Raw genomic sequence first — 68,615 nt, forward strand, 5'->3', positions numbered from 1 at the left:
CCAGCACTTACCATGGGTTAGTTATTGTGATTGTCTCTTTATTTATCTGGATATTTTTCTGCAGTAATTCAGCACCTTACTCTATCTAACTCAAGTCCATTACCTTGCACACGATAATCACTGTGGCCTTATTTATTCTAAAAACTTGCTTTAAAAATTAAGGTCAGTCATGGTCTATCTCTCCATCTCCCATAACGTTTGTGTAATACATGGAAATATCTTGAAATGGATAAATCAACGTCTAGCACATGACAAATGCTGTCTATAGCAATGTTTTGCATGTTTGATAGATGGAGATGTACTCGGGCAGCCAATGACATCATTATCTCGTGTGTTTACTGCTAGAAGTGAAAGGTTCTCATTGGCTACGGGAAAGTGCTGCCCTGTTTTTCAGCCGTGTGTCTCTGCTGCGTGTCCCACTGGGTCCTGCTCTGCTGTTTCTCCAGCCATGATCTCACCGCATCCGTCACCACGCCCGTCATTTACACGGGCGCAGACCGTGCGGAAGCATTCCCATTTCAGACCAGCAGGTTTCCTATGGCGTGTCTCTCCCAAGGGTCACTCTGGAACAGCTCATAGGAACGCCAGGAAAAAGAGCTTTCTTCGGAGATGACATCATGCTCTTCGTAAGTCCATTTCAATTGGCCGTTCCTCTTCTATTTCAACAGTCTTGCCAACCTTCTCAAGGTCGGTCAGCCTGCCATTCGTTATTCCAGCGGCATTTTTGGGAACAGACTCCTGAGGGCAGGTGACAGGGACAAGTCTGTCCTTTTCCGGCACACTAGAGGTGTCATTAGTGTTAGCATTAGCCTTGTCGTTAGTGGTAGGCCGGTTCCCGTGAAATATGACGTTATCTGCACCTGCAAAGACCGAATGAAACCCCCATGACTGACCGATGAGGGTGGTGGGCTCTTTAGCCCCCTCAAATTGGTAATTCTGCTATTAAACTGCTGAACTCTGTCCTGCTAACCTTTACATTTCATAGCTGCCCTGAAACGGCTTTTCGTTTGGTGAGTTGGAGGATCTGGTAAGACCTCAGGCCGCGATATTCAGCTAAGATGGGCACCAAACGTATTGAGGCTTCATTTAAGCAGAGAGGCTCTCTGTGCACCAGCAGACTTGATGGAAACGTACCATTTCTTTGAAGACATGGAGAATCTTTACTCCAGTCTTGGAGAGCTTAGATGCAGTCATCTTTCCAGGTTTCCAGTCTATGGTGCATTAAGGGACCTGAGCCCCTTCACCAGTCTGAGTGAATCAGTCGATGTCTTGCAGGTAGAGAAATTTAATTAGCATGCAGGCGTCTCCAGGAGGCAGGAGCCAATGATGTTCAATCAGCATGCAGGGCTCTCCAGGAGGCAGGAGCCAATGATGTTGAATCAGCATGCAGGCCTCTCCAGGAGGGAGGAGCCAAGGGCGTTCAATCAGCATGCAGGCCTCTCCAGGAGGGAGGAGCCAAGGGCGTTCAATCAGCATGCAGGCCTCTCCAGGAGGGAGGAGCCAAGGGCGTTCAATCAGCATGCAGGCCTCTCCAGGAGGGAGGAGCCAAGGGCGTTCAATCAGTATGCAGGCCTCTCCAGGAGGGAGGAGCCAAGGGCGTTCAATCAGCATGCAGGCCTCTCCAGGAGGGAGGAGCCAAGGGCGTTCAATCAGTATGCAGGCCTCTCCAGGAGGGAGGAGCCAAGGGCATTCAATCAGTATGCAGGCCTCTCCAGGAGGGAGGAGCCAAGGGCGTTCAATCAGTATGCAGGCCTCTCCAGGAGGGAGGAGCCAAGGGCGTTCAATCAGTATGCAGGCCTCTCCAGGAGGGAGGAGCCAAGGGCGTTCAATCAGCATGCAGGCCTCTCCAGGAGGGAGGAGCCAAGGGCGTTCAATCAGTATGCAGGCCTCTCCAGGAGGGAGGAGCCAAGGGCGTTCAATCAGTATGCAGGCCTCTCCAGGAGGGAGGAGCCAAGCAACTGACAATGTTAATTTAAGACTAAAGGAAGAGTCCCACAGGTCTTAAAGACTGACAGTGCTGGATTACGATCATCAAACCCCAATTCTACATGGCCTGGTCACAGTAAAATGTCTGAATGATTTATTCCATAACGTGATTTCAGTGTCATCAGTGTTAGGCATAAAAAAAAAGTTACAAAAAAAAGGTTTGTTAGAGAAATAATCTATGACTTATTTTGGAAAGAAAGTTCTGTGTATGAATGAAGCTAAACATCTGTTTAGCATTAAGCGATTCGGTTTTGTAACAAGTGCTATCCTCAGTTACGTCAGTCTGAACCACGTCGACTCTGGGGGGGTTTAGGTTGTTATCCATTTCCCGAAGGCCCCAGAGTTACATCATTACCTTGAGGGAGTGCATCCCCCGCCAGAGGAGGTGTGCAGACCTGCTTCTAATACAAAGGAAGGACAAAGGTTATAGTCCCTGTGAGCACTCCAGAGTGTTGGAATAAAAAGCAGGCAGCACGGCATTCTGGGTAGGACAGGCAAAAATGCCACCCTGGGATGGACCTCTGGGCCCGGGGTCCGGTCTGCCCGGGTGTGGCCAGCCACCGACAGAGCCTGTGTGCTCGCCGCCACGGCCCCCTGGGGCTCCTGCGATGTGGCTGCCGGATGGCCCCCCTCCGGAGCGCTCCTCTGCCCTTTTCTGGGTGGGGGCTGCATTGTCCCTGCGGTGGTCCTCCTGGGGTTCCCGTGTCCTGGGGGGCCTCTGGATGTCTGGGGCCCGGGTCTCCTCCGTGTCGGCTTCATGTCCTGGGTGGGCGGGGCTGTGGCTCCCCACACACACTACTAGACATTTACATGGAGGAACCTTAGGAACACCAGCGCGCTGACACACACAAGTGTGCACACAGGTGCTCACGGACACGTGCTCACGGACACACACTGTCTTGATCGGCTGTTGCTTCTGGGCATGTGTCGTAATGCGGGTTGTGTGTGCTGTTCAACAACATTTAACGTTTGATGGTCGTTGTGATTAGTACAGATGTTGTATGTTGTCTTTCTCTTTTGAGCAGACATGGAAGCAGATTATCTGTTTTGTTTTTTTCTTTTTTTCCCCTCTCTCTCTTCCCCCCTTCTTCTCCCTTGTTCCCCCCCCCCCCTCCCTCTCCTTCTTTTGAGGAAGTAAATAAAAATCTAAAATAAATAAATACAAATAAAGTAGTCCTCCGCAGAGGGGGGGTGGAGGAGGGAATATTAAAAAGAAGGGAGGGGAAAATTCCATTGATGGGATAACCTGGCCGTTCAGTAGATTCAGGTACTCAGCTGACTTCACTATATTACTGCGTAATGTTACTGAGCCGTAATAATGATCCAGTCATTGGTTCTTAAGTACTTCCTGATTTAAATTCAAATGGTGACTTTTTTGGCCAGGCAGTCTATGCGCCTACCCTTGCCCTGTTTCCTTAGTTGGTCACTGCATGGTTGTTCCCGTGGTTGTTCAGTGTGTTTGATCTGGTGATTTCCCTGCATTTTCAGATCCTGCTTGCAGTCTTTCCTTGTGTTTCATTTACCTGGTTAGTTCTTATTTTTACCTTGTCTTGGTTTCATCCCTTGTGGTCCTTTTGTTTCTGGTTTCTTTTTGAGTTCTGCCTGTTAATAAAACCCCTTTGTTCAGAGCCGCTACTTGGATCGCCCCTCCCTCGCCACGCCCCACTGTAACAACTGCAAGTTTCCAAGGATGCATGCAATTCTTTATACTTGACTTGTACAAATGACAAAATGTCATCACATTGTGGGGACTAAAAGATCTGTGAATGTAATCAAAAAATGAAAAGTCTCGTATGTTGTTTGGTTACTTACGGTTAAGGTTAGGGCTGGGTAGGAGTTAAGGTCATCATGCTGGGATTTCTCCACAGAAATTAATGTCCCCACAAAGATATAATTACAAACCTGTGTGTGTGCGTGTGTTTTCTCATCGTCAAAGCCATATGTTTTCTCTAGGTGTGCAGCTTTAGAATCCTGGCTCTTCACAGCTGGACGTGATGTTTATTAGGCTCTTGGCCCTCAGCTCCAGAAACGTCACGGCCCTCCCCCAGATGACAGCTCCCACCAGCTGGAGGGGACAGCAGCGGCGTGGAGGCCCGGTGAAAGCGGAGAAGCTGCTGCTCTGGGTCAGTGTGTCATCCCGGCCCGTGACCCGGCCCCCCTCGCTGCTGCTGGCCACCGGAACCAGGCCCACACCGCCCTACACCTGGACATCAGAACCTACTGTGTGGGTTTGTTCAGGCTCTGAACTCATTGTAGTTCAGCACCCAGATGAAACATAACAATTACATGAAGTCAAGCAAGGTAAGACCAGACGTGACACTCGGGAGACGCCTGATTGCACGGAAGAATCTAGAAATGTGGCAGGAACTGAGATCCAGAAGGTGCTGGAGCCAGAGCAGTCGCTGGACATCCCACAAACTGACATGTGCCAGGACTCACGCTGAGCGGAGCGCCCTCTGCTGTCCCCACAAGGCAACTGCAATGTCTGGCTGGAGATGGAACCTGATGGAGCTATTGTGCCAGAAGGTCACCCTGAATCCTTCAGCTTCCAAGTTCCACAGATCAGCCACCACCCCACCAGCTTGCCCTCCGCACTCGAGATGCTGCACCTGCCCTCCTTGGGGGTGTGGCTGGGCTTGGGGGGGACAGCGGGGGCAGTGTGGAGTTTGCTCACTGGCCCGTAAGAGTATGTCTCCATACCGTGGGGGGAGGCCTGTGTTTTCATAACAGCTTAAGCCGTCGTAGCGAATCTGCACCCGGACAGCGTGGCCCCCCTCCCCGCTGACTCCTTCTTAATCGCATTGACTCCCTTTCTCGGCATCTGGCCCCCATTGATTTGATTTGAATGCCAGCCACATTTAGTCGATTTGCGGTGCTGCCAGTCACTGCCGAGGCCTCCCCTGGTGCAAGGAAGAGGCTGACGTTGACATCCTCGCTGCTGGATATGGCGCTGGGGGCCCTGGCCTCCTGCAGACCGGCTGGCTGATGCTGCGCTGGTGAGGAGCAGCGTTTCCATCCTAAAATGCCAAGCTTTGGATCCGTCCTGTAGATTCAGTTATGGGCTCAGCCTGTAAGTAACATGATGAGTGTAGAATTTGTTTCTTACCCATTTGACGAGTTCTCTTCAAAGTCTGTGGCACAGGGATGTGGGATCTCCAGATAAGAGCCTATAGACAGATAAGAGCTCAGGTTCAGGGATGGCTATGAAAGCCTTCAGTTACGTAAACATCTGAAAGCATTCAGCTAAAGCATAAGAATAAATGTCCCTCTGAGTGGATGGAGGATGTGGGGACTGTATTATGAAGCTGGATTTCTTGCTTAGCCAGATAACTCATTGGATTTAAGGTAAATGTAAGTAAATACAGTCTGTTTAAGGGGTACCTTACATCTGACAAGTTATCCTGCTAAGTTAGAAATCTATTTTAAACAGGTGCCTGGCCTGTTTCAGAGCTGGATCCTCATGCGACCATAGTCACCGGTGGTGTTTCCCACCAGTCAAACCATGCTATAGCATGGGGCCACCAAGGCCTCCTGTTGACCACAATCAGACACTACACTAAATATTAAATAAGCACGTTCCTTACTTAGGAGATGCTGAAGCAACATGTTCTGCTAACCAGCTGCCTACCATCACCTGACTCTGCTCACTAGCTGTTTACTGGCTCCTCGGTAGCGTCTGCACGTCACACGCCACGCTGGTTGGCGTCCCAAACTTCTTTTCCTTTCATGACTTAAATTGCACTTATAGTTATTTTTTACTCGAACTCCTAATTCAGAGAGGCCGACGATCGATTAGACTCTTAAATTTTCCGTGAAAGATCTTCAAGCTTATTACGCTCCTTCAACCTTCAAGCCCCCCCCCTGGCCGTAATGTCAAGAAGAGTCCTAGTCCGGCCCCCCCCCCACCTGACACGCGGCCAAGCCGCCATCCAGCTGGACACTATCGAGCTGATGTTCAGCAGAGCGGTTACCATTACGGAAAACAAGAGGCCATTTGTCCCCCCTCGTCCATCTGATCCGTGAATGTTTACACCACGTCGAACATGGTCAGATGTGACAGCCCGTCTCTGCTTAACCTGGGCTAGCCGTGTGAGTAAAGTCCCCCAGGGAGGGATGAGGAAGTGACTGTCTTAAGGATAATTGCTAATGTTGCCTGTTTGCATATTTCATAACTAACTGCTTGCAGACGATCCTGCCTGGAAACATGATACATGGTTCCAAGCCACACCCAGGCTTTTCTGGGCCTCTGCAAGTCATTTCGAGTGACGTATGTGAAAAGCTCGATCTGGGATGCCCATTCTGAGCCGCCTCGGGGCATTGGTGTGCTCGGATCAAATTGAAGGTAAGGCTCAAAGTGATTGGGTGGTTGAAATGTCAGTTGACGTCTACTGTCAATATTTCGCATTTGTTGTGATAATATCTGAAATTTTTATTTTGTAAAACACAGATTGGTTCTTCTTCAGGTTTCCATTGGATGGCAGTAGCGAGTGGAACAGATTTTCATTCCAGTGAAGGACCTTACTTAATGTTTATTTGGGAAAGAGATATATTGTCCCTTGTCAGAACTTAGCTCAGTTTCACATAATATTTTTAAGTCGCTGTACATAAATCCATACCTGATGTAAAAACAGAAATGCCAAGTGTAGCACTGGTTTGACTTTCAGGCTGTAGCCATGTCAGTGTATGTGCTTTATGGTCGTGTTTATGTTGCTAAATTGTGGGAAGGGCGAGCTGTGGTGCATGGCAGGCAAAACAGAGCAGTATGTGGCTCATAGTGTTAGGATTCCGTCTGTGGTCAGAAGGTCGCCAGGTCAAATCCCCTAATTGGCTGTGTGATTTCACCATTCAGACTCTGAGTGACACCCTTAATGCCCAATAGCTCCAGGGACTGTCTGGCCATGCTTTCTCACTTGTGGATCACTTTGGATAAAAGCATCTGTTAAATAATAGAACGCAGGTCTGGCTCAGGCTGTTGCTGAGGTGTGTCTTGTTTCACATGTTTTGTCACAATCTCTGTGTTGTGGGTTGTCAGCCTACGGGAGTGACAGTGTTGGGACAGTGGTTTGACCTTCTACTCTCTACTTGGTCCTGGTTGTGTTGCTAAATATCCTCCGTGTTTGTCTCTTGCTGGAATGACAGTCACGGGCTTTCGGCACCACAGCTTGGGGTGATGACTCACGCGTACGAGTCCACAGTGTAATGCGGCTTAAATAACAAACACTAAATCAATCCCTGCTTCGTATGGTGAGTATTAGTGAAAAGATCGTCCTTAAATGGCGTAGAAATGCTCTGGCATAAACATCCTGCACAACTGAGACTGCATAGGCATGCTTGGTTAATGGTCCCTGCTGGTTTAAAAAAAGGTTTTTACATAACAGTTAGCAGAACGTTCCAGAAACACTTTTACTGACTGTTGTTTGAGTAGATTAAAAGACTTCGTCTCAACACAAAGTCATGGGTAGGTAACACCTGACCACAAGGGGGCGGCCTCCGGTTCCTATTCTGAATGGTGTTCTTTTTGCCACACGCTGTTTGAGTAAACCTGTCACACTGATGTCTCATTTGGCTTTTGTCTGAGTCTTCTTTACACCTCCATGGCATGTTGTTGGAATGGTCTGCATGCATGTGGCACGGGACACAAACATGCTTGTGGGTGCTCAGGTACATTAAACATAAAAGAGGTCATTAATGCCGCTTCCACATGAATCCCTGCTTTCAAGTGGTGATGTGTCTTCGTGGATTATGAAAACACCAATCATCATTCTCCCTAGCAGTCATGTGTCTTTGTGGATAATGAAAACACCAATCATCATTCTTCTTAGCAGTCACGTGTCTTTGTGGATAATGAAAACACCAATCATCATTCTCCTTAGCAGTCACGTGTCTTTCTGGATAATGAAAACACCAATCATCATTCTCCCTAGCAGTCATGTGTCTTTGTGGATAATGAAAACACCAATCATCATTCTTCTTAGCAGTCACGTGTCTTTGTGGATAATGAAAACACCAATCATCATTCTTCTTAGCAGTCACGTGTCTTTGTGGATAATGAAAACACCAATCATCATTCTTCTTAGCAGTCACGTGTCTTTGTGGATAATGAAAACACCAATCATCATTCTCCCTAGCAGTCATGTGTCTTTGTGGATAATGAAAACACCAATCATCATTCTCCCTAGCAGTCATGTGTCTTTGTGGATAATGAAAACACCAGTCATTATACTCCATAGTTGTCATGTGTCTTTACAATGACAAAATCAATAGGAAGAAACAGGATGATCAATCCCAGGTTGCTTTTATGTCTACTGATTAATGATCAATTTTAATTGAGCGCTTGTCCATTGAAACTTTAATTACTACAAGTGCTCAAAAGTGACCTTCAGCTGCTTAGTTTTTCTTTGTGTTATTCATCTTTGTGTCTTTAATCCTACCTTTCACAAACTCTCACCTTCCCGTTTATACTGGATTAGTTAATCTGTCCCTAGTGCCATACAGCTCTTCAATGTCACATGGAAGGGGAGGAGTGTGATGGACTTAAGTGTTTAGGCCTGTATAGTACACTGCCCTCCTGTTATTTTCATTTGTACTGTTGCAGTATGTATGTGTGCGTGAATCTCATAGGTTTGTGCGCCTATGTGTATGTATACTGTGTGTAAGCTACTGGATAAATAAAGTATCTCTATCTATCTATAAGTGAATGTGCAAACTGACATGACAACAGCCAGAAGCCATGTGTTACCTTTGTATTCCTTAATGGGGAGGAATCGACAGCAAAGCGTAACCATAAATGCAACCAATCAGAAAAGATTTTTCCTTTAAGGGGAGGGATCATTACAATAATACAACCATAAATGAAATCCAGCAGAAACAAATGCCTTTTCATAACTGTTGCAGCCAGCTGAGCTATTTGAGTGCATCACGCTGTGCTTGATATAATCGTTAGTCATCCTGATGCTTATCCAAATTATTCAGGAATTGTTCAGCGGACAGTGGGGTGTGCAGTCCCGACAGCCAGCGGCCTAGAATCTGAAGGTCCTTCCCAGTGTTCTGCTTAGACCGGCTCTGACTGGCTCCCACCGGCTCCTACCAGGCGAGAGCCGCAGCCATGAGGAGACGTTACTTTATAAACCTCGCAAAACCGTATGATGCTGATATGCTGGTGATGCTAACAGTCGAGTGGATTCCAGCCCGAAAGCCAAGTCCTGAGGATGAATCCGGAGCCTGAAATGAGGCCCGGAAGAATGCTGGGGAGGGTGGCGAACCGGCAGCGGAGGAGTCCCTGTTCCTCGAGCGTCCAGATGGAAGTGTGCTGCCCGGGTAGAGAGGAAGTCGACAGTGACCCTGCTTTGATCCTGTTGTCACGGAGGGGGAGGAGGGCGGGTCCAGGGGGGTCCCTGGCAGACTAGCGGTCCTGGGAGGGGATCTTGCAGACGAAGGGGAAGGCCCTGTCACAGCTGTTGTCGTTCCAGGACCTCAGAGCTGCCAAACCCAGAACCAACATTAGCATCCATCATCGTCGACTCTGTTAACGGTCCTAATATTCAGTCTCAGTTCCGATGTTCTGATGTGGAACATTAATTAGTGATGTTTACTGGAGTGGCTTCAGTGAAGCTTCCAGAAGAAATGGATTGTCATGCGTGCATGTTTTCAGGCCACACAACCACTGGGCTTGTTTACTTTTTACGGTAATTGAAGTAAATTAGACATCACGTCTTTAGTACTTTAACAAAGGATGTACATGAAACCCCCAGTAAGTGAGATGGCCCAGCGGGACCTGGACTGGGAAACCCCACCTTGGTGAGACATGGGGACGGGGGGGGGGGCAGGGCAGTACTCACCACTGTTCTGTCGGTACCAAATCTCCACACAGTCCTCCTCGGTGGGAATGCGATGGATCCCATCATCTGGCTGGTTCCCATCCCAGTAGCTGTATTCATACTGCGAGCCGTCAGTCCACTCCAGGGTTCCCTCCTGGAGAACCGACACAGACTCTCTGACCGGCTGCCTGACCAGGTGCCTGAGTATTCCTGTTGTAGTACAAGCTGATGATATCGGTAACTAAGAACACAGACAATCGGATCTACTCTAGGAATCTGACCGGAATCACCTGACAATCAGAGATTTGCAGATATCATGATAAATCCTCTGTAAAAACAGTAATGTACTATGCTGTTGCGGTCACAAGGGCTGTGTTTGTTTTTCTAGCCAATTTGGATCTGATAGAATGAAGTATGTTTAACCTCAGATTCCAGGTCTTTGTTTCATTTAAGTTGGTAAGATGCATAAGCATTTTGAGCATTTACAGCTCAGCTGACCCCTGGGTAATTTGAGAGCCCAGGGATACATTACGCATGATGTCACCTGTCTGCGGTCATGCAGGCCGATCCATATGTCCGTGGGAATCCCAGGAACACGGCTGTTAACCAGGTCATAGACAAACACGTTCTCCTCCCAGCTACAGGGCATGGACGCAAACAACGAGAGGCAAGTCAGGTTCCCGCAGGTTCAGCTAAGTTCACAGGAGAAACAGCCACAATTCAGGCATGACTAAGTGCGGTTCAGGTAGGTTCAATCGGTTCAGACAGGTTCAGAGGTAAGTCAGGTTCAGGTAGGTTCAGGTAGGTTCAGGTAAGTTCATGGAGATTTAGGCAGAGTCAGGCGTGAGTATGTGAAGTTCAGGCAGGTTCAGGTACGTTTTTGAAGAGCCAGGTTAAATTCAGCCATATTCAAGCGTGAGTCAGTCAGGCTCAGGTACAGACATCAGGCAATAGTTTCATTTCCATCGAGCAGGGGTCTCATACTGGTCACTACAGATGGGTAAACTGTAGACCTCTCTATGGCCAGTCTGCTCCTACCTGTGGATGGAGGTGAGCTTGGCAGACCTGGCCCCGTTGGAGAACTCGGCACAGTAAAGGTCGGCCTCGGCCCAGGTGCGGTTCAGGGGGAAGAAGCGGTAACAGTGGCCCTCGAACTCGGTCCAGAATAGTGGACAGGAGATTGGCTGGCTGGGATCAGGCAGCTGCAGGGGCAGAGCTGAGGGGGCGGGGCCAGGAACGATTGCACAAGAGCCATCAGTAACAATTACTAAAGCAAGTATGCTGCTTTCATGCTCCCCTTCAGTAAAACAGGTTCGACTGCACCGTTAAGTTGAATGCAAATCGTTTACTGTGGCTGTTGTGTCTCTTTGATCTGAAGTGTTCAGAGGGTTCTGCAAGGGTTACTGCGTCTACCTTTATAAAGTCACAGTTCACAGACCAAAACGCACCACGCTGTGATGTCATGTGTCATTCCTAAAGAAATCATTTGCTGTAATTTACACATTGAAGCATTCCGCTTTACTGTGAGAAGCTGCACCAGCATAGTGACGTTATAGTTTGATAACATTACAACGCAGCATGATTGCCTATGAAAGTCACATGACAAAACTCGGAAGTTGCCAGAAAGCACAGGGCAGGTCTTCAGGGGTGGAGCGTCCAGGTAAGGTGGAGAGCTGTTGGGCGTCACTCACCTTGCATGATGTTGATGTCGGTGGCAGGGGACAGGGCGGCCCCCAGGGCGGCGGCAGCGAGCAGCAGGGGCAGCCATAAGTCCCGGCAGAGCATCGTCCAAGTGGCTGGAGTCCGTGTGCGAGCGGTCGTGTGAGCGTGTGCGTGAGCGGAGGCGACTGCGATGCAGTGAGAGGGAGAGAGAGGGGGGCTGAGCACATAACGGCCACCCCCCCCCCCCCACCCCCCTGGCCAGGGGCATTGGCCCAATGGGGAGACAGGAGGAGGGAGGAGAGGGAGAGCTAAGGAGAGAGTCTCCACATATCGCTGATAACCCCCAACTGCACCACCCTAAACCAGCTTCTGCAACAGAGATTACCTAGCTAGCCTTACCTTCAAAATGCACACCCTGTACCATCATATCTGAACACATTTCTATATAAATATAAGAAACAACTGTAAGAAATCTCATTGTTTTGAGTGTCAGCATTTCACAGCCGGTAAACTGGCTAAGAAATGAATGCAATTAATAACAAATTAATTAACGCCGAATTGTGACAAAGGCAGGGAATGCTATTTAGAGAAGAGCAGATGTGTGAGTTAAAGTGGGACCCACAGCTGGGGGCCAGTCTGACCCCCCACACCAGCTCGAATGACAGTTTCTATTTCCGTGATGGCTGTGAGTACAGAGGGTGATAACATCAAGCGCCCCCCCCCCACGCCCGCGCACCCGGCCAGCGCTGCACTGCTCCACCCCCCGAGCGTGACCCCACTGGCTGGGGGGCGTCAGGCCAGACCAGGCCAGGAGCCGGCCCTGTCAGCTCTCCGAATCCCCCGGGGCCGCGTCTGGCTTTCGGCAGGGCTTCCTGGATCCATCCCTGGACACCTCGGTGGACGGAAAGCAGCCTGAAACCCGATAGAGTTGTTATGGGATTATGGCACAGATGTTACAGTCACAGTCACAGATTATTAAAGCAGAGACCGTTTGATGCCTGGTAGGATGATGCAAGTCATGTGCTATTTAAGAATAATTAATTATCAATCATTTGCAGTATGTAAATTTATAGAAAAGCTGAAAATTACATTTTTATAGCCTCACTAGATCTGAATGACCCCCACCATCTAAACCCCATTGATCATTCAGTGCCCCCCTCCAAAGCTGCAGTCCCACCTTTGACCTGAAATGTTCTGCCTCTCTGCAGTCCTCCATCTCCCTTGCCTCGGCAATCCCCCCCCCCGCTGACTTTCCGGCCCCTAATCTTCCATGGCGATAATCGTCTACAGACGATCGGACCCCAAAAAGACAGGGCCGTATTTGGTCTTGTTAGTGTCCTGTTAAACCCGCAGGCTTTTTATAGGTCACTTTATGGTCACATGGTATTGCTCGCCAGTCAATCATCAGGCTTGGGCAAGAAGAGGGGGACAAATCAGCTGTGAGAGCATAGGATAGGGCATTTCTGAATGTGGCTTGAGCATTAAAGGACCTTGCATGGTTTAGCTCAGTCTACTTTGACTTCAAGATCCTCTGAGATGTTCCTCAAGGTAAATGCATCCCAATGCGTCTCTTCCCTTCAGAGGAAAGTTGAAACCAGGACACTCTATCAGTTGCTCTCCAATAATCTTTGGATGGTGGACCTAGTGTGCATTATATTCTGCTCCCAGTGGCGCCGTGAACTTACTATTACTCAGTTAATCTGAAGGACGGACTCTGAGGTGATACAGAACAGATCAGCTTTTCAGAATCCAGTTCAAACCTGCTGCCAGTCCAGTGGGATTTTTACTAAGGACAGGAATGGCCTAGTCTGGGCAGAGCCCAGTATGGTGTAACGAAAATGCTATGGATTCCCTGGAAACTCTGTGGGATTCAGGAATGGAGCAGGACATGGGAAAACTTTGAGAACTTTAAACGAGGGCCCAACCAAGAGGAAGTCCATAAAATCATGACGGCTAACTGGAGGAAATGAGGGCATCAACCTGGAAGGCCCGGTGGAGAGGGAGTCCATCGCCACACGGCCCGGCCCTTCTGATAGACGCCTTTACTTGGGGTGTCTTGTGTGACCAGCTGCCATGGGGTGTCATGTGGGCGGAGCTTCACACGCGGGTAGCAGACAGCAGCCTCGGTGCCCCAGTGCTTGCTGGTCCAATGTGCACAGTAACAGTCAGTCATGCTATGCAATTACAATCTTACTCTGCAGGTCCCAACTCACAGGAAACGTTCCCAGAACTGCAGCCAATCTCAAAGCTGACAGAGAAGATTCTTACTGTAACGTTAATGGAACAGTATTTCCATGTTTTACATATTAACAAAAGTTCTGTCATTGTCAACGCAATAACATTATTACCTGAATATCCTTAACACAATTAATGTTGAAAAGTATTGTTTTATAATAAAAAATTGTTTTGTAGAAGTGCTATATGTGTATACTGAGAATGCACTGTCCAGCCTTGAACCCCTAACCTTTAACATGTCAGGTGACAGTGTTACTCTCTGCTCTACCATGACCTTCATTTGCTTTCATATTATTAGTCTTAGTTGTAGTAGCGGGATAATGTTTTGGGAACAGAAGAAAAACTGGATGGTAACGTTTGATAAACATTCCGAGAATGTAAAAGTGTTAGCGAGGGTCTTAATGGCCCCTGGGAAACACAAATTAAACACAAAAATAGAAATACAAATGAAGACGCTAACAGTAGGACAATAAGTAGCATTACAATTGTGAATAATTGTGTCAACACAATGCTGTGTAAGCGTGTGAACATATCGAGCAATGAGAGGGAGATAACTGGCCGACGCTGTGGGCCGGGTCGTAGCGCCACTGACAGGAGCGTCTGCAAGTGGCCAGGCTGAGTGCGTCGCATGTTTCCGAGACCGATGGGCATCCATCGCCCGCCCTGCACGCTTTTGCCTTCACAGTCATCGGCCCCGGAGCCACGGCGGTGCCCAAACCCCCAGAACTTATTTGCCGGAGTTAGCTTCAGCTTGTTCATTTGGGAAATGCGCAGCGGGTGTAGGCGATGTACGGATGTGCGGGACGTGAGGAGACACACCCTCCCAGGCAACAAAGGAGCCCTTTGACTCACTCGTGCTTTTAGGCATGAATGAGCTAATTAAATGAGCGAAAGTGCCATCGGCGGCCATAGTGGTGAACGTGGTCCATGTGACGTTTTTACTCTTAGTGCGCAGATGATGTAATGCTCCTGCTCGGTTCATGCAATATTGCGTGATGCAGATGTGTGGAGCGATGCCCTCTGTAGCTTAATGAGCTTCTTCTGCTCTTCTCTATGGGAGGCTTTGACCTACTGCATGTGAAGCCAAGGATGATGGATTCTTGAATCCATCAGTGCTGCCACGTTCTGGGAATGTTTTCAAGATTTATACACCTGAATGATGTATATGTTTACAGGTCTGTACGGGAGCAGACCAGCAGCAAAAATGCAGCCCAGGGATTTGCTGCTGACCGGGGGAGGGAGGGGTGGGGGGGGGGCAGGTACATTTTGCCTGAATATAGGCTATATGCCAGAATTGGGGAAGAAATACTGACCCTCACAAGGTCAACCCACCAGGAAAATTCCTAAACTTCCCAGTCCATGCCTAGGTCTGTAGAAAAAGAAAATATTTCTTTATGTGTTGTCACTGACAGGTCTTTTTACACAACTGCTGCAGAACGAGGATTAAATATTAAAGAGGATTGCGGAGATGATGGATATGGCGAGCATGGCGGGACGTGTCCTCTTTGCTGTCTGTCATCTCCTCAGCCCTGACAGAGAGCCTCATCACCACATGGCTGTTAGCAGCCCTGGCAGAATGTAACACCTGTACTAAAATTCAGGCTGCCACCTGGTGGATATAATTCAGCATTGCATGAAGTGCACAGGCATACTCAAGATCTTCATGGCAATGCAGAACAATTAAAGTACAAAGCTTAATCCTCAATATTCACACGTATAGAAAGCAATTTATGTGTGTTTTTTATTCATGCAAATGAGTATATCTGTGAGATACATAATATTTTTTCACCTACACAGATACCAAGCCAGGAGACACAGATCCTAGCCATTTTAGCAAATTTAATCCAAGCGCCTGCCATTCAGAATGAGCTGATCCTTTGGGATTCATGGACAAACAGCGGAAGTCATCCTGAGGCTGAAACTCTCTATGTCAGTGTTTCCCAATCCGGTCCTCAGGGACGCACAGACAGGGACTGTCTGGCAGGGAGCTCAGAAGGAGCAAAAACATGCACCGGATTGGGAAACACCACTCTAAATGGAAACCTGAATCCTGTGTGTATAATTCACATGTATGTGCAGCTAGATTATACATTTTCAGTAAAACAAATAAACAAAAGTGCAATAGAGTGGAATAGAATTTTATTTTATTATTTTATTTGTATCTATATTTCGGTAGCGCTTTACTTTGGGGGGGCGCACAAATAATGTGGCAGCACACTCTTACTTAATGTATTAATTAACCAGAAACCAGCTACATACTGGTCCCGTGTTTGTTCCAAAGTTCAAACGTACAGATAGCATTGGTGGCGTTTCTCCTTGTTTGTCCTCAAACAGTTCAGCGTATCGTAGGTCAAATGTGTCCGTGCTCCAGCAATTATCTCATAAACTGAGCAGCTTCAAAGATGGCCGCGCGTGTCGGACTAAAATGGGCCCCTGGGCACCTTAAGGGGAATCTCCACAATCACAGAGCGTGGTCAGAATACCGCTGTACTGGCAGCCTCCCTTTCCGCTTAGCTTTGCTAACGTCTCCGCCTACATCTGCTGCTCACTCTCTACCCACCTACTCATACATCTCTGTAACTAGGCAACAACACACTGCGGGGGAGGAAGAGGGAATATGCAAAAGTCTGGGATGGGAAGCCGCCTTCAAGACCATGAAAGGTGGCCAGGAGCAGTTACTCTTCACTGGAGTTGATTATTATCGGCACTGGATTGAGCAGTTTTGTGTACTGCTCCTTCCAAACTTTATTACCTTTTGAAAACTGCAGGCGACTTCCCAGTGTCTGGCTCAGCAAGCTACGCTTCCATGCCTGTGATCGGAAAGTTGCCCGCTTGGGGCCCGGCCTTGGCAGAATAGTCAGGTCTCTGGGGCCTTGAACACGGCCTTTAACACTGCCTTGGGCGTGGCTGCCATTCACCACTGAGCTTGCTCTCACCTATATATGTCTATGTGCATCATGGAGAGCAAGATAAGGAATGTAAGCTGTGTGTTGGACCTTCTGAAATTTAAAAAAAATCTAATAAAAATTTAATAAAATTGCACACTCTTAATTTAATTAATAATTCATAATGATTGGATGACTGCAAAGCAGTAACTAATGTTCTTGAATGGATGACTGTTGCTGTTGATTTGTTTATACATGAGTTGAGGCTATACTGCCATCCCCTCAAATTTTTATTTCAACAATCATTCATAAGCCAATCTATTTTATATAAAGGGAAATGTACAATAACGCTTTCAAAAAGGCAACATCCATATAGCCTATTTCTGGTCGCCGTTGCACAAATGATGCCGAGGCCTCGTCGTACCACCTACTCTTGGGAGTTGTAGTTCAAAAAACCTCACGGGGTTGTAGTTCAAATAGTAGATTTACTGGTTGCCGCCAGGCGGCGTCATCTCGGTGAACTGGACCCGCGGTGGCGCTTAAACAAGCAGTGAAGAAGGAGGCGGAGAAAGAAGGCCGAAACCCAACTGGAGCCACATTTTACCATTTCAACGCGGTCTCGTTTGACACGTTTGTGGTTCGGGTGTGCAGGTCTTAAGCGCGGACCCGGTTCCCGTGCCCAGCGGGTCATGCTTCCCCAACGAAGGTAATGAGCCGCAAAGCCATCGGGTCTCGGCTGAGCGGCGCCCACAAACTGCAGCGGAACTGGAATGACTGGCAGCCTAGGTGGGTGTCGCGCATTCCCTCCCGCTCTCGGCAAGCTAGATCGGGGATGACGCCGGGGCCTACCGTACATTCGCCGCGTTAGCCCGTCACACGTGTGGGGAGCCAGACGGGCTGAGTTCTGAGGAAGCGGGGCGGTGAGACGCTCGCCGGGGAAGCGCTTGCGTTTACCAGCCACGAATACCGCGGTATTTTGTGCTTTAAAAAAAAGCGGTGTCGGGGACGCGGGGGAGCCGTAGCTCGCTCCGCCTGCGCTGTTAGCCTAGCCGACTAGCAGGCGCTCAGCGTCTCAGAGCCCCTATTCAGCTCGCTTGAGCCGGCATTGTTCGCGGCAGCGCTCTCTTGCTGCTGTTAATTCGACCGGCCCCTGACCCCGCTCACCCCGGCGATGTCTGGGTCTGGATGGCCGCTGTTTCGCTGGTCCCCAGCCGGCCCGTCGGCTCGGGTCATTCTGGGTTTTGTCTTCACGCCTGAATCGCCGAACAGGCTGTTTACCCTAAACGTGCAGCGCTTTCCTCGTCTTTATTTACAGAAACGCGGATCGTTTAACATCTCTCTCCATTTCACTGTTATCCAAGCGGGTACCAAGCCGTGGGGTCGCCCGGTTCATTTTGCTGCGAACGACAGCCTTCGGTGGTGTATGTAAAGGTAGCGGGCGAGCTAACGGAAATCTCCTTACAGTCTCTGTCCTGTACTGATGCTATTCTAATAAAGTAAAATGTGTATGGGAACCCAGCCCCGTATGCATTAGATGTGGTCTGGGTTCGAGCTAAGTTGGGGTGGGGGTGAAACAGACAGCCTTGGTGTCCGCTGGGAACTTTGTCCCGGGGTGAGTTCAAAGAGATATTTCGCATGTTGTCTCAAGGAAAAGCTCCAGATACAATAATATGAAGTGAAATGTTACAGGTTCTCCTCTGGAGAAGCCGTCTGCAGTGCATGAATCAGAGCTGCTAGGTCGTTTTTGTGTGCACACGTTTGCAAAGTTTGATGGCCACCATGATGTATAGCTTTGCAGTCTGTCTTTGAAAATGTTCCCGTGGGTGCTTAATGCTTTCTGCTAATTGGTGAGCAGCTGACTGCAGCCGTGACGGCTTGATGTGAAAACTTGCATGAAACATGTAGAGGTGCCCTGGAGCCTGGCATGTAACCCCCCCCCCCCCCCCCTGGCTCTGTGATGGCTCCGCGGCGCACATCCCCAGGACCAGTTGATTGGGGGGGGGGGGGGGGGGGCAGCCTGTCCGTTCACAGGGGTGCTGTGTGGCTTGGCAGGTTTGGAAGCTGTACCTGTGAGGGGAGGCTCGCCTGTTTAAATCCCATAGCTGGCATGGTCATGTGACCGTTGGGTCCCTGAACAAGGTCTTTGACCCCCAATTGCCCCATGTCCGACCCTGTGTTCTCAAAAAAAATGTAAAAAAGCCTCGCTTTAGGTAAAAGCTCCTGCTAAATAAATAAAATGTGAATGTTTCAGAGGCGACAGTGTGTCAGTTGGCCAGGACTGCCTGAAGTGCAGCGTTCCTGGTGACCACGGTTCTGGAGCTCCCTTCGACGCGACCTCCCTCGACCCGCCCGGCACCCCACCGCTGCACAATGAAGCCTTCACAGCCATCGCCACTCTGGACGAAGCGGGTAGGCAAAGCGGGTAGCTAATACCCCCCCCCCCCCCCCCACACACATGCGAGCCCCCTGTGCCCTCCCCCCCCACCACCACCACCATCTGCCAGTTGTTCTTAGCTGGTGACATGACAGCTGCGAGGTTTCTGGATACCTGTCACACACGGCACGGCCGCTCTGAAAACAAACAAGGCGCGTCGCCCGAGCCTGCTGGGGACTCCCGGCTGCTGGGAGTGTCCCGGCGATTTCTGCCGTTTTACGTCGTCTTCGTGAACAGAAAGTGAAAATGACCTCCGAGGTATTTCAGCCTTGTAATTAACAGGTGCTTTCCTGTAAACCAGAAAGTCCTGTCTGCTACGCGCTGATTAAGAGTGGGACCCGTGTGTCAGGATGTTCCCTGAGCCTCGGAGCATAGCTGATTGCTTTGGGTTTCAATTGCCGGGCACGACAAGCTAATTGCTTTATGAATTACTTTACAAAATCAATTTACCTTCCTTTCTGGGCCTTTAATGGTGCGATAAGTCTGAAACCATCCTAGACTTTTCACTCTGTGGCCTCCTGGACTGTAATGAAGTAACCGCAGTGTGGTCCAAATGTAACCGCCGAAGTCCTCCTGAGATAAGCATGAACATAACGATTCACGACAAGTTATTTACGGGCCTTGATTGCTTGGCTGTTGGTTAAAGTACCATAAATTGCTGTGGGAATTGTAGTTTGGGGTCATTGGCTGTCTTTTATGTCAAAATGCTCTTCATTCCTGTAATTTCAAGCTTTCCCTTTGGGTAGATAAAGGTTCCTGTCAGAGTTACCTGTGGAGCATTTCGTCTGATCTATGTGTTTTGATCTCAGGGTTGTTTTGTGAAGGGATTAATCATTTTTAATGATATTGGTGCTTTTTATGGTTTAAGATTGATGCAGGAAGATGCATTGGTGTGATAATGATTAAGGTGTAGTGCCTAAGTAAGGTCAGGCAGAACGATGCCTTGGATGGATCTAAACAGTGCTTTTTTTGGGTATGTGAAACTGAGTTTGATCTCTTAAAAGGTCTGCTTTTGTCAATTCTGGCTGTGAACTTTAAGCTAGTTATTGGTCCTCTTTCGAAAGTGGTGCTGTGTATTTTTTTTTCTGTGTGTGTGAGGTGCTTGTCTTGGTTCCTCCCAGGTGGATATGAAATTGATGGGGGTCTCTGTGATAATACTTATGGTTGGAAGTCGCTGGGGCAAGAGTTGAGGATCAACAATGTGACGTCCGATTTGACCAGTTTTCAGCATGGAAGCCGTGCTTTAACTTCAAAAGACATGAGAAAATCACAGGGTAGGTGCCGGCTTTCCTCAAACCGCCTGGCTGTCAAAGTGCAGGCATCAATTTGATATGGTGGTAGGTGCTGATGCCACGAGTGACCCCCTTCCCCCCCCGCCTTATTTCCAATCACCTGCAGATCGCCCACTGGCTCATTCAGAGGAGTCACGGCTGGCCAACCTCCTTCGGAGGGTGTCCCGGGAAGACGACCGGGACCGAAGACTGGCCACTATGAAACAAATGAAAGAGTTCATTCTGCACTCTGAAAACAAAGTGGTGAGTTTTGATAGCGCCCCCTGCTGGTGTGTCTTTCTGCTGGTTTCACTTTGTTTGATGGGACATTAGAGTTAGAAAGGTAACCATTCTACGGTCTTCCTTATCCCTGTTCTTAGGTTCTTGTGAAACAGTTGGATACTATCCTGGCTGCTCTAAATGATGTTTTGAATGAAAGGTAAGGCAGGGATTCCAGTCCCTTCGATTAGCGCACATTGGCATAAACCTTTGGTCTTCCTGATAGCTGTGGCATGGTTGTGTGCATGTTTGGTGACTGTGTGCCGGCTCTGCTCCCACAGCAGCAAGCTCCTCCAGGAGCTCCGGCAGGAGGGGGCCAGTTGCCTGGGCCTCCTGTGCGCCTCCCTCAGCTACGAGGCCGAGAGGATCTTCAACTGGATGTTCGTCAAATTCAGCTCGTCCACCAAGGACGAGGTGAAGCTGCTGTACCTGGTGGCTGTGCACAAGGCCCTGGAGACGGCGGGCGAGAAGAAAGCCTTTTCACCCGTCATGCAGGTTGGGGCCACCGTGCACACCAGTGGACACTGATGCATAAACACATGGATTAGTGTGTGTTATTGGTGTGCAGATGAATGTGTTGCCTGGCCAAGGAATGAACAAGTGAATGAATGAGGGCACGGGGCCTGTACCCGGAAGGTTATGGGGTCCGTACCGCAAGCTTGAGATTCAACCTTATTTTGTCCAGCTGTATAACTGGGCGAAGATGATTGATCTGTCAGCTGTGCTGCTCAGGCTGGAGTATAATGGGCATATTTGGCAGTGGGTTATAGGGCTGGCCGATATCATATCGATATTATATCGCGCATGCGCAATAATCACCAGGGATTCAGATGACAGGCAAAGCATATGGCTGGACGGCAGCTTTTCGGTACGATTCGGATGTTTGTTTACAGCCATAATTTGGTAAGCTGATTTGTAGTATGGCTAAAAGGATGGTGTATCTTTGTTTATTTAGCGGAGCACACCCCATAATACTGTTTAGGTAAACTATGGTTTGGTATACTTTAGTGCGATATGCACTGTAGCGGGGCACACCACATAATATTGTTTTGGTATACTATGGTTTGGTATACTTTAGTGCGATATGCACTGTAGCGGGGCACACCACATAATACTGTTTTGGTATACTATGGTTTGGTATACTTTAGTGCGATATGCACTGTAGCGGGGCACACCACATAATATTGTTTTGGTATACTATGGTTTGATATACTTTAGTGCGATATGCACTGTAGCGGGGCACACCACATAATACTGTTTTGGTATACTATGGTTTGGTATACTTTAGTGCGATATGCACTGTAGCGGGGCACACCACATAATACTGTTTTGGTATACTATGGTTTGGTATACTTTAGTGCGATATGCACTGTAGCGGGGCACACCACATAATATTGTTTTGGTATACTATGGTTTGGTATACTTTAGTGTGATATGCACTGTAGCGGGGCACACCACATAATACTGTTTTGGTATACTATGGTTTGGTATACTTTAGTGCGATATGCACTGTAGCGGGGCACACCACATAATACTGTTTTGGTATACTATGGTTTGGTATACTTTAGTGCGATATGCACTGTAGCAAGGCACACCACATAATATTGTTTAGGTATACTGTGGTTTGGTATACTTTAGTGCGATATGCACTGTAGTGGTGGTGAAGTAAGGAACAGATCAGCAGCCACAACATCTTTTAAAAGAGGGGATCTTGTAGATAAACAAGGTAAAAACACGTCTTGCGTGGTGGTAATTTTTGCAGCTTAAAGTCAAACACACAGTCAACAATGCTGAATATATACTGATTACTAACTCTTAGGTGTCATAAAATGCTTCACTAATATTTTAGCCGTACGACTAATCTGCTTACCAAATTGTGGGCGTAAATAAACATCTGTATTGTACCGAAAAGCCCTCATCTGAAGCCCTGGTGGTTATTGCGCAGGCGCGATATGTCGCCTGCCACCGTTAAATTTGCCCGTTACGCTCCAAGCTCAGCTGCTCAGCTGACAGATCAGTCATCTTCGCTCAGTTATACAGCTGGACAAAAGGTTAAAGCTCAAGCTTGCTGCACAGTGTCCCAGGGTTGAGGTCACGGCTGTGGGGAGGGTTTGGATTGGCCAGTGGTGGAGGTGAAGGATGTGTGTGTGTCTTCCCGTGAGCAGCTGGTCATGAGCAGCCTGCAGTCCATCTTGGAGAACCTGGACACTCCAGAGCTGCTGTGCCAGAGCGTCAAGTGCATCCTGCTGGTGGCTCGGTGCTACCCCCACATCTTCAGCGCCAACTTCCGGGTAGGTCTGCTCCGGCAAGCCCCTGTGCCCCCCCACATCTTCAGCGCCAACTTCCGGGTAAGCGGGTAAGCCCCTGCCCCCCCAGCTGGCTCTCACACTGCTGTCCCCCTCCAGGACACCGTGGACATCCTTGTCGGCTGGCACATCGATCACACGCAGAAGCAGTCGCTCACGATCCAGGTGTCAGGTGAGCAGCACCCCTTGCAGTTGCTGTCCTCTGGGGGGCACTGGCGGCGCGCTGATCGGGCCCTCCCTCTCTGGCAGGCTGGCTTCAGAGCCTGGAGCAGTTCTGGGTGGCCGACCTGACATTTTCCACCACACTGCTGGGACAGTTTCTGGAGGACATGGAGGCTTATGCAGAGGTGAGCTGGCATGAAGGATAAGTGCGGATGGCTGCTCTGATCTCCGAGTTAGTTTTGTGTGGAGATCCACAGGACAGTAGGGGGCGTCATGGTTGAGGAGACCTGTAATCTGAATACTGCTAAATGTTTTTTTTTAAAGCTGAAGTTATCAAGTGGTTTAGCCCCTGGACCAACAATTTTCATTAGTCATAAAGAAACGGCTGAAATTTCCACTTGACGGCGGGGTTCAATATTCGACGTTCACTTTTAAAGTGAACGGGCCACTTTTGGGTCGAGACCCACCAACTGAAAATCAGTCCTTGTGAGCAATGATTTTGTCTGGGTGAGTTTTTGCAGTGGTGAAGCATGTAGGACCAGGGTGTCAAACTTCTGCACGATTTTGGGTTTCCCCTCATTTAACACACCTGATTTAAATCCTTGTGCTAATTACCACACAGCTCTTGAGCTGAATCATTTGTGGTGGAACTGGGAAAGAACTAAGCTACACAGGGCTCCGGCCCTCCAGGAATGGAGTGTGATGCCCCTGGTATAGGAGAATTGGGCCGGTTCTGGGGCTGGTAGCTCGTGGCCCCCACTGCCGTTTTGCTTGACGTCCCCCTGTGACCCCCCCTGCAGGACCTGAGCCATGTGGCGTCGGGGGAGACCCCGGATGAAGACGTCCCACCTCCCTCTGTGTCGCTGCCCAAGCTGGCGGCCCTGTTGCGGGTCTTCAGCACGGTGGTGCGCAGCATTGGCGAGCGCTTCCACCCCATCCGCGGCCCCCCCATCACCGAGGCCTACGTCACGGATGTGAGGACCCCCCCCCCCTGCCCCGGATGAACCCCGCCGATGCGGCCGCTCGGTCGGACCCTATATGCTGACCCTGCCTCGTCCCCCAGGTCCTGAACCGGGTGCTGTCCTGCGTCACCACGGCCCGCCAGGCCCTGTTCTCGGAGCCCGTGCTGACGGCGGCCAACGAGTGCGTGTGTGTGCTGTTGCACAGCACAGAGTCGGGTGGCCGCCTCACCGACGCCGTCATCGCCTACGGCCTGGACCAGCTGGACAGCTGCCGGGCCTGTGGGCCAGAGCACTGCGTGGCTGTGCTGCACCTGCTCACGCTGGTGAGGCGGGGCTCGCACCCTGGGGGCACAGCCTGCTTGCGTTTATTTCCTGGGTCTTAAAAAAAAAAAAAAAAAAAAAAAATCTCCTGTACCTGTAGTGACTGCTTGTGGCCAGCAGGGGGCCACAAACCATGGGCTCTGAGTGGTGGCAAAGACTGCTGCTCTCGGGGTAAAGCCATCAGGAGCCACCAGGGGTGGTGTGTCACTGGGGCTCCCAGTCAATCCCTCCCCAGTAAAAACTGAGCCTGGGGTCATTTGTTCCAGATCGTGGACCAGATTAACAACAAGCTGCCGGCACACTTTGTGGAGAAGCTTCTGGCCCCAGAGTCTCAACTGCTGGAGCTGCGCTTCCACAGAGAGAAGGAGGTATGGTGGGGCCAGGGTGGGGGTGGTGGGGCCTCCCTAGGCCGCAGTTACGGTGTGGGGAGGCCGTCTGTGATGGTGTCTGTGCATCCACAGGTGGTGGTGGCGGCCCAGGGAGTTTACCAGGCGGTCCTCTGCCTGAAGAACATCCCCCTGCTGGAGGCGGCCTACAAGCTGGTACTGGGCGAGGTGGCCTGTGCCCTGGACAGCCTGCTGCTCCCGCTGGCGCTGCCCGCCGCCAACGCCAACATCCAGCACACCGCCTTCGCTGAGGCGCGCCTGGCCCCTGAGCGCGCCGAGTTCGTGCTCATCTTCAGCCTGAGCGCGCTCACCACCATCGGCAACACCAAGAACTCCCTCATCGGGGTGGGTGCGCTGTCGCCGCTCTGGCTCGTCACATGTAGCTATCATGCTGTAGTACTTCCCATCCCCACTTGGTGGCAGTAGTGAGAGGGCAGCCTTATTGGATGGGTGTGTCATGTCATCAGAGAGGTTTTTCTGCTTGGAAAATGTGTGGCTTATCACGTGCCACATCCTCATGTGTCCGTCTGCTCATCTTCAGATGTGGGCACTTTCGCCCACTGTGTTCACACTGCTCAGCCAGAACCTGCTGGTGGTCCATTCGGATCTGGCCGTATACCACCCTGCGGTGCAGTATGCTGTCTTGTATACTCTCTACTCGCACTGCACCAGGTACGAGATGCCCGTGTTTATCTCGCATGCAGACCGGGGCCCCGGTAACCCCCCCAGCGTGCACCAGTAACCCCCTCCCCGTCCCACAGACACGACCACTTCATCTCCAGCAGCCTGAGCTCCTCCTCGCCCTCCCTGTTTGATGGCGCTGTCATCAGCACCGTCACCACGGCTACCAAGAAGCATTTCAGCACTCTTCTCAACCTTTTGGGGATGCTCTTGAGCAAAGAGCTCCTCAACACCGATTCAAGGTGCTTCCCCTTCCCTGCCCCCCAGTGCCTCATTTCAGCCTCCCCCCGTTTTCCCTGGTGACTGACCTGCTGGACTTCCTGTCCCTACAGGAAGTTGCTCCTCACATGGGCACTGGAGGTGTCCCTGCTCATGAAGAAGTGCGACACCTACTCCCCCCTCTTCGCCCTGCCGTCCTTCCACCGCTTCTGCAAAGGCCTGCTGTCTAACTGTGAGGCTGCTGCACTGCCTGTGCCCGCAGGCCATAGGCCCTGCCCCCGCTGTGTCAGCCCCTCACCCCTCTCTGCCTTCTCTCCCCCCCCCAGCCCTGAATGAGGACGCCGCAATCTGCTTGCAGACCTGCAGCAGCCTCCATGTGCTGTCGTCATCCCTGACCCCCGAGCTGCAGCAGAGGTGCTGAGCATAGCCGCCATCCAGTCCATTTCCGGTTGGTACCGGGCCGTTCTAGATGGGGCGTGACAAGCCCCTCTCCCTCCCTACAGGTGTATTGATTTGTGCCGGGTGCAGCTGGTCCACAACTCTGTTCGAGTCCGGCAGGCCTTCGGGAAGCTTCTGAAGACCATTCCCCTTGACGTGACCCTGAGGTGACTGCTCTCCTTCCCCATGAAGAACTCTAGAAGGACTTCGGCCCTAAACACCAGTTTGGATGTTCAGTGTGTATTGCTGGTTTTAATTGGGAAACGTGCCTGCCCCCCCCTCCCTCCCCCCCTCCCTCCCCCCAGTAACCATGGGCACCCTGAGGTGCAGGAGATCTCCCTGGCCATCCGGCATCACATGAGCAAGGCCCCCAGCAACACCTTCCACCCGCAGGACTTCTCCGACCTCATCAGCTTCATCCTGTATGGGACCGTGCACCGTGTTGGGTGGGTAAAGAGGCGCGGTTTTGGGTGAGAGGGGGTGGGGCTTAGGGTATGGGGTGGGGCATGTTGGGTCCACCCTCCAGCAGCTTGACATGGTGCAACCCCCCCCTCCCACAGGAAGGAACCCTGGCTGGAGCGGCTCTTCCACAGCTGCCAGCGCCTGGACAGGCGGGAGGCGCCGGCCGTGCCGCGGGTGCTGCTCCGTGCCGACGCCGTGCTCTGGCAGTGGGTCACCTGGGAGGCGGCGCAGTTCACTGTGCTGTCCAAACTGCGCACGCCGCTGGGCCGTGCCCAGGACACCTTCCAGACGATCGAGGGTGAGCTCCACGGCGGCTCGCGCACCGTCGCCCTTCACAAGGGGATTCTGGGTTAAAAAATATCTACTACTTGTAGCAGCCAATAGGATGCTGCACCGTCTGCTGAGGGTAGTGCCACGTCTGACCTTTTAAGCCCGATCTTGGCCCCTAGGGATGATCCGGAGCCTGGCAGCCCACAGTCTGAACCCGGAGCAGGAGCTGAGCCAGTGGAGTGGGGCCGAGAGCGACGAGGGCCACCACACCAACCAGCTGCGGCTCACCTTGCTGCTCCAGTTCCTGGAAAACCTGGAGAAGCTCATGTACAACGCCTATGAGGGCTGTGCCAATGCGCTGACAGCACCACCTAAGGTGGGTCCTCCACGGCGCTCTGGGCTTTGCTTTCAGATGCGTCGTCCTTCTAGTCTGCGCAGGCTAATGTCACAGAGCGTAAAAAACCTGGAAAAGATGGAAATGCGAACAGTCCACAAATCCATTTTTACCCAGGAGATTGCTGGTCTCTTCTGAATCGGGAACTGGCACAGAAGATTATCTTTGGTGTTTCTGTATAATGATTTGTCTTCAGGCTGTGTATTTGGCAGTTAGCCGTTATTAATCCGCACGTTGTGTTAATGGTAACGGTGTGTTAATGGTAACGGTGTGTTAATGGTAACGGTCTTTTACTTGACGGGCTTCTTGTTTTGTGTCTCAGGGCATCAGAACCTTCTTCTACACCAACCGGCAGACGTGCCAGGACTGGCTGACCCGGATCCGCATGGCGCTGATGCGCGTGGGGCTGCTCTCGGGCCAGCCGGCCGTCACGGTGCGGCACGGGTTCGACCTGCTCGCTGAAATGAAGAGCGGCAGTGCCCCGGTGAGGCTTTCGGAACGCCCCAGATCTGTCTGTGCATGTCTGTCTGTGGATGTCCTAACATCCTGGAGGCCGTGTCTGTCCCCTCCCCCCTAGGCTGCGGAGATGGAGGTGCCCGTAGTGATGCTGGTTGAAGCCCTTTGCGAGCTGCGCTGCCCCGAGGCCATCCAGGGCCTAGCTGCCTGGAGCACGGTGCACGCGGGCAGGGGCCTCGGCTGGGTGGGCTCTGTGGCCTTACAGGCCGAGGGACGGTGAGCCGGCTGCTGCCCATCGCCGTGCCCCCTTCCCCCATGCCGAGGGCGTCACCGCCGCTGGCTCACCCTCTTCCCCTGTGCTCACAGCTTCGAGAGGGCAGCGCAGGAGTACCAGGAGCAGCTGTCCTCCATCTCCGGGATCGACTGCTCTATCAAGGGCTTCGACGGGGCGTTCCTGAAGGCCTCCGCCACCTCCAGCCCCAAGCACGCCAACGGTAAGGGACCGGGGCCGGCAGGGGCCCGTGCAGAGAGCTAGGATGCAGGCCCTGATGCCAGCGCGCTTTTCCAGGTGACGCCAGGAAGACGGTGCTGCTGAAGCCCAGCGACTGCTCCAACGACGTGCTCAACTTCCTGGCCAACAAGGCGTGCGAGTGCTACATGGCGCTGGGCGACTGGCCTGCCGCGCTGCAGTGGCAGGCCTGCTGCGCTGCACTCAAGAAGACCACTGCTGGAGCCGCCGTCAGCCTCAAGACCGACTTTAACTACGTCAGGTGGGCGGAGCACCAGGGGCTTCCTTGTGTGTGTGTGTGTGTGTGTGTGTGTGAGCGAGCCCCCCACACCCTTAAGGGTGTGTTTCCCCCTGGTTTACTCCCCACTCGCTCTCTCCAGGGCCTTAAGCAGCTTTGAGGAGGCCGACTTTGCAGAGTGCCGCTCCCAGCTTGAGCTGCTTCCGGGTGACGACTTCGGCCTCCTGAACTCTGCCTCCCGGGATAAACCAGGTACACCGGCGCTTTCCGTCGCTTACAGATCCAGTGCCGGGGGTGGGGACGCTGGTGCCTGACCCCTGCCGCCCTCCCCCTGTCCTCAGACCTGAAGCGGCTGCTTCCGGCAGCACTGAGCCCAGATCCCACAGAGCTTCAGAAGGCCATCGAGGTGCAGCTTCTCCGGGGAGCCCTGGGGATCTACGAGCTGGAGCAGAAGGCGGGACCCACATCCGAGTGAGTGCCAGGGGTGGGGGGAGCTGGGTACTGAGGGCGGAGTTACCCATAGGCCTGTCCGTGAGCGACCTGGGTTCTGAAGACGGCACTCAATCAGATAGGGACCTGGGCTGTTCTGGCCTCTGTTATTTGTGACAGCACCAGCAAAGGGAGTTTATGGTGTTTAGGGTAGCAGGCACCATAGCATGCTGATGTTATGGGTCATGCTGTTAGACCTTAAAGGAAGTTGGTAAATAGAAGCTGCAGATAACTCTCAACATCCTGAAAGCGTGATACTGTGTGGCTCATTGTTTTTATATGGCATGACGGCCCTTCTACATGTAAGGCAGTCCATAATTTTAACATCTGTTATGAACAGTTCTACAGGTGTGCCGTCTGTCTCTCTCTGTCTGACAGACAGATGGACACGCTGTGCCCCTTGCCCTGTGCCCCTTGCCCTGTGCCCCTTGCCCTGTGCCCTGTGCCCCTTGCCCTGTGCCCCTTGCCCTGTGCCTGACTGCTGGTCTCTCACTGCAGGAACCTGCTGAGGTACCTGAAGCAGACGGGCCGGATCTGTCTGGGCCCACTGCGTGTGTCAACACTGGCTCTCTGTGGCTCTCTGCCTGTGGTCGGGGTACTGCAGCTACACTGTGCGAACACCCTGGAGCAGTGCCTGTCCGGCCAGCTGGCCCCCGAGGTGTGCCCTAGGACCTCGCTGGCACTAAGCGCCTGTGTCGCCGATGGTGACACTGACACTGCCCTTCCCTGTTGCCCCCCAGGACTGCTTGATCCCGCTGTACAGCCAGGCCCTGAGCAGCTGTAAGCAACAAAACGTCCAGCCCTGGCTCCATGCCCTCCGCTACACCGCTTTCCAGCAGCGCCTCTTTCTCCAGCTCAAAGGTACGTCCCTGTAGCCCCTCCCATGATGAGATTCCCCCCCTCTGGCTCCCCCCCGCCCTTAGACTTGGCTCCCTTCCCCCCAAACCAGGCCCCTGCTCTCCTGTGGACTCTCACCTGATGGAACTGCGGCTGATGGCCGTCAAGTTCGCTCGCAAGCGGGCCAACGTGGGCCTGGCCGCGCGACTCCTCAGCCAGTGTGGCACTGCCGCGGAACCCGACTGCCAGGACCTGGTGCGCCTGTTCGAGAGCCTGTCCTTGGAAGGCAGTGTGGGCGAGAAGTGGGGGTCCGAGCTGGAGCTGGAGAAGGCCAAGGTGCTCTTCACGGCAGGTCAGTGGGGGATGGGCTGGTGACTTTGTTCTTTCTGGGGACTCAAAATGTCACTCCAGGGGGCCCCCATCAGAGGTTTCTGACCTGATTTTCCCCCCCCCCCCTTCACCTTGCCCCCCCCAGGCCAGTCTGCCGTGGCAATGGAGATGCTGAGCGCTAGTGCGCTGTCCTACTGTCGCGCCGGCAAGAGCGAGCGGGCTGCCTGCCGCGCTGTGCTCACGCTCTGCAAGTGGCTCCTTGCCGATTGGAAGGACATGACGGTTCACCTGAAGCAGGTAGTGAAGAGGGCTTCCTCGGGGCTCTCTGTGCTGCCGCCACTGGGCCGCAACATCGCCGCCCTGCTGGAACTCCCACTGGAGGACCAAGGCCTGCCGCATATCACGGCCGAGACCACTGGTAAATATGGCTTCCTCCCTGGGGGGGGTTTTCCCCAGTGTGCTGCTGTCCACCTAAACGTGTTGGCCTTTTCGTTTGGGCAGTGAGCGTCGGTGTTGGGGAACCTGACCTTGTCCTTGGGCAGCTTTACCAGCTCTCAGCTTCCCAGGCCCCGGAGGTAGCCAAGTCCTGGGCCGCCCTGGCCAGCTGGGCCTACCGGTGGGGGCGGAAGGTGGCTGACAACGGCAGGTGGGTGTCTTCATGGGAACACGTTTTAAGGCGGCAGGGGGACCTCCATGGATCAGGTTCCTTTTAGGGAACGCCGTTTAAACTTTAGGTTTCTGCACCCTTCCTCTACCCAGCCAAGGAGAAGGTGTTCCACTGCTTCCGGAGGAGAAACAGGAAATTGAAGCTCTGCTTCCAGCATGCACCACCAGTGAAGACAAGGAGACCATATTCAGCATCCTGGGCCAGGCTTTGTGTCGTCCAGCGGGAATTCAGGTAACCCCCCCGGGGGCCGCATGTCTGGTGACTCACTATTGATATGGTCTGACCCTCGATGAGCCCTGAGCCAGCTGGTCTGACCCCCATGCTTGGGCCCCCTTCTCAGGATGAGGACATGGCCCTGCAGAATGAGGAGAGCAATGAGGACGACACCGTGGACGTGGTGTGGCGGCAGCTGCTGGGCTCGTGCCCGTGGCTGGCAGAGGCTGGGGACGGGGTAACCGAGGGCCTGATCCGAGTATGGCGCCGCGTGGTGGACCGCATCTTCAGCCTGTACCGTGTCTCCTGCCGCGCCTACTTCACCTTTCTGAAGCTCAATGCCGGCCAGGTGAGCTGGGAGGGAGGGTGCAGAATGAGGCATCCGCATGCTGAGCCTCTAGGAGATTCAAGTCGCATGGCAGCGATCCGGTCAGGTTAATTAGCTCGTTACCTTGTTACCCCCTCCCCCAGGCACCAATTGACGAGGATAACCCCAAACTTCTGCTAGCTAGCCAGAGTGGCAAGCAGAGCAGCGACGATGTCATCGTCATGGCGACCCTTCGGCTGCTGCGGCTGTTGGTGAAGCATGCGGGGGAGCTGCGGGAAGAGCTGGAGCTGGGCCTGGCCTCCACACCCACCGCGCCCTGGAGAGGTAATGGGCAGAACCGGCAACAACCAGCCATCCCAGGTCAACCTGGGAGATATACGATAATGTTCTAGGTGTTTCTCCCCCTGACAGTGGATGTGCTCCATATTGCCCCCTACAGGCATCATTCCTCAGCTGTTCTCGCGCCTGAACCATCCGGAGGCCTACATCCGGCAGAGCATCTGTAGCCTGCTGTGCCGTGTGGCCCACGACTCGCCCCACCTCATCCTGTACCCGGCCATCGTGGGCTCCATCTCCCTGGGCAGCGAGGCCCAGTCTGCGGGTATGCCGGGCTACTGCTCCGTGTCACGTTCGCCGTGAGGCAGAACTGTTTGCTTTGTTTACATTTTGAGCTGAGTTACACTGCACCATATTAAATTAACCATGCTAGACATCACTTTGACCCACGCGGGACGTTCCTGCACCCTTAGGCAACAAGCTGCCATCAGCGCTGCCCACGTTTCTGGGCAACATCCAGGGGGAAGTGCTGTGCGGAAGTAGCTGTGAGGCGGGCAGTGCCCCCGCCTCCCAGGAGAGCGGGAAAGGCCACGAGCTGGGCCTCTGCTCCAGCGAAGACCAGGCCATGATGCAGGACTGTTACAGCAAGATCGTGGATAAGCTGTCTTCTGCCAGCCCCACCATGGTCCTGCAGGTATGCGCCCCCAACCCGTCACCCCAGGACTCGTCCTCCCAACCACTGGTCAGGCCAGCTGACCCTCCTCTGCTCCCCCAGGTCCAGATGCTGGTGGGCGAGCTGCGCAGGGTCACCCTGCTGTGGGACGAACTTTGGCTGGGCGTCCTCCAGCAGCAGCACATGTACGTCCTGCGCAGGATCCAGCAGCTGGAGGACGAAGTCAAGCGGGTTCAGAACAACAACACACTCCGCAAGTACGCGTGCTGGGATCGGCCTCTTTGCCGTAGCGTCTTATGGGCGGGTCTTGGGGTGAAACCACAGAAGTGTGTCTTAACCAGGTGTGAATGAGTCAAATTGGGGTGCGAGCAGGGGTCTCCAGGAGGGGTGCTGAGCATTGTGATCGATGTTCAGGGAGGAGAAAATGGCCATCATGCGTGAGAAGCACTCGGCCCTGATGCGACCCATCGTGTTTGCCCTGGACCACGTCCGCGACATCACGGCAACGCCTGCCGAGACGCCGCATGAGGCCTGGTTCCAGGAGACACACGGCGAGGCCATTGACAATGCGCTGGAGAGGCTCCGGAACCCACTAAACCCAGCCAACCCTGCCAGCAGCTGGGTGCCCTTCAAGCAGGTACCTCTCAGGCCCATGACGTTTGACCCCCAAGCCACTCCCCTCGCTTGAACCCTGACTGACCCACATGGTGCCTGTCGGTCTAGATCATGGCAAGCCTGCAGCAGAGGGCCCAGAAGCGGGCCAGCTACCTTCTGCGTCTGGACGAGATCAGCCCTCGTCTGGCCACCATGGCCAGCACGGAGATCGCGCTGCCGGGGGAAGTGTCTGCCACTGATGCAGTCACCATCCAGAGTGTGGGCAACACCATCACCATCCTGCCCACCAAGACCAAGCCCAAGAAACTCTACTTCTTGGGATCTGATGGGCGGAACTACCCATACCTGTTTAAAGGTGCGAGACTTTGAGTGTGCAAGTGGTGTTTGAAGGTGGTGGTTGTGGGTCCGGGTACCATTCTCTTGCATCTGGATGATTCCCTCCCCCAGGATTGGAGGACCTGCACCTGGATGAAAGGATCATGCAGTTCCTGTCAATCGTCAACACCATGTTTACCAAGGTCAACCAGCAGGAGAGCCCTCGTTTCCACGCCCGGCACTACTCTGTCACGCCTCTGGGCACCCGCTCGGGCCTCATCCAGTGGGTGGATGGGGCCACGCCCCTGTTCGGGCTCTATAAGCGCTGGCAGCAGAGAGAGGCCAGCCTCCAGGCCCAGAAGGTATGAGGGTTCCTTGCAGAAACTGCTACGGTCCTCTGACCAAAGCAGGCATATTTCATCTATTGTGTCAGATTGTGTAGGCTAACGGTGTGGTCTGGCCTTGGTCAGGTCCAGGATTCATTCCAGCAGCCACAGAACCTGCCCATGGTGCCCAGGCCCAGCGAACTCTACTACAGCAAGATCGGCCCGGCGCTGAAGGCCGTGGGGCTGAGTCTGGACGTGTCGCGTAGGGATTGGCCACTCAGCGTGATGAGGGACGTCTTGCGTGAGCTGATGGAGGCCACGCCCCCCAACCTACTGGCTAAGGAGCTGTGGTGCTCCTGTGCCACACCCAGCGAGTGGTGGCGGGTCACCCAGGTAAAAACCAGCCTGCGGTTGGGGTCAGGATGGGGATGTTGAGTCTGTGGTGTTGGCTTGACATCCTCTTCTTGCACTCAGTCATACGCAAGGTCTACCGCTGTGATGTCGATGGTTGGCTACATCATCGGGCTAGGAGACCGTCATCTGGACAATGTTCTCATTGACATGACGACGGGCGAAGTGGTGCACATCGATTACAACGTCTGCTTCGAGAAAGGTGAGCGCGGAGGACTGATAATAGCTAGACCCTATCCTATCATGGGCAGGCTTTCATTGTAAGGTTTCACATCTTAGGGTTAGCAGGCGGTGCTAGGCTAACCCTAACGCTGCTGGCTATGGACAGTGTCCTTAGATGGGCCGATTCTCATCTTGTGGTTCATATTATAGGCAAAAGTCTAAGAGTTCCTGAGAAAGTTCCCTTCCGCATGACGCACAACATCGAGACAGCTCTGGGTGTGACGGGAGTGGAGGGTATCTTCAGGCTGTCCTGCGAGCAGGTGGGCGACTTCACCTCCCAGCTGAAGGGCTTCCGAAGGCCTCCGCGGCTGAGGCTGGCTGACCCGACACATATCTGCCGAACTTTCTCTTTCAGGTGATCCAGATGATGCGGAGAGGTCGGGAGACCCTGTTGACCCTGTTGGAGGCCTTTGTGTACGACCCCCTGGTGGACTGGACCGCGGGGGGCGAGGTGGGCTTTGCAGGGGCAGTGTATGGAGGAGGTGGCCAGCAGGCTGAGAGCAAGCAGAGCAAGCGGGAGATGGAGCGTGACATCACAAGGAGCCTCTTCTCCTCCCGTGTGGCAGAAATCAAAGTGAGTCCAGCCTCGTGTCCCTCTGGGGTCTCCTGTCCTCCATCCTTTCCCTGCCTGACAGCGCCTCACTTTGCGCCCCCTGCAGGTGAACTGGTTTAAAAACCGCGACGAGATGCTGGGGGTGCTGCCGCAGCTGGAGGCCGCCATGGGCGAGTACATGAGCCTACAGGAGCAGCTGGCGCAGGTGGAGAAGCAGAAGGCCCGGCTGCTGCAGGAGATGGAGTTCCTGGAGGATGCCGAGGGCCCCGAGCACCTCATCCACACGCTGGAGCACAGGTACAGCGTGCCGCAGCGGGTTCAGCATTCGCTGTTACAGACAATGGATGTATGGATGAAATCCCTGCACAGTTTTGTTTTATTTTAGCTCAGGTGTAATGGTGAATAATAGAACTCACTGTGCAAACACTTACGGACTGCACTAAGTTCTGAGTGTAGCAGAAGTCTTTCAAAGCAGTGTTTCGTGATGCCCCAAAGATTGTATAGCTAAACTGTGACGTCCACCTGTTAACTGGCTCCCGCCGTGTCCAGGTACTCGGAGCACACCCAGCTGCAGTCCCGGCAGAGGACCGTCCAGGACGCCATCCGTAGCAAACTAACCGACCTGGACCAGTGGATCTCGCAGTATCAGGCAGCGTTTGCCAGCCTGGAGGCCAGTCAGCTGGCCAGCCTCCTGCAGGAGATCAATGGCCCCATCGAGCTTGGTGAGGCCCAGCCTGGGGTCTCTCTCCCTGCTTTGCGCTTCCTCTGCATGTAGGAGGCGCTGTACTGAATAACCAGTGACCTGTTTGAACGAAGCCTTGTAGCTCTGGTGGGCGGGGTTAGCAAGCTGCCAGTCACTTTTTGGTAACCTCGTTCCTGCTTCAAGTGGGCGGCGATGTCACACTCTGTCCTGCTGTCCACCCCCCCCCCCCGCCAGGCCCCCCCAGCTACGTCCCGGCGACAGCCTTCCTGCAGAACGCTGGCCAGGCCCACCTGATCAGCCAGTGCGAGCAGCTGGAGGCCGAGGCGGGCTCACTGCTGCAGCAGAGGCGCTCTCTGCTGCGCGGCTGCCTGGAGCAGCTGCACAGCTACGGCACGGTGGGCCTGCTGTACCCTCGCGCCGCGCTGCGCCGCCACCGCGCCTACGCCTGGAAACAGTGGATGGAGGAGCTGCTGCGCGATATGACAACCGACTGCTGTCAGGCCATCTACCGCCAGTGAGTGGGGGCCACATCGCTAATGCTGCGGGGCTCTGCCTGAAATGTTGCCCGTTTGACGCGTTAGTGTTGCCTGGAGCCTCTGTGTTGTGATTGGCTGGTATGTGGGGGCCTCTTGGTTGCTGTGGCTGAAGGTTCCGGGGGAGATTCTCCAGCTAAAAACCTGTCTGTTGTAAGGAGTAAGCTGCTAACCCCTCCCCCCCCCCCCCCAGGTATGAGGTCCAGTTCGCCCCCCAGCCGTCGCCAGCCACCTGCCAGTTCCTATCCGGCGTGGAGATGGCACTGCAGCACCACGCGGCCGACATCAACGCGCGGCTCCTGAGACACGCCGAGCGGCTGAAGGCGGAGGCCACCAGCGTGCTGACGTGTGAGGAGCAGCTGCAGGAGATCGAACGCTGCATCAGCTGCTTCCTGGCCGAGAACGGGCAGCCCGGCGGGCTGAGCCTGGCTGCAGTGATCGTCACGGCGCTCTGCGCCCTCACCAGGTCAGTCCTTGCCGGAGACCAAAGCCGGCCTGCTACCTCAGACTCGTTTGTGTCATCGGTTTTCAGCAGTGTTTCCCAACCTAGTGCTTGGAGACCCACTGATTCGTGTTTATGTAATCATTAGTGCCCTTTGGGTGTGTTTGGGGCGTGCAGGCCTGTTTGGACCTGCTTATAGCTGACCTGATGCAGTACCATTTGGACGTTACGCCTTACACTGTTGGCAGTAGCTCTGCCTCTCAGACGGCTGGCAGAGCTCCTGTTTCACCCCGTTAGTGCCGAGTACCGAGACGTGGTGCTGAGATGGAGTCCTGGGTCCATGATGGCCAGCTTTGACATATGGGTGACGTGGAAGCACTCTGATCTTTGATCTTTGACCTACCAAAGTCCCCGCTTGTGTTCCTGAGGTCATTAATACCTTCTGGGTGTGATCGGGGTATGTGAGCCTGTTTGGACCCGTCTGTGCCCAACCTAGTGTGGTGCCATGGTCAGTAATGTGTCCACATCACCCCCAGGCGTAACCTGGGCATGGAGAGCGTGGCGGCGGGTGCGGGCGAGCAGCTGGTGGAGCTGACCTCGCGGGACGGCGCCTGGTTCCTGGAGGAGCTCTGCAGCATGAGCGGCAACGTGCTTTCCCTGACACAGCTGCTGCAGCAGTGCCAGTTGCTGCCCCATGACCTGGACGTTCCCAGCCCTGCCGAGAGCCTGCAGGCCGTCTACCTGGCCAACGGCGTCTACACCTGCCTACAGGTCGGCCTCGCACCCGGGACCGGCCCCTCGCGGCAGCCGCTCGCGGATCCGGAGCCTGACGGCCGTCTCTCTGTCTCGCTATGCAGGAGCTGAACACCAACTTCAGGCAGATTATCCTGCCCGAGGCCCTGCGTTGCGTGCTAAAAGGCGAGAGCACGCTGGAGGCCATGCTGGCCGAGCTGGAGACCCTCATCGAGCAGTGCGCCGACGGGGTCTCCCTGCAGGGGCTGGGCGAGGTTCTGCAGGCCCACCTGCGCAACACTGCCATGGGCCTGGAGGAGGAGGCCGACGCCCACTACCTGGATGTGACCAGGTACCGTCGGGGGTGGCACTCAGTTACTCTGGGCCCCCCCCCCCCACCCTCTTTCTTAGATGTTTCAGAACCTCATAATAAATAGCTAGCGAGTCGAGTCAGATCACAGCTAGCTGGCTGGTTAACACACCATGCTTCCTCAGCACCTCTGAAATAAGGAATGGGATTAATATTTGGTGTGGCTGAAACCTCGGGGCCCCCAGACTAATGCGGGTTGTAGGTTTGTTTCAACACTGGTAGGGATGCAATCAGCCTCAAACCCCCTGCCCCCGCTAAACACATGCGTTACTCCCATCAGGGACGTGTCATGGTTCACTGCCACTTAAGGGTATTAAACTGAGCTGCAGGTGAACTGATGACTAGAATCAGGTTGTCGTGGTGAAAACAAACTGAAATGTTGGTTACCCGGTAACCTGAAGGTTGTTGGGTTGAGTCCCCTCGGGGCGTCTGCAACCGTACAGGTTTTAGCATGTTAATGGTGTTAGCCTTTGAAAGCTGCTGGTTGAATGACATGGGGGGGGTTCCCTCACCCAGGGTTCTGCGGGCTCAGTACTCAGAGCTCATCCAGCCCCGCAGCCTGGAGGGCGCCGTGCAGGACACGCCCAAGATGAGCGCTGGCCAGATGCTGCTTGTGGCCTTCGACGGGATGTTCACACAGTTGGAGGCGGCGTTCGGCCTCCTAGTGGAGAAGGTCAGCCCCCAGTGGGATGGCGGGGGAGGGGGTTCCGGTTAACATCGCAGTGGGATATTTAACTGTCACACCCAGGTCATGACATATAACCCCCCCCCCCCAAAGCTGAACAAGATGGAGGTGCCCCCAGCCTGGAGGAAGGTGGATGTTCTGCGGGAGGCACGTGCGGCCCAGGCCCACTTCTTCGACAGCCCCCGGCAGCGGCAGGTCCTGGAGGACGTGTTCTTCATCCGCCGGCTGCAGGCCATCTGCGACTTCTTCCGGCTGTGTGGCTCCTTCGCGCAGACTTTGGCAGGTGAGCCGCATCGGGCCACTCAGGTTCTTATGTCCCGTCCTTGCTTGGGTCATCCGTCACCGTGCCGTTTCGATCCGCGTCCTGTTCGCAGGAACCTGCCTCCCGCCGGCGGACGACGCCGCCCCGTCCAACGGGCCAGTCCCCCTGACGAAGACCGTGTTCCGTGGGGCGGCCGTGGTCAGCGAGGACCAGATGGCACGGCCCATTAAGACCTTCACGGCGGACTTCGTGCGGCAGCTGCTGATGGGGCTGCCCACGCAGGCGCTGGGCCTGGCCATGTGCAGCGCCCTCAGCGCCCTGGGCATGGACCTCATCGCCCAGGTGGAGGCCAAGGACTTTGGCGCCGAGGGCAAGGTGCCCCTGGATGACTTGTGCAAGAAGGCGGTGGAGCAGGGTGTGCAGGCAGGCCGTCTGCCGCAGCTGCTGCTGAACCGGGCCACGGTGCTGGCCAGCTCCTACGACACGGCCTGGAAGAAGCTGGACTTGGTGCGCAGGCTGGAGGTCAGCATGGAGGCCTCCAAGGTGAGCCTGCAGCGGGTCCAGCTCCACATCGCCGTGTTCCAGGTGAGACCCGCCTCCGCAATCACAGCAAAGGATTATGGGAGTTTATTTGACTCCATCTACGTTCGTGCTAATTTGGAGGTTACCCCTCATGACGTTTGTGGTGGCTCTGACTCTCTCTGATTAGCGCTGAGATGGAGCCCTGTGTCCGTGATGGCCGGCTTTGATGTCGGGGCGACACGGGGCGCTCAGACTTTTGACCTATGACCCTCTGCGCTTTCCCACTTGTGACCCAACAACAGTGGCAGCATGAAGATGTGTTGGGTGCCAGGAACCAGCCAATGAGCGTGAGCCCTCCACCACGGTCCATCATCCTCAGCAACATGAAGAAGAAGCTGTACAAACTCCGGCAGGATGAGGCGTCCATCGCCAGCGTGCAGGTCTGCGTCGGCGTCGTCCGCTGCCGTTTGAGGGAACCAGGGAACATCTCTCCAGCGCACCAGTGGTGAACTGTCCTGTTTCCTGTGCATTGGCAGGAGAAGCTAGCATCACTAGAGGGCAGTATTGAGCAGCGGCTGAAGTGGGCCGGCGGAGCCAATCCGGCGCTGGCCCCCGTGCTGCAGGACTTCGAGGCGAGCATCGCGGAGCGCCGGGCGCTGGTGCTGAAGGAGAGCCAGCGAGCCAGTCAGGTGACCTTCCTGTGCAGCACCGTGCTCAACTTCGAGGGGCTGCGCACGCGGACGCAGGAGACGCTCAACATGGACGCCGCCTTCTTCGACCTGCTCAAGCGCTGTCAGGCCACCTGTTCATATGCAGCACAGTTCAGCACCTCTGTCTCCCCACTGGAACTGCAGCTCCTCCACAGGCTGGTGAGTCTTCTGAATGGCCCGCTAGCGCCCCCTGCTGCCCTGAGCGGCACATTACTTGCTGATCTCTTCCCCCACCCCGCGTGTCTGCAGAGCCCCACCCTGGAGCTCCCTATCGGCTGCCCCGAATGGCTGGCGTGCGCCGGAAAGCACCTGAGCCAGGAGATGTCGAACCGGCGTGCCGCTCAGGACGAGCAGGAGCAGCAGCTGGAGGTGGCAACGGAGACCCTGCAGGTGCTGGTGGATGCAATCAAAGGCATCCTGTCCACCCACAACCGGCAGCTGGCCGACGTGAAGCACCTTCTGCGAGCCATGGCCAAGGTGAGACCCCTGGGCCCTCAGGTGCCCTGATGCTAGAAACTGCTGCTGGAGACCCTTAGCCTGTAGCCTTTAACCCCTCAGCCTGTAGCCTTTAACCCCTCAGCCTGTAGCCTTTAACCCCTCAGCCTGTAGCCTTTAACCCCTCAGCCTGTAGCCTTTAACCCCTCAGCCTGTAGCCTTTAACCCCTCAGCCTGTAGCCTTTAACCCCTCAGCCTGTAGCCTTTAACCCCTCAGCCTGTAGCCTTTAACCCCTCAGCCTGTAGCCTTTAACCCCTCAGCCTGTAGCCTTTAACCCCTCAGCCTGTAGCCTTTAACCCCTCAGCCTGTAGCCTTTAACCCCTCAGCCTGTAGCCTTTAACCCCTCAGCCTGTAGCCTTTAACCCCTCAGCCTGTAGCCTTTAACCCCTCAGCCTGTAGCCTTTAACCCCTCAGCCTGTAGCCTTTAACCCCTCAGCCTGTAGCCTTTAACCCCTCAGCCTGTAGCCTCTAGTCTCAACACTTGCCAAGATTAGGTCCGTCCATCAGCCGCTCCATTGTCCTCCGCTCCGCAGGATGAGGAGAACGCGTTGTCTGATGGCGAGGATGTGCCGTACGAGAACAGCGTGCGCCAGTTCCTGTGCGAGTACAAAGCTTGGCAAGACAACATGCAGACGGCGCTGTTCACCGTAGTGCAGGCCACAGGGTCGCCGCGCAGCCAGGAGTCGGCAGAGCTGCTGCAGGAGGTGCCCGGGACACTGCGGGAGCTGCAGGCACAGAGCCAGAGGTGCGTTGGCGAGCTGCTGCGCTGTTAGGGCTGCGCTGTTAGGGCTGCGCTGTTAGGGCTGCGCTGTTAGGGCTGCGCTGTTAGGGCTGCGCTGTTAGGGCTGCGCTGTTAGGGCTGCGCTGTTAGGGCTGCGTACCCTATGTCTGTGGTAAGCTGTGCATCGCTTTCCTTCTCCCTGACCTTTAGCATCTATAATGGGCTGGTGAGTTTTGCCTCCCCCTTGGTGACCGAGAGAGCCAGTGACTGCGCAAGTCCGATATCGACTGTTCAGACGAGCTTTGCTGCTGGTAAGACCACTTCCTTTGCAAAGCACGTTAGGCCACTTTCACCGGTATGCAATTTTGGTTTGCGCCACTTGGTGGCAGCAGCAAGACGGTTCAAGTCTTGGCTGCCTGACCAATCAGGACTTATCCTTTTGTTAGTGAGCAGGAGTAACAATCTCTTTTTGCGTCCCTTCAGCGGTGCGTTGCACTGGCCCCAGGACACAGCCCGACAGCATGTCCCAGAACACACGCAAGAGTGCACCCCTCCCCCGGAACCCAGGAACCCCCGCAGACACCCCTCCCAGCACTCTAGCGCTCACCACCAAGGGCCTGGTTCCGAGCCCCAAGCGGGCCGTGCGTGACCCCAGAACAGGCAGAGGTATGTAGACCCTCAGTCCATCTTCTACCACCGGCAGCAGGACAGGCAGCTGTTAATGGAGGCGAGGGCTTCTCCAGTCAGGGGTGCTTGTGCCGGCTTAAAGCGGCATGACGAGCTGCTGGTGTTTTTGTGATGCCGCAGCTGTCCAGGAGAGGAACTCGTATGCCGTCAGTGTCTGGAAGCGAGTCAAGGCCAAGCTGGAGGGGAGAGACGTGGACCCCAACAGGAGGATGACGGTCACAGAGCAGGTGTCGTATTCTGCCGTCATCACGGTGACCTGTGTGTGCTGGAGCGCTGTGCAGGACCAGGCCCCATGGTTTCAGTGTCAAGTCTTAGTCATGTGTTCTGAGGAACATAGTAAAATACTTCAGTTGTATGGTAAGGGACAGATGAATGGGGGGGAGGAGGTTAATAGGACTAACAGCAGTGCGAATAAGGGACCAAACAGCAGTACACAATAGGCAATATATGCAAAATACGGTAAAATATAGGAATTTCAGTTACTCCAGTGTGATTGACAAGGGTGAATGGCAATCCATTGTTGTATTAAACAAAGCCAGAGGGCAATGGAGCAGAGGAACCAAAAATTCTTAAGTGGGTGGGGGGGGGAGGGTCAAATGGCTGCCCAGTCCCTCCTAAATTATTGTTTCAGGGTCTCTCTTGAAAGGGACTGTTCAACATTGTCACTGGCTGTAAGAATTTTCCTCCGGTATAATAAAAATATTCTGATTATGAAATCTGAGTTGTGGGCGAGCCGCTGCATGTAAATGAGTCACAGTGATTACTAACGCGGAATGAATTTTCTAGAGTGTGCACTTTCGGGACCTGCGATTTGTCAGCGTGATGAACCTGTGTGCATGCGCCTGACCACTGTTTCCTGTCCCCTCGGCTCCCGTCCAGGTGGATTACGTGATCAAGGAGGCCACGAATGTAGATAACCTGGCTCAGCTGTATGAGGGCTGGACTGCGTGGGTGTGAACGGGACGCCGTGAGATCTGTTTGGTCCAGCGAGGGTAGAGATCCACCAAGACCCACCGGGTCTGGGGCGGAGGAGTCACAGAGCCCCGTGGGGGAGGGGGGAAGGCGGGGGGGATCCACAGATCCTCCCCAGGGTCCACCCCGGACCCCCGGAGCACGGCTGCCCCCGGCGACCCTGCTAACACCTCCAAATGGGGTCTGCGTCTGTCTCCTTAGGGTGTGTGGGGGGCTGACCGAGGTGGTTAAGGGGGGTAATAAGGTGGCAAGCTTGAGCCACCCCCCACCCTTGTAACAAAACAACAGTAAACAAACCGACACACACGGGGACTTGGCTGCAGGGCCCCGCTTGACAGACTGCACCTCCAGGGCAGAGGGCTGACACCAGCTCTCTCGCGGACTGCATCTCAGCAGAGAGCGAGAGGCAGCGGCCCCCGGTCAAGCAACCAGCCTGATTTTGCTTCTCCCGTCGGCGACGCCGGCACGCAAGTCGTTGGGATCGGAGGGCGTCTCTCGGGAGGACGGGGGGGGGGAGTTCCGTGGGCTACATTCAGTCCGACGGGCCTGGCGCAGACTGGAGCTCTTTTAATTAACGGTGTAATCAAGACTTTTTTTTTTTCCTTTTGCTAAGATGTTATCGCAGATGAATAAACCCTTATTTTACACACCACTAAATAAAAAAAAAAGATGTGTATCGTGCAGAAATTTCACTTAAAAATAAAATGCCAAGGAGATGAGTCTTTGAGCATTTCACTCTCTTTTTTTGGCTTTTGACACTGCTGCAAGTCAACATGTCCAGTTTCATTTTTGGTTTGATTTGAGGATAATTTGAAGACAAAAGTGAGGAAGACTTAAGTGTTTTGAACAATATGTAAGACGCCTTGACTCAATTGGATTTTTGAAACTTGTTTTCCCCTTTGCATTTGATCTGTTAATATATTCAAGACATTTTCCTCCCTTCTGCTTCTTTGAAAGACTGGATTTGATCCTTTGCCGTTACAGTGAAAATGTACCATTCCTAAGCTAATCCCCTGTTGCTTGTTTTACTACTTTTACATTTTAGTGGGGGAAATGTGCTAAATGATTAGTAAGTGTTTGGTCATGGTGCAGTTTGTTTCTTAAAGATTTTATTCAGTTTTGTTTGCCTAATAAATTGGGATTTAAAACGGTCTGAAATGTGTGCCTTCATTACATCAAGGTGGGAGTGCGGTTGGGGGGAGTGGGTGGAGTTTTGAAACTTGAAATGTTAAATTGCATTTTGCCTCTGCTAAAGGCTCGTTTATTTTTACCTGACTTGATATAGTGAAATGGCCAGCTGTTATTAACTGATAACTGTTAACTGATAAGTTACTTGGATCACGTAGGACGCCATTTGATTAAAGGGCGCAAAAGAAAAAAAATTAGAAGAAATACCTCTGGTTGCATTCCGTGACTGTTTACACTCGGTTTAATATTTCACTACTTTTCTTGTGAAACAGACGGGAGCTAGCTAGCTACGAAAATATAAATTCTGCTGTTATGGATGGTGGACGGGGCAGAATCTCGCCTAGGGCCCCAGAACACCCACGACCAGCGTTGTATGTAGGAGTGCTGTCTTCATGTAGAATCTTCAAGCTATATTGTTACCAGAGTGTTTTTTTTTTTTGTTTTTTTTTTTAAGTCCAGCACTCAACCAGTAATATCACTGCATTGAGATGGACATCGTTTTCGTGCAATATAAATCAATATCGAAAAATGAACACGATGAACACTAAGTTTAAAATAATATATTTGTAATAATATCAATACTGAAGATTACGATATTTGGAATTTAGAAACACCTATTTCCTAATCAATTTTACAAGGACAATAAATTGTTCAGACGTCATCATATACCTTTTTCAATTGGTGAAAAGCAAACGTTGTTTTTAATCGAGCCAGCCAATCGGATGTGGAAGAAGATTCCCGAGGGTTGCGCAAGTCCTGTTTCACTGTGTTTTCGCTGGAGGGTAAGGGAGAGGAAAATCAATGATTTCATCACATGATTACATGATTACTTCCACTGAGACTGCTACGATGAAGTATTCGACATCTCACGAATATGAGAACATGTGAATTGTTTATATTCGACGCTTTTGCATGCTTTTATTCGTCAACACGGTTTCTTTTAATAGACTCCACTTCCCAGGTTTCCACACAGTCGGACTGCGCCTGCGTGAAAACAACCCAGACTGTTGGAAGTCCGTTTTGGATAGGTGTGGGCTTGCGAGTAGCTGTCTGGCTTTTTTCTCTTCTGAGCAGCTTCTTGCTGACGATATATAAGGCGCTGACGAACGTTTCCGCAAAAGTTGTTCTTGTCAAAGCTCGAGTATGGCAGAAGGCGACAACAAGAGCGCAAACCTTATTGTACGTATGCCCGGTGGTGCCTGTTTATTAAGGGAGGGTGGCTAGCTGGCTAACGTTAGCTTGGAATGTGTATAACCTGCAAGGTTTCAGCCGGTCGGGTGTGTTTCAAGAATACAAATAAGAGAGATGCAAGACATTTATAGAACGAAATTTAAAATAATATACGTATTTTAAATGTTTGTAAATGTTTCGTCGTGTAGCTTGTATTCTATATCAGTATATTGGCCTGCTTCTGCGGAGGGCTGACATTTCTGCACCTGTCGTTTCTGTTGGCAAAAATCTTGTGCGGCTCTTTATTTACTAGTTAACTACTTGCGTGTCCAGTTAGCTCTCTAACGTGCTTTCTGAAAGCTTTGACAAACCGTTAAGTCGCACCCCTTCCCCTTGGCCTCTGTCCTCTCTTTCATCCCTGACTGTGTACTCTTCGTGGTGACGCAGTAAGTGTTAACCAGTTAGTTTATGCCTTAACCTGCCTCTACTCATCCATTCTCTACTGATGTCGCCTACCTCTAATCTGTTTGCTTATAGCGGGCTTAAGAAGCCATTGATTAGTGTCTGGTTGTTTGTGAACCCGTTGGACAGAACTGTTCACGCAGCCCGTTCTGTGGGTGCTTTTAGGATTGTAAGAGACCACAGGAATCTATATATAACGACCTATTAAAAGCAGACTGCCGTCTTTGTGTTGCTTCCTGCACTGTCATCTTTCAGTCTGCAGTAGACATCCCCGTCAACAGTGTGCCCTCTGGTGCATTGCTGTCGATCCGCCCCCATTATATTACACAAACATGGTATCTGCATTTTGGGTGGGGGAGGGTTGTGCACTTGGCTAGAATGCAGGTAGGATGGAGAGGTGGCGGTGTTGTGTGACGGTGATGTCCTGTGTGCCGTCAAACAGGCCCACGAGACGTCGCAGCTGGAGGAGCAGCTGCAGGGCTGGGGTGAGGTCATCCTGGCCAGTGACCAGGTTCTGCGCTGGGAGAAGCCCTGGTTCCCTGGTGCCCTCGTGGCTGTCACCACTGTGCTCTTCTTGTGAGTATTTACTTCACACTGTTGTGCATAACTGAAAATGCTGATATGTATGCAGATTATCTACACCAGTGTTTCCCAACCCAGTCCTCGGGGGGAACCCTGGACAGTCCACGTTTTTGCTCCCTCTCAGTCCTCAGCCAATCAGGAACACCGAATACTCGGTACAGGTGCGTAGGGGGCTGAGAGGAGGCAAAAACACGGACTGTCCGGGGTTCCCCAAGGACTGGGTTGGGGAAACACTGGTCTACACCATTCATTTTAAACAAAAGCACCTGTATAAAATGGTGTTTTCAGGTGACCTTGGCACTGTCTCCCTAGATCCTGTGTTGCTCATTGTCACAGGCTTGTCATAGGTGGTCAAATCTTCAGTTTTTGATGTTCTTCTTTTAATGGCACTCAGTCTGTTCCTATCTTATGTAATGATGGGCCCCAGGCTGGCTGTACCTCCAGATTATGAATGGACTGTCACTTTCACTGTAAAGCAATGCTCTTCAGGGTAGACCCTGACATAGCTGGAATCAGTTTGGCACCTGCTTGTTTTAGGTCAAGGTTCAGTCGTGTTTTGTTGGCCAAACAGGTTTGCAGGTGTGTCTATGAGTCATCCTTTGTCTCTTGGTAGATTTTTGCCTTAATTTTTGTAAGCCCTGTGAAAATATGGGGGTGCTCTGTTGGTTAAATGTCTACTGTGCTTTTTGAGTTTGCACTAATGTCTGGCAACTGTCTGTGCAGGCTGGTCTACTTCCTGGACCCATCTGTGCTAACTGGAGTGTCCTGTGCTGTGATGATTTTGTGCCTGGCTGATTACCTGGTGCCCACCCTGGCCCCCAGAGTCTTTGGCTCCAACAAATGGTAAGTTAATGGGGTTTCGACACACGCGCCTGCGCACACACACACTGTTAGGGTGTGAGCTAGCCGTTCTTTCGCTGGCAGGCCAGACTTGACCTTTACAGGGTGTTTCAGTGTTCTCCTGCGGCAGTGTTGTGTGACAAGCCACAGTTGCTGTGTAATGTCCAGTCGTGTCCTCTGGACTGAGCAGCTGACTGGGGGTGAGGGAGGGGCCAGATCTGGGGGTTATTTCTGAGCGCTCAGCAATGAGTCTTTGATCCATAGCCACTTGCATTTTTAGATCTGTAAATAAAATCTGCTGCATTGGCAAGAATTGAGCTCCCTCCCGCGCAGCACAGCTCTGATTGGTGCTCACAGTTGCTAATCCCAACTCAGGACTAGCAGCACTGAAAATGCTCGGTCCTCCAGAAGATCTAGATCATACCCATGTGCATAACTTGGGCGTTGCATTCCTAAATGTGTTGGGGCATGCTTCCATATCTGGGTTTCGTGCCGTTTGCCTTGCACTGCTCATATTCAAATAAAAACCTTGATTGGCTACTAGAAGTGGGACTTATGCAGCTGAGTCTGTCCCTCAGAGGTATCTTCAGAAGCCCGTTTTTCAGGTTAAGGTCGAGCATATCCAACCTGTTTCCTGTCATGGCAGATTGTTGCTTTGCCTTGTAGGTTTGAGTGTACACCTCAAATCCTCCGTCTAGTTATGAAAACATGATCCATTGCTCACTGTGAGACTTTCTTGGTTCTCGGTTTCAGTTGCTTGTGTCGTAATTTTAATCACTTCCGTTTCTTATATTTAAAAAAAAAAAAGAAGTGGCGACCATCAGCCTTAGACGTGTGCGCACACCCGTATACAGACAAGGCCAGAAACTTCCAAAATGGCGACATGAATGTAATACTGCGTCCCTGATGTAGATTTGACAGTGTTGCCTGAATGAAGCTTTGTCTGCAGATCATAAGATGCTGTGGAATGTTCTAGCAACAGCCTGTGAAAACCGCAGTAAGAGGATCCTGTTTTAGATGTTAAGCAGGGTGTCTAAGACTGGTTCGTTTGTGTACATTAATGTGCATTTTGGTACGCAAAGCATTGACACTTGAACACATTTCTTGGCGTGTGATGTTTTTAATGGACCGGAGCCATGACGCCTCCCATTTACTGGACTCTTCTGTTCACCGGCGCCACCTACAGGACCACCGAGCAGCAGCAGCGCTTTCATGAGATCTGCAGGAACCTGGTGATGAGCCGACACAGTGTGCAGGGCTGGTGGAAACGCCTTCTGGGCCTGAAGGACGAGAAACCCAAAGTGGTACGTCATATCGGCCTGCGTTTTTCTAGCCTGCCGGGTGCAGATCTGCTTTGGAATAAAGACTTGGCTGGGCCACACTAGACACATGACCAGAAGCCAAACGGAGCCCACAGACGTCGGCAGTCTGGTGTCAGGGCTGTGGACTCAAAGCTGGCACATTGTACTATTTACAGGTCCAAAGGACCAGTACATGTGCAGTGTTTTCTTGCTCGTTCTGCAAGACACAAAATACTGGTATTGACATGTAATGCAGGGGTGGGGAACCTGTTCCATGGAGGCCGGTGTGGGTTTTTGGGATGACCTCTCCATCAGCCAGTAATAAAGCAGTGATACTCAACTCCAGTCCCGGAGACCCACTGTTATTGGCTGATGGTGAGGTCATCCCAAAAACCTGCACCCACACCGGCCCTCCATGGATCAGGTTCGCCACCCCTGATGTAATGAGTTCTCTGGGGCGGGGGGCCTTGGACCAGCCTTGGACTGGTATTGAGATTTCCCCTGTGGTGTTTCTCTCTTTCCCCAGTACTTCATGTCTGTGATCAGCACTCTTGTGATGGTGGCGTGGCTTGGCCAGCAAGTACACAACCTGTTCCTGACCTACCTTGTCGGTATGTAGATGTGGCTCTGCCTGCTTCTTACTGTGACCCCTGTGCAGCTCTGCTCACACGCTGGCTTCCATCCCGGGTGTTAGTGTTCCCTGCTTTGGCAGCACAGTCAGTAAAGGAATATCATCATTTGAACAGTTTTCAAGATGAGCATTTCCCGAATGAACTGGCACGCTCAAAGCATTCCCCTGAGGAAAACCTCAAGCCATATACAGAATAGAAGTTATGAAGGCAACATAATGAGTGAAATTTGCAGTGCTGTGCCAGTATTACTGGTGAGGGGTGTGAAGTTCTGCAGGAAGTGATGTGGTCACGGGAGCTGCTAGCAGCTGACTGAGGCAATCAGATGCGCTGAATTTAGGAGCACTCTGTAGATCTCAACCTGATTATGTTGTTAGGAGGGGTATTAGGGAAGGACAGGCAACTGTGAATGGCCATTTCTGAGGACAAGCTTCCTGGGAAGCATGGAGATCTGAGACCAGAACATTTCCTGTGGAGATGGGGGAGGGAGAAGCACTGGTGCAGTTTTCTGTCCCTGCAGCACCTATCGGGACGACTCTGTCACAGGGTTATCTCACTGTCTTACGGCTTATGTCTTACGGCGAATGCGTACTTGTGTACCAGTTATGCGCGTCTATTTATATCACTCCAAACCGGTGGGATCCAGAGAAGAAATGGACAAAATAACACACATTACTATTGTTCTTTGTCCTATTGGCATAACATACTGACTTTGCTGCACCATAATAGTGGCGGCCATCAGGGACATGTGCAGTCATCCCACCGTAACAAGACCCATAAACACGCACTCAGACAGAAGTGCAGGCACTATGCAGAACTTTTATTAAACAGACAGAGAACACAAAGAATCCACAAATCGGGCACCGTCATAAAATTTACCGGGAAGTGTAATGTTGCGCATGAACATGAGCAGGCATGCGAGGTTCAAATACGAGGTTGTAATGAGATGATGTCATTAAACGAGCACCTGTCAAACATTACACTGTAGAAATTGCTATGGAAATAGTGATAGAAATATGACGGTTCTGTGTCATCCAGCTATACCAACGTTACGGCTACACCAACGCTGCGCTCCGAGTTTCTGTTGTGGTGTTATACACCACTCGGACTGTAACAAAGGAATTGGAGAGCTGTTTAAAGAGATGTTTCCCGACTCTGACATCACTAAGTCATTCACATGTGGTAAAGACAAAGCCGGGTACATCATCAGATTAAGGCACTTGCCTTGATATTGCATTGCTATAACAGGTTCGAGTCCTTTCACTGGTTGTAATGTTATCACCAGTTCATGTAGGGAATGCCAGTTTGTTGGAACTTCTATCCTTTTGTTGAACATTTTATATAATTATTTTTTAATCAAGAAGTTAAATGCAAGATGTGTTTAAAATCGGTCTCTAAATCTATTCTGTTGACCCAAGTTCCCTATTTAAATTCTGTTGTATTGGCCAAGAGTGTGTAGCATACATCATGGTAAAAGTTAGAAAAGTTTCCGATTTTAAAACAATTGCATCTCAGTGTTGTGTTGGTTTTAAAAAGTATTGAGAAAGTATTAAAGGTATTAAATGTAACTTCAGGATTTCTGTGTGTACCTTGTGTATGGCGTTTATACAGTGATATCAAACATGAACTTCTTGCTTGTATGTAAAGAAGTGGTTTGTGCCTCAGTGGTTTAGGGTACTGTGTCTGTGTTAGAAAGGTCACCGGTTCAAATCCCAGGTTTGGCAGCCGTTTTAGCGTTTGGGCCCGTGACCCTTTGCTTCAGGTACTGGCTGAGCCAGCTTCCTCTAAAATGCCATTTTGGGGGGAAAAGCGAAATAAATAAAATGTAAGAATGTAATTCGAACTGCAGAGAAAGAGCCTTCTGAGTGCAGGCCGCTCTGCTCATGCTGACGCACAGCCGTCAGCGAGACTGACTGACGTGTCTCTCTTCACAGTGACTTTCCTCCTGCTCCTGCCCGGCCTCAACCGGCACGGCATCATCTCCAAGTACATGGGCATGGCCCGGCGCGAGATCAACAAGCTGCTCAAGCAGAAGGAGAAGAAGAACGAGTGAAAGGGAGCAGAGGGGATGGCAAGACGAGTGGAAAACACATGCACACACAAACGCACACATACACACACACACACACAGTCCATCTCAGTTTTAATCCAGCTCACAAGCACAGTTGAAATGCCACCCTTTTAACCCCCCCCCCCCCCCCTTTCGCTGCAGTGACGTGTCTGTCCATGAACCCTCCAGTCACAAAGGGCTCAATGCCTTTGCCCGGCTCCTGCGGTTGACATTTTGCTGCCATGGTCACCGAGCGGTCGGTCACCGTGTACCCCTCTGAGCAAACGTTACCTTCAGTGTGAATCTCCCGTTTTTATATGTTAATGCCGTGAATTGAAAGTCCTTTTTATATTCAAGCTCACCCCTCTTTCCCCTCCATATTTTTAATGTGCACTGAAACCATGGAATCTCTTTGTTTCATTAGATGAACAACCTGCAGGTCCTCAGCAGGCTGGAGTGTAAGTTATAAGAATCTACTGCTGTATCTGTTCTCACCTGCTGACAGTCTGGATTCAGCCCTCTTCTGGGTGATTTCTGTAAATAAGCCTGTCCTCTTCCTTGGTTATACTAAGCAACAGAGTGTTCCCATCTTATGTGTATTCTTGGCTGTGTCATAAATTAAAATTTGATTTGAAAGGAAGTCAGAGTTGGTGTGTTGATGTGAGGTCACATAGAGCTGCGCAGTCCATGAAGACCAGCATCCATGAAACTGACATGGATGCCAGTTTGTCAGCAATGTGTAATCATGGTTACAGAATATCTAGTTTACATTTCATATAGCTGCCTTGTAGAATACACCTGCTCAATATTTCATTAAATACCGTTTGTGGTTTTAATAAAGGAGAGAATGAGATTTTTGTGACAGTTGAACTGTGCAGCATGTATGATGATGGTAATCTCAAGCTTTGTTGAGTTGATCAGGCGCAATAGCCCAATATTAAACCAATTTCCAGCAGATTCAAACTTATTTTTTGGTTAGGGAAAAACATGCGTTGTTTACAATGTAGTTTAATGCACAGTGGACCACTCAGTACTGACATACGTTCTGACAAATCATATGTCAAATACCGTTTGTACATTTAATGTGTGCGTACATAGGCTAGGGGTGGGCGATATCATAGCAATATTATATCGCTCATCCGGAATAATCACCAGGACTTAAGATGACAGGCGAAACATTTGGCCGGACGCCAGCTTTTCGGACATTTATTTTCACCCACAATTTGTTAAGCAGATTAGTCAGGTTAGGTCATGTTGGGGAGCACGTGCTGATGCAGCGTGTTGCTGCACCCACCACACGGCAAAACTCCTTGGGATCCCAGCTGACAACCCCCCAGACCAGGGGTCACCAACTCCGGTCCTGGAGGGCTACTATCCAGTAGGTTTTCTATCCCACTTGGCTTCTGATGAGCCACACCTGCTCCTGGTATTTACCTGAGAACTAGTGTGGCTCATCAGAAGCCAGGTAGGATAGAAAACTTACTGGATAGTAGCCCTCCGGGACCGGAGTTGGTGACCCCTGCCCCAGACAGACACGCGGTCCAGTCCCACACCGAAAATGGCCATTCATCTGCCACAGCCAGGTGTTATGCGGCATCCCCTCGGCCTGGTCCAGCTGCTTGGGTCCTCAGCAATGAGGATCCTGTGAGCCGGATCACCCTCAGGGAAACGTGTCACATGGCCATAGTGCCACAACAGACGCTCCCTCAGTGCAAATAATGTGCCTCATTCGGGACTCCTCTAGCAACTGCTCCTTCGACACAAAGTCAAACCAGCGGTTCTCAAGGATTCTCCGAAGAGACACAGTACCGAAGGAGTCCAGTCTTCGTCTCAGCTCACTGGATAGCGTCCATGTCTCACAGCCATACAGCAAATCAGGGAGCACCAGGACTCTAAAGACTTGGACCTTTGACCCCTTGCAAAGATATCGGGAACGTCACACACCCCTACCCAGCGACCTCATGACCTCCCATACTCTCCCAATCTGTCTGCTGACTTCATAGGAAGAGTCACCAGAGACATGAATGTCGCTGCCGAGGTAAATCTCTTGACAAGGTCGACATTCTCCCCGCAGACAGACACACTACTGATGGCTGTGCCTAAGAAGTCATTAAATGCCTGGATCTTGGTCTTAATCCAGGACACCTGCGATCCCAGACACTCAGACTCCTCGCTCAGTCTCTCGAGAGCCTGATCAGAGCCTCCATTGACTCCGCTAAGATCACAGCATCGTCAGCGAAGTCAAGATCAGTAAATCTTTCTTCACCAATGGACGCCCCACCGATGCCGGACCCCACTACCCTGCCCAGCACCCAGTCCATACAAGCATTGAACAGAGTAGGAGCAAGAGCACACCCCTGGCGAACCCCAGAATCAACTGGGAAGAACACGGAGGTTCTCCCTCCTCTCTACACAACACTCACAGTACCCGTGTACAGGCCGGCCATGATGTCCAGCAACTTCGGGGGGATCCCGCAACATCTCAGGATGTCCCACAGGACTTCTTAGGTGTAAAACCAGACTGCTCCGGTCGCTGATAGGCGAGCAAGTGATCATGGATCCTGTCAAGGATGATCCTAGCAAGGACCTTAACCGGCACTGAACGCAGTGTTATCCCCCTGTAGTTGCCAGAATCCAGGCGATCACCCTTCCCTTTCCAGATAGGGACTACAAGTCCTGCTTTCCAGTCAGTTGGGATGACGCCTGCCACATGCCAGGAGGACAGCTTTACCACCTGCCTGGAGAAGTTCACCCTGGATACCACAAATCCCTGTGGCCTTCCCCCAGCTGATTGGAGGATCAGCTTCGAGAACCGTGGACCCAGAGATGTCCAGCGTCCTAGCTGGAGGGTCAGCTTTAAGCAACTGCTCAAAGTAGCCGGCCCAGCGGGTTCACAACTGCAGTGTCATCTGTAAGGACCGTTCCATCACCCACCCTGACTGTAAGTCTCAGAGGAACAGATTCAGATGTGCGTAATGCTTTGATTCCTCTGTAAGCAGGACGTGGGTCACTAGACCACAGTCCAGAGCGACTCCTCTCGCTAATATCCAGGGTGCCCTGCGAGATGAAACACCTCCTTCTGGGAACATTGGCAACACCAACACTGCCCTCGGCAACCTTCAGGGTCTTATCACAGAAGGTCTCCCACATCACATTAGAGTCAGCAGTCGCGCCCAAGTCTGCAAGTTCCTCACAAAAACTGTGTGCAAACTCATCAGAAACAGCTTGATCTTGGAGTCTGGCCAAATCCAGCCTCATTCTCTTAATAGGTGGTAGCCTACTGGGTCTAAGCTGAATCTTCAGAGTAGCAACAACAAGTCTGTGGTCAGAATTCATAAACTGGGCACTTCTGTAGACCATGCAGTTCTGCAGGAGCCTCCAGCATATGCCCACAAGGATGCGATCGAACTCCTTCGCTGCACCACCAGTACTGTTGTACCAAGACCAACGAAGCGGCTCAGGGCATTGGAACCAGGATCCAGCTACCCGCAGCCCCTGACCTTTCACAAAGTCAAGGAACATGGCACCATGGCGCCTTCCTGTGGTGGGCTGCAGCAAAACTACTCCCATGGAGAGCAGAAGGGTATTGTGGCTGTTTATTTTGAGCTGTTGTGAGTTGTTTTACGGTGGCTAGAGTGCCAATCCTGCTACCAATACCCAAATTTTTTCCCCCTGCAAGTTGGAGAACCACTTGCAGGGCAGGATGCAGTTTAACGTTATATCCAGGTATACCAGAACAGTATTATGTGGTGTGCCCCGCTACGGTGCATATCGCACTGACATATACCAAACCATAGTATACCAAAACAGTATTATGTGGTGTGCCCCGCTACAGTGCACATGGCACTGACATATACCAAACTATAGTATACCAAAACAATATTATGTGGTGCATATCGCACTAAAGTATACCAAACCATGTGATACCACAACAGTATTACGTGGTGTGCTCTGATAACCAAATTTAATAAACATAAAGACACGCCAAATTTATACAGATTACTAAGTTTTGGGTGTCACAAAATGCATCTCGTTAATCTTTTAGTCATATTACTAATCTGCTTAACAAAAAATAAACGTATATTCAGCTGAGTAGGTGGTTCTTCAATGTGGCCCAGGACACATTCACTTCACACTGTTATAACAATTTGCCCATATGCGTCCCGAATGCGATCTGAGCGATCCGATCTCAATGCATCCTCAGTGCCTTTTGGGAGCGTCCACATCTGTATTTAGCGCTGTCCATTTGTAATCGGATCACCCAGGACACATGTTAGGTTCCCCAAAAACCTAGCTACAGCACTGCGCTAAAACGTGCTTTTGCAGCAGGAGTCTGCAAGTGCCAAGAGGAGCGACTGAGCTGCGCTGTATCTTGGGAAGTTCGAGCTCCTGCGTTTTAAATTTAACCTAACACACAAATTTAAGTCAAAGATACATTAGTAATAAATGTAATGTATTAATTTACGTTCTGGGCCACTTCTGGCAAATGTGTGGCACTGCTGGCCTGGTTCCGGCACTGGCAAATGGGTGTATGCCAAAAGTGGCCCACTTGTGATTAGACAAATGTGGCCCAAATGTCACAAAACACATATGGGCCACATGTTAAATACTTTATTAAAAAAATAGTTATATGGCTCTGGCCCACTTCTGGCAAAGGTATGGCAAATGTACACTTGTGCTTATGGAAAAAGAAATGTTTTCTAGATGTAACGAGTGTGCTATTTGGACAGAGACAGAGCACATTACATTATTTAAATGCATTATTAAACACTTATACAACATTATAATGAACTAATATGTTTCATTGTAGTACTAGCTGCATTATTTTAGGGCCAACACGCAGCTAACATTGTTTTTCCGTGGTTGCTCACTGCATCAAATAAATTGTAATAGGACCAATAAAATGATTGTAATGGAATCTATAAGGAAGGGTGGTTTTTTGTTTTAATTCAATTGGTCTGTCAATATTTGAACTGCACAATGATTTTTGATGCATCTCAATACTGGTAAAGTATTTACACTTTATGCAGCTGGGAATGGGGCTACTTCCAGCAAAACACTTTCCTAGTGGTAGGTGCATGAAAAGCAGGGTGTGTTGGTGGTCTAGTGGGTAGGATGCTTGTCTCTGAACCAAGAGGTTGTGGGTTTGAGTCCCACCTATATAAGCATTGGCTCCCCAAGCAAGACCCTTAATCCAAAGTTGAAAATGGAAGTTGCTGTGGATATGAGTGTCTGTTAAATGCCATAAATGTAAAGGCTGCCTCCACCTCAAGAGGACAGTACCCACCCAGCACCAGATGTCCGTGGATGTTGTTTTGTTTTTTTTTCTCAAATTCAAAATCCTTGAAGACATTGCACTTTTGTTGTTTTTAAACACATTTGAAGCCTGATCAGGGACTGTATGCAGTTCCTGTTGAAAAGTAGCTCTTACGAGGTTAACATCTGTGAGGTTCAGAAACTGGTAATGGGCCATAATATGGCCAGATCTCAAACAGAGCCAGATGTGTCAACCTGATGCGGAAAGAAAGAGCGGTCGACTCAATCGCCATCATTCCATGTGGTATGTGGACCAGATGAAAATGTGTGATGTGGGCCACATCCGGGCCAGAAAGATTTTGCTATCTGGGTAATGTATCTGATTACTTGTGGAATAAATAATGGATGAGCTGCATCTTAATGCAACTAGCATTGCTTTATAATTGAGTCATTGCCCCGTGGATCGTAGTCGAATCGAATCGTGAGGCTTGTGGAGAGTCACAGGAAAACCCATATGCATAGAGAGAAGGCTGCTTCTCACAGGAAATTATATTGATCTACAGTGGCATCTAGTGTTCACATGGTGCAAAAAAATTAAAAAAGAATTTTTAGTAATATACAGCTTATATAAAAAGCTAAAGTTCCACATTCAATCCACTTCACAGGGATACACAAAAATGGAATATAGTCCGATGTGGGTTTTGTGTTTTTGTAAATGACTGTTGACAGCCCTAGATCTAATCTTGTTTAGGGTAAATATTTGTTCAATTATTTCCCCTGCAGTTCTTATGTAGGGATTTCGGAGAGTGTCGGAGAGAGGAGAGCTCACGTCACCACCGACACTAAATCACCTATCCCCCACCTAGGATTGCATTATTTTACAAAAAGGTATTTGTGGTTTAAAAATCCCATGCGCAGTTATTTACAGTCAATGAGCTGTCATTTCTATCAGAGTAGTTTCAAGTCTGACAACATCTCGCGAGAGCTCACCTCGCGGGAACGGGGTTTCCCATAATGCACCACGCGACGGATCTTCCTCCTCTTTCCGCCATATTACAGATCTGGTAAGGATGGCCAATTTGATATATCATTTTCAATCTCCTTAGTATCAGTGTCATCCCAGTATTAGCGGGTCGCCATTTACAAATAATTACAAGATGAATTTAATGGTTACGTGGTGGTTTAGTTTTGGTGCCGGTCGATATGCTCTTTATATGTAATTGTTTGCTGAATTTGTCATCGCCCGGGTACCTGGTTCCTGTGTGCTGGACACATTGATACGTGTAGTCGTGATACAACAAGCTGTTGCTGCTAAAATAATCAACGGTTTTCATGAAAAGGACACGGTTGGTTCAGTCCGACCCGAAATCCGTCGTGATTCATGTGGGCCTGTTGGTCAGGAGTAAGCATAGAGCAACTCGCTAGCCAACCGCTAGCCGGGGTTTGGGACAGGGATGCCAGGCTGCAGGGAGCACGATGTCCGCCTTTTCCTGCTTAAATAATGGGCATGTTTCCTCACTTTGTGCCGCCACAGTTTGTTTCCGAAGACTGGCTCGGGTGAAGTGCTCGCTAATGACAGAGCTGGTTAGTTAGCTGGCTGCTGGTTAGTTCGTTTGCTGCTAGTTCTCAGTTTGTTCTTACCGGCTGAGCCGTTAGTGTACTGGGTTCTTTTCTCCCAGGTGTTTAAGACACATGGTGGTTAAAATGTCGGTATTGATAAACCTAGAGGGATGGAGAGTCCAGGGCCCCGTTTCGAGCAGCAGTCTGTGTGCATGTAGGCTTCCTTCGTGTTCGGGACATGCCTCGCCCGGCGCCGCCCGTAGGCTCACGGGCATCCTCTCCGGCTCCCCCACAGGCACCATGGTGCGCATGAACGTCCTCGCCGACGCGCTGAAAAGCATCAACAATGCAGAGAAACGCGGCAAGCGCCAGGTCCTGATCCGGCCCTGCTCCAAGGTCATCGTCCGCTTCCTGACCGTCATGATGAAGCACGGTGAGTGCTCCTCCAGGAGATGCTGCCCTCCCCGCTGCACGGCGTGCTCAGGGTGTCCCACCTAGTTGTCCCGTGCAGAGTGACACGTGGGTCCAGGCTGACACTTCTCCCTGATTTGCTTCCCCAGGCTACATCGGCGAGTTTGAGATTATCGACGATCACAGGGCTGGCAAAATAGTTGTGAATCTCACAGGCAGACTAAATAAGGTAAGGGGGCTGTCTCACTGCAAGCACAGCCAGTGGTCCGGGGTGCATGGTGGGTCTCCCGTGACGCTCTCCTCTCTCCCGCAGTGTGGGGTCATCAGCCCACGCTTTGATGTCCAGCTTAAAGACCTTGAGAAGTGGCAGAACAACCTGTTGCCCTCCAGACAGTTCGGGTGAGTGTGTGCTCATGGTCCCCACAATGGGTTACAGTAGCGCTCATTCTGCTGATGCGGTCTCATTTGGGGATGCTGTCAAAGTAGCCCGGCTCGGTTATCATGGGCTATAAAGATACCTTTATATGTGTACCATTAGGGAGGCCAGTACATGTGTGTATTTGGATGAGAGCAGATTTTGGAGCATTTGGGGCTAAGGGTCTTGCTCTAGTGTCCACCAGCGGGGCATGGGATTCAAACTCATGACCTTCTGGGGCCATACGTGCACATCCCTGTTAGTGTGATAGTTGGGTTTTTAAAATAATGCTGTTCTGTACTGCATGGTTCAGAGAGAGGTGAGAACCTGAAAAGTTCCATAAGTCCCAGGCTTGGTAAACCAAGAAATCAGTGTTTTGTATAGTGATTAGTCCAGCCTGATGAAGGGTCTGTCACTGAGACAGTGCCAGCGTGTTGCTCAAAGCTGTGTGCCTGTGTCACGTTTTAAAGGGGCTGGCAAGTGACGCCACTGTGCTCACAAGTGTCGCTCCCAGGCTGGACCGGAAGCGGTTTCATTCACACGAATCTCCCTGTTTGCTCCTGGTTGATAGTTCGACCCCATTATGGCAGCTCTGCTGAAACCCTTTGTGCATCGTCAGCACAGGTGATGTCTTTGGAGGGTACAGTGCTACGCTGGACGGCTTCACAGTTCAAAGCAAAGTTCCCTTATTTTTTGTATTCGTTTAATCACACCTGTTTAGCACTCAAATGCTAAACACTCATTAAAACCACTTTTCAGGGCTGCTTCAGTCTATTACATTTCCAAACATTTGCCTTGGGTCTTTCAACAGTACTCAGTTTGTGCCTCTAGTGTAATCACTGTGTTGGAACTACAGTGCTGGCGTTGGTGGAATTTTGTATTATGTTAATTTCCTTTAGTGTGATGCTGCTCCCAAATGTTCTGTTTATTGGGCTTTAACCTGGAACGGCTCCTTTATGTTTGACTGTAGACCATGTTGCCTACTGATGTCCTGCTGTGGGAGACGTTGTTTTCCTTCACTATCAGTGTATCGATGCTGCACACCTCCTGATTCATTTTCCTGTGTTTCCTCTTAAGTGGTAGCCTGAGATTTATTTGTCATGTTCAGCCTGTAGGAATCCATACCTTTTTCTTTTGTCCCGGCATAAGGGCCGTGAGTGGTGGTTGTCTCCAGCTCCCATTTAGTGTCTGATATCAGCTAGATAGCTCTCCCACAGCAGCAGTGATTTATGGGAAAACAGGGAGGCAGCCCCGGTACACCGCAAATAATTTGTCATGGGGATGGTTAAAATTCACAGAAGGCAACCAGTTACAATCAGGAGTACAGGCAGCACTGGCTTATAGGGATTGGAAATGTTTCCTTTGTGAGTCAGAGAGCAGATGTGCATTCGGGTACATCTTTATAAACTGAAACATATTTGCTATGTTTGACATCTGTACAAGATGAAGTGTTCTTCATGGAGGTGTGTGGTGATGCTTGCCGTGAAGACTGCATTTTTCTGAATTCACACACAACATTGCTATAAAAATTTTATGGGCTCCTGTACTCAGTATAATGTGGTATTACCGTAACTGTTCCAGTATTTGTCATGCTTGGCCCCAAGCTACCTGGTCCATCTTTCATTGCATTTACCGTAAAGAGCCAATGCTTCGCCTGTCTCCCAACAGGTACATTGTGCTGACGACCTCGGCTGGCATCATGGACCACGAAGAAGCCAGGCGGAAGCACACAGGAGGGAAAATCCTCGGCTTCTTTTTCTAAGTCGTGTAGATGCTGGCCAAATAAAGTGCTTTGATTCCACATGTTTGCGGAGTGGTCCTCTGCTTGCTCGCCGATGTCCTGCCGCCGAAGCGCCCAGGCTGTCCTGCTCCTCTGGCCAGGCGCGCGTTGCTGGAGTTACTCGGATTCCTTCTCTCAGTTCTTTATTTGTGCATCTGCTGTTACTGAAACCTTATCGTTTGCTTTCAGCTGGTTCCTCTGTCCGTCTTTGGCCGTAGCTGACAGCTGATGAGAATGCAAATGTCTTTGAGGTCCCGAAGACTTCATTTATCAGGGTTCTTTGTACGAACAGGTAACATCTGATTGCCAGTAGAGTTCATGAAAAGGCTGAGATCACTAACTTATCTCACATTGGAACTGCAGTCATGATGTAAAATCACAGTTAAGTGTATGTAGTTTTTTTGGTGTTTCACCTGCGTTGTGCATGTGTTCAGTTAGATCAGGATGCCTTTGTCCTGCAGGCTGGCTTTGCAGTCCATGGATGCCTGACTTGTGGTTTGTACAGTATTGGGCAAGTCTTAGCCAGTCAGTGGAAATCTATGTATCTAGGTTTGAAGTGTTAGCTCAGAAAAACAATTGGCTTGTTGGCTCACTAGCACACCCCCTCCCTCAGGGACACCCCAACCATTACATGTATTTAATACATTTCACCACCAACTCAATTAAGTTAAAAACTAGACAAATAGTAGGGTGACCTTAGAGATCTTGAAATGGCTAAGCTAACACAAAACCAATATGTATGTCATTTAAACATTTTCTTTGCCTAAGATTTTTAAGGGACATAATCATTTTGGGTACCCCCCCCCTTCCCTAGTAACCTTAGATCAAGATTCCCAGATCATGTTCTGGAGGGCCAGAATCCAACACAGCAGATTTGACTGTTCAAACACACCCATTAAACCTGGTAATTAGCTGTTTAAGGTGGGTTTCAGCAGGGAATTCTGTTAACCATTTGGGGAGCCCTCATCTGCATTCATGTGTGTGTGTGTGTGTGTGTTGCATAGATCACATTTGAGGACCAAATTGTCCCCAAAGTGTATTAAAACCTGAAATTTTTAGGGACATCTTTTGAGGACCCATGTGGATAACCTCAGTTTTATAAAATTCTGAATGCAATCAAAAAAGTAAAAATGCCAAAACTCTTGTATTTGAGTTGGTCACTTATGGTTAAGGATAGGGATGGGTAGAGGTTAAGGGTGTTGTGATTGGAATTAGAGTGTCGGAGTCGAAATTAATGGATGGTCCCCATTTAGATAGGCAGACTGATGGCTTCCGGTTGAAGCTGCAAGCAAGGTTCTAAACCTGATAATCCAGCTTGGTGAATAGCTTTAAAAGGTCTCTACTGCAATTCTACGTAAGTGTTTACATGTAGAACATTGTCACAAGGAAATTAGCTGCTAGACAGCAAAGTGAGTTCTTCCTTTTTCCTGTCCCCACATGGTGGCACTGGTGAGGCAGTTCATTAAAATAAGATGGGTTTTGAAATGAGTTAGAGGATGAACAGTGGTACAGCAGCAGGGCAGACAGGAGGAATGTCACAGGCGGAAGGGGGGGGGGATGTTGCGGGCATTAAGATAGGTGGAATATCTTGATATTTTTGGGTCTCTAGGCAGCACAACCCAGGAGGGGTTGGGGAATAAAATGTGCTAAATTAGCTAAAGTAGGGGAGACTAGAGGCAGCGTAAACAGTTAGGTGAGTGCAGTATGTAAGCTCCAGCAGACGTGGCTATGGCAGCGTAAGTAGGAGGGAGAGGCAGGTGGGAACACAGGCATGGGGAGTCCCTGAAATGTCAGCACTCCAATTCAACAAGGGGGGGGGTGAAGATAGAGTGACAACACTGACAGTTCAGTTCATCCAAAGCCAATGGCACCGACTGATTATGTGTGTTTTTAGTCTAGGCTTGTATATTGAGAGTGAGCCTGAATCTCGCACATCCGCTGGAAGACTTGCACAGCTGCAAAGCTCTATAGGAGAATGCGCCCTGCAGCCTGCCATAATTCTTTCTGCCCTGGGTACTAATAGATATCCTGCTCCTTGAATTTGAAGCAAGTGAGGAGGGCTGTGAGAGACCAGTAGATCTCTAAGGTATTCTGGTGCAAGGCCATTCGGTGCTTTATAAATTAACAGCAGTATTTTGTAGTTAATCCAAGACTTAATTGGAAGCCAGTGAAGGGACCATAGAACAGGGCTAATATGATCAATTTTTTTTAGTGTTTGTAAGAACTCTGGCGGCTGCGTTTTGTACTAGCTGATGTTCATGTAAGGATCCAGATGCGCAAACAGAAAGGAGGGCATTACAGTAGTCCAGTCTGGAAGATATAAAGGCATGTAGTTTTTCTCCATCATGAAAGGAGAGCATCTTCCGAAGCTTATGTTCCATAGATGGTAGAAAAGAATTCTAGTAATACTTCATATGTGAGCATAGAAACATAGATCTGAATCAACCGGGACACCAAGATCCCTGACAACTGTGATAAGCTGAGTAGGAAGACCACCACGGTTGAGGCTGTCAAACTGTGTGTCATCAGCATAACAATGAAACCCTGCACCATGATCTCTAATAATGTTAACAAGTGGTAGCATATGTAAAATGAACAGTAGCGGGCCCAGCTCTGATCCCTGTGGGACACTATATTTGACTTTGGTGGGCTTGGAAGAGTCATTGTTCATGTAGACAAACTGATAACCATCAGTTACAAGTTATTTAAAAGCTGTGATGATGAAGATGATATGCAATTGAGGCAGCCCACAGGTAGGGGGCAGTGCATCACCACTGTCTGAGCTATGAGATTGCACTTTGCCTGTACCCAGTGTGTGCAATGTTGTGGTGCTAGTGTGGGGGGGGGGGGACTCCTTGTGGGGTAGGATGGCTGCCTGCCAGGATATAGTCATGGATAATTGAAAATTTCACTGTTAAAATATAAATACAAAGGCATTAGCCTTAAGCTCCAGAAGAATTATAAAGCTGTCGGCTGGGTGGTAGCTGGGTGGGGAGGCTGGAAAGTGATGGCTGTGCTGGAGAAACTGGGAGATGAAGGCAGGTGGAAGCATCCAGGAGTGGAGTTTTGTCTAAGGACCTGGAACCCTGGGCTATTCCCGCCAGCAGGGGGTGGTTTGGTTTAGACGGTTGCTCTAGTTTTTGGTGTGGGATTCCATTAGGTTTAGGCTTAGGCTTAGGGTTAGGGTTAGGCATACTGAGGCGCTTCTATGTGAAGTGATGTACAGCTTGGGTGAATGCCGGTGGCAGCCTGAACAAACACCTGTTACGTCTCTCAATCTTGCTGAACACAACAGAATTCTCCTTCTGCTTCACATGGTTTAAACATGAGAAGCTTCCAGGTTTATCTGCAGGACATCTCCATGTGAGGCTTCATCAGTAACGTGATCCCATATGGCAGTTTGTCTGACACTGAGGTTTGTGTGTCTTCGGGCCTCCTTGGGGGATCTGGGGGAACCCTGCGTTGTGCTTTGTGGGCGCTGGGGGGTCTTTTAACACACGTGATTGGCCACAGGGTCTAGGTAAAAGCATCCTATCAGTGTGCAGCACTTGTGTTGATGCCTCTGTGCAGCTGCGTGGGATTGGCGCCAGCTGAGATGGCCGTTCCCATGACGTAACAGCCCACGGCATCCGCAGCTGCCGGCCGACACATCTGGCGGCTGTGTAGCACGTGGAGGTGCCGTGGGGGGGGGGGGTCTCTGTCTGGCTCAGGGCCTCGACCACCTGCTGCAGCAGGACACTGTGAGGTCTTTGCTGCTCAAAATAATTTCATTCCCTGCTTTACCAGGATTTCATTCTACTTTAATGGCGTGATTTGTCATGCTGTCTGTAATTTTGTGATGTGTTGTTTTAAGTAGTTAATTAGTGTCGAATCAAGGAAAAATGCCCCCCTCTAAACAAAACTAGGTTCTGGTGACATGGTTCCTTCTCTTTAACGAGAGTTTTCAGAGTCCATTACGAGGCACGGGAACATTTGTACTATAGATCATTGCTGTCCCTAAGAGCGCAGTGTAAGAGCGCAGTGTAATAGCGCAGTGTAACGGCAATCTTGCCACCCCAACTGGTGCAGTGTCACACTGTCTTTTGTCTCCCTCGTAAATATCCATTCTGAAGACCATAAAAAGTCTCAGTAAAATGGGGACAAAATGATAACTAATATGGCTAATTTCCTCACAGAATAATATATGATTCAAAGAAATGACTCTATCCCATCCACAGCTATAAATAAAAGAACGATGCATGAACCCTGGTTGGCACTCTGGTTGGTAAGACGCCGAAATAGTTCTTACAGTCTCCTAACAGCTCGGGGATTCATGCCACTTAACGCTGGAGTGCATCTGGTGGCAGACACCAGGGAGGGACTAATCGCTGCCTAGGGAGCCGACAAAGCCGGGTGAGATCAGGCCTAAGAGGAGCGCAAGAACATCAGCATGAACTTCAGCATGGTGTTCTGGGTAAGTGCTGAGAGACCCTCAGGAAAGGAAATCCAAGCCATACACCTAGTGCTAGACCTAACTCTAACCCCAACCTTAAAGCCTAACTCTAATAGCAACACTAACCCTACAGGGGGAGCTATGAGTCTATATGAACACAAATTTGTAGGCCTCTTGATGTGTATATCATTCATGACACCAGAGGGCACCACTCTTCTTGGCACACAGATGTTTTGGGGAGCAGATGCTATTTGTACATAATCCCTTACTTTCTCCCATGGCTACAGCTGTCTGTTTTTGTCCAAGGTGAGCTTCAGCGTCCCCTGATCTCCTGGGTCACCACATCAGTCCCGTGCTACTGCAGAAATGGTAGAAGAAATGTGACAGATGTATCGACAGCGGGCTCCTTTCTGGGTGCTGAACCAGCAACCTGCTGATGTGGTCCTGTCCTTAAGCTGCTGGTTCCCCACAGTTCCCAGTCATGGAGGTAGAGAGAGAACGGATCGAAGGGCCGGGCAGCCAGACTGGGGCAGGTGTTTCCACCGGAGTCACAACAATGATCTTAATGACCGTTTTAATAATTGCACCGTCCAGACAGTCTTCTTAAAACACCTCATTGTTCCGTCACAGAGGATTTCACATGATCTGTTCATCGACGATGCAACACTTATCAAGAATCAGGTCAAAATTCAATGAAGGCTCAGTGGTGAAATGTTACCGCATCTGTGGTGGATCATTAACAAAAACGTAAAAGCTATCTGAGTGCGGACCCAGTTCTTGTCAATATGTCTTAATTATGACCAAACAATGCTAATAACCATCTCTTTAAGTGGATCTGACTGAGCTGAGTGTAAATGTACACCATACCAGGTCTACAGCCAGGGCAAGGCTAATGCGGATTTGACGTGTTTAGGGACCATGTTAGCAGCAGGCTGTGGAGCTACTGGTCTCCAGCGCCTTCCCCAATCCCAGCAATACCAGTACAGTGGTTTAGAGAACAGCCCTCCCACTGGTGGCTGCAGTGGCCCCACCTCCAGCCATTTCAGTACCTCCAGCATGCTTGCAAAATAAAAGCTTACGCTACATTTTCATCACAAAATAAAATTCTGTATGATGTTTTAAAAAAAGCTATTGATTGGTTCTGCCTTATAGCTGTAAAGGCCACAGAGGCGGTGGGCTGGTGCTGATGACAGCCAGGGGGTTCAGTAGTAAGTTGTCACTGAGCTAGAGGCCACTGTGGGTGTGGCATCCTGTTAGTGGGCGTGGCATCCTGCTAATGGGCGTTGACACCCTGTTTGTGGGCGTGGCAAATTGTTAGTGGGCAGGTCTGATCAGACAAAACCTCTTCATTGATGGCACCTTTGGCGAACGTAACCACACAGTGGGGTGACGGTCTACTGCGGGTGCAGCGAGTGGCACATCACGTGATGCGGCAGCGTTGCCCTGGAGACAGCCCAGCCTCCTGGCTCAGAGGACGGATGGCATGTAGATGGATTAGTCACCGTAAAAACCGCTTGGTCGGACCACGTTTCAGAGCAGGAATATGGTTGAAATGGGGGGGGGGATGGCATGCCTCCGTCTCTCTGGTGGAGTGAGCAGGCTTCTGCCCAAGAAGGCGCTGTTTACACCTGAGTCCTCTGGGGGGCGCCCTGAAGTGTACTGTTTAAACATGGTATTTGGGGGGGGGGGCAAGCCGATAGTATTCATTATTCCCTCACAGGACAGTTTAAAACCAACAGAAAAGAGCTTTTACAATAACTAGATCATTCAACCCCTGCAAACTACAGATACTCCAAACAAATATGGTTTATGGCGATTCTGGGACCTAGTGGCTTCAAAGCAGTATGGCAGTTTTCTGAAGAAAAGCGCATTTAATAACATAAACTGTGATCTCCTCCCATGGCCTGCAGACTTGCACGCATGATGTAAAAACCAACCGCGTTACTGCCGGCAGCCACTAGATGGCAGCGGCGGCTCTCGCTCAGCTGCGGCGCTGAAGCGGTCGCGGTCGATCTGTCGGAATGCCCTTTTTCCTGTATTCCGCCAGCGAGACTTTAAACACTAATTAAGATTGATCCTCAGATAAAAGAATTAATATTGAAATGGCAGAATCGGCCGGAATGAACATTTTCCCAGCGTCGCTAATCAAATTCTCTCTCTCCTCTATCAAGCCATCTGCTCTTCCTCTGAGTGAATATCAAAAAAGGCTTCATTCACCGACCCGAAACTAGGATGAATAGAACCACCCGTATTTAAGAGAATAACTGAAAAGTTATTTTTACTCAAAATGTAATTATGAGGTACACACCCCCACCTTTTACACATTCCTTTCTTTCTTACAGGATACAGATTTAATACAACCACTTTAATAGCGCCGCATTATTAACACGCAACACGGTGGCTACCCCTGCGTGTCCGGCTGGTTGGAAGCAGAAAACACGTGACGTGACTGATATCTGCCGCACGCCGCCGGCGGCCCCGTCCGAGACAAAGTGGAATCACTTTGGTAAGTCGGCGCCCTGGGGAACCTCGGGTCGTTACAGGAAAAGGGTGCCTAAGCCACCCCCCCACACAGGAGGAGCAGGTGGTGTCGCTCTGAGGAATTAAAAATAAAAAAACAGCATCCGGCAGTAAACTGTACTTAAAGGTTTAGCTGTTCCTGTGGGCGTGTCATACATCACAGCATAGCACGGGGCTCAAATCCATCTGTACTTTTAGAAGATGATAGGCAATTTACACATTTCATACAGCAAGATGCTACACCTCAGGCAGTGTAAAAATACACTGTTAATTAGTTCACATTTACAGTCCCCGCTTACATTGACACAGAATAATGCAGAGATGACTTACACGGGCCCAGATTTGGTAGAGAGGTCGGAATTAGTACGCCCACCTCCAGCTTTTAATAGCGTCACATTACGGGTCTGGTCAACAGTGTAGATGAGACTGACGCAGATACTGCGATTAGAAAGGGAACTTGGCGCAGTAAGAATACAGATTGGCACAGGTTCTGTCAACGGGCAGAGATAACCCAGTCAAAGTGCTGAGCGGGTTTGTTCAGCAGAGGCAGGCCTTCTAATAGTACCTGGCAGGCCTCACCGTCCTGCCATAAATGCTGACGGCCTTGCTTGCAGTCGGCCCCGTTGGTCCGTAGACCCTGTAAATGCCTTACTCCACATCATGTCCTCACACCCACCCTGTGACGACGAGGAGGCTCTTTAATGTAGCAGGTGCTGTTTAATGATCATCTTTGGGATTAGAGATGGCGGGCGGTGCGGATGGTGCTCTTTTCGCTCCCTTGTGTGTTGTAGGGAAGTGCTCCCTCCCAGTGGCTAAAGAATGACTGATTGTGAACCAGGAGTGAAGTGTCAGTGTCCAGGCCGGAGAGGTGTAAAGGTAGAAAGAGACATTGGGCCATTGATCCGGCTGTTCATGGCTGGACTCACAGACGCCATGGCGATGGGCCTCGCCGAGGGGGCGGGGCCAGGGGAAGGCAGCGTGACACATGCTGGCAGCGGAGGGAGGTGCGGCCGCGTCACAAATCCGCGACTGTACACCCCGCACTGCCCTGCAGACATCTAGCACGACTGGGATTTGTGGGAAGAGAAGAGGAAGATTTGGGTAAAGAAGAGGAAAAGTTCTGCACCTGTCAGGTTCTGCCAAGGGCCCAACTGGGCATTTTCATTTTGGATTATTTACACTTTGGATTATATACAACGATTCCAGAATCGGAAAATGAACCACAAAGAGATTAAAACGTTTACGCCGTGGAATCTGTTAATGCGATAATCGGCCGCTGTGGTGTAATATTTACGAAGAGCTAAAACGGGAATATGAAGCGTATCTGAGTGGATCCATGCTTCCGTGGAAAAGGGGCCGTCAGACGCTGAGAATGTTTACCACCAAGAGGACTCTTTTCCCCAGCAGTTAAACAGGATCTCTCGCCGCGGGCGCGGGCAGCACCGTGACAGTACCGGGATGCAGGGCCACAGGGCTGCGGACAGGACCCCAAGGCGGGGAGGGGGGGGGCAGTGTAATGAGCCAGTCCCTGCCAGCCGTAAGACGATTATACTCGCC

The 68,615-nt window shown here is 51.1% G+C and overlaps 4 protein-coding genes across 7 annotated transcripts; 3 read left to right on the forward strand and 1 right to left on the reverse strand.

Moving 5' to 3' along the window:
- Positions 1-8,714: 8,714 nt before the first annotated feature.
- On the reverse strand, positions 8,715-11,680 carry clec19a (C-type lectin domain containing 19A). Its single transcript, XM_023821755.2, has 5 exons — positions 11,495-11,680; positions 10,842-11,019; positions 10,348-10,441; positions 9,825-9,957; positions 8,715-9,465 (listed from the first exon to the last, which is right to left on the reverse strand). Exons 1-5 carry the CDS (start codon positions 11,586-11,588, stop codon positions 9,389-9,391), a joined length of 576 nt encoding a protein of 191 aa, XP_023677523.1. The 5' UTR covers positions 11,589-11,680; the 3' UTR covers positions 8,715-9,388.
- Positions 11,681-17,080: 5,400 nt separating this feature from the next.
- smg1 (SMG1 nonsense mediated mRNA decay associated PI3K related kinase) lies at positions 17,081-43,613 on the forward strand. Of its 3 annotated transcripts, none has more exons than XM_023821841.2 (62): positions 17,081-17,371; positions 18,837-18,994; positions 20,141-20,293; positions 20,418-20,554; positions 20,671-20,729; positions 20,851-21,064; positions 22,735-22,860; positions 22,975-23,047; positions 23,125-23,222; positions 23,838-24,011; positions 24,101-24,322; positions 24,587-24,688; positions 24,782-25,051; positions 25,248-25,378; positions 25,468-25,629; positions 25,720-25,838; positions 25,933-26,020; positions 26,110-26,211; positions 26,350-26,490; positions 26,605-26,804; positions 26,956-27,152; positions 27,493-27,654; positions 27,748-27,902; positions 27,993-28,120; positions 28,195-28,396; positions 28,515-28,624; positions 28,714-28,843; positions 29,360-29,519; positions 29,602-29,722; positions 29,811-30,050; positions 30,174-30,446; positions 30,530-30,674; positions 30,788-30,926; positions 31,036-31,257; positions 31,380-31,560; positions 31,676-31,837; positions 31,986-32,206; positions 32,288-32,442; positions 32,600-32,822; positions 32,909-33,155; positions 33,248-33,477; positions 33,586-33,834; positions 33,916-34,054; positions 34,225-34,334; positions 34,430-34,648; positions 34,734-34,924; positions 35,177-35,349; positions 35,565-35,844; positions 36,057-36,329; positions 36,842-37,076; positions 37,163-37,389; positions 37,924-38,080; positions 38,186-38,375; positions 38,467-38,939; positions 39,179-39,316; positions 39,413-39,745; positions 39,836-40,063; positions 40,616-40,827; positions 41,014-41,114; positions 41,287-41,469; positions 41,611-41,717; positions 42,370-43,613. In XM_023821841.2, exons 1-62 carry the CDS (start codon positions 17,295-17,297, stop codon positions 42,445-42,447), a joined length of 10,905 nt encoding a protein of 3,634 aa, XP_023677609.2. In that variant the 5' UTR covers positions 17,081-17,294; the 3' UTR covers positions 42,448-43,613. The 3 variants fall into 3 exon arrangements, with proteins under 3 accessions (XP_023677609.2, XP_023677610.2, XP_023677611.2); XM_023821842.2 differs by having other exon boundaries at positions 20,854-21,064; XM_023821843.2 differs by lacking the exons at positions 17,081-17,371; positions 18,837-18,994; positions 20,141-20,293; ... (2 more) ...; positions 20,851-21,064; positions 22,735-22,860 and adding an exon at positions 22,896-22,917.
- Positions 43,614-44,357: 744 nt separating this feature from the next.
- On the forward strand, positions 44,358-51,324 carry LOC111849355 (ADP-ribosylation factor-like protein 6-interacting protein 1). 2 transcript variants are annotated; one of them, XM_023822163.2, is made up of 6 exons: positions 44,358-44,432; positions 45,725-45,858; positions 46,588-46,707; positions 47,891-48,008; positions 48,532-48,616; positions 50,569-51,324. In XM_023822163.2, the coding sequence occupies exons 1-6, from the start codon at positions 44,373-44,375 to the stop codon at positions 50,685-50,687; spliced, it is 636 nt and encodes a 211-aa protein (XP_023677931.1). In that variant the 5' UTR covers positions 44,358-44,372; the 3' UTR covers positions 50,688-51,324. The 2 variants fall into 2 exon arrangements, with proteins under 2 accessions (XP_023677931.1, XP_023677932.1); XM_023822164.2 differs by lacking the exon at positions 44,358-44,432 and adding an exon at positions 44,452-44,829.
- A 5,591-nt stretch (positions 51,325-56,915) lies between these two features.
- On the forward strand, positions 56,916-60,129 carry rps15a (ribosomal protein S15a). Its single transcript, XM_023821721.2, has 5 exons — positions 56,916-57,004; positions 57,796-57,933; positions 58,061-58,140; positions 58,225-58,310; positions 59,995-60,129. Exons 2-5 carry the CDS (start codon positions 57,801-57,803, stop codon positions 60,086-60,088), a joined length of 393 nt encoding a protein of 130 aa, XP_023677489.1. The 5' UTR covers positions 56,916-57,004; positions 57,796-57,800; the 3' UTR covers positions 60,089-60,129.
- The last annotated feature ends 8,486 nt before the right edge of the window (positions 60,130-68,615 follow it).

Source organism: Paramormyrops kingsleyae, chromosome 22 (assembly GCF_048594095.1).
Source record: "Paramormyrops kingsleyae isolate MSU_618 chromosome 22, PKINGS_0.4, whole genome shotgun sequence".
Lineage (NCBI taxonomy): Eukaryota > Metazoa > Chordata > Actinopteri > Osteoglossiformes > Mormyridae > Paramormyrops > Paramormyrops kingsleyae.

Coding starts and splice junctions, on each gene's coding strand:
- smg1 (XM_023821841.2), top strand. CDS start 17,295: ATGAGCCGCAAAGCCATCGGGTCTCGGCTGAGCGGCGCCCACAAACTG. Junction 33,478..33,585: donor CCAGCCTCCAGGCCCAGAAG/GTATGAGGGTTC, acceptor GGCCTTGGTCAG/GTCCAGGATTCATTCCAGCA. Junction 40,828..41,013: donor CTGCAGGCACAGAGCCAGAG/GTGCGTTGGCGA, acceptor CCTGACCTTTAG/CATCTATAATGGGCTGGTGA.
- rps15a (XM_023821721.2), top strand. CDS start 57,801: ATGGTGCGCATGAACGTCCTCGCCGACGCGCTGAAAAGCATCAACAAT. Junction 57,934..58,060: donor GACCGTCATGATGAAGCACG/GTGAGTGCTCCT, acceptor TTGCTTCCCCAG/GCTACATCGGCGAGTTTGAG. Junction 58,311..59,994: donor TTGCCCTCCAGACAGTTCGG/GTGAGTGTGTGC, acceptor GTCTCCCAACAG/GTACATTGTGCTGACGACCT.
- clec19a (XM_023821755.2), bottom strand. CDS start 11,588: ATGCTCTGCCGGGACTTATGGCTGCCCCTGCTGCTCGCTGCCGCCGCC. Junction 10,442..10,841: donor AAGCTCACCTCCATCCACAG/GTAGGAGCAGAC, acceptor CATGCCCTGTAG/CTGGGAGGAGAACGTGTTTG. Junction 9,466..9,824: donor TTGGTACCGACAGAACAGTG/GTGAGTACTGCC, acceptor TGGGTTTGGCAG/CTCTGAGGTCCTGGAACGAC.
- LOC111849355 (XM_023822163.2), top strand. CDS start 44,373: ATGTGGAAGAAGATTCCCGAGGGTTGCGCAAGTCCTGTTTCACTGTGT. Junction 45,859..46,587: donor GTCACCACTGTGCTCTTCTT/GTGAGTATTTAC, acceptor CTGTCTGTGCAG/GCTGGTCTACTTCCTGGACC. Junction 46,708..47,890: donor GTCTTTGGCTCCAACAAATG/GTAAGTTAATGG, acceptor CGCCACCTACAG/GACCACCGAGCAGCAGCAGC.